A 72,089-nucleotide genomic window follows, 5' to 3' on the forward strand; every position below is an offset into this window, starting at 1 on the left:
ATTTGTGTGTTTAAATCATTTTATATTCAAAATTTGATCTATTTGTTGATAAAAAGGTAGACTTGACCCGCAAAATTTGATATAAATTGATTTATAGCATTAATGCGAAAAATTAATGCGATTTTCTCTTTAATATTTTAATGTGAAAAATATTTATGCTTTAGGTAAATTTAAACTTATTTTTGCAGGCCAAGTCCACTTCTTTATCAATAAATAAAAAAAACCCTAAATATGAAGTGACTCAAAGACACAAATAACATACTTGGACGCTCACAAGCGACAATTAATGTGAATCACATTAAAATTTTAATGTGCAAGTGTGATAACGCCGTAAGGGAAAGTACTCTCCCTTCGAACGTTCATGCCTTCGAATAATGCCAATTTTCATGTGGAAATCTCTTAGGAAAAGAGAAATTCACATTATTGAGAGGCATGAACGTTCGAAGGGAGAGTACTTTCCCCTAAGAATTTTTAGAATTTTCAGTCAAAGCTATTTCTGGAATAAAGCACTAATTATGCGGAATTCTGAGACAGGAAATTGATCGATAAATAAGCCCTGAATATTCAATGCAATTACTTTATTTTAAAACAATCATCAAAATCGGTTCCTAACGGTTAAAAATATTAATTAGTTTCGAATGTCAAAAATTTATCTATTTGTTAAAAAAAAAACACAAAATAAATCTGCAGTAAAAAACAGAAAAATTTTCAAAGAATAATAAGTGGAAGCCACATAATAAAAGCTCAAGGAGTTCAACGGTTCTTGTACGCCTCTGCTCTACGGACTCCGATAGAGTCAACTTAGACTCAAATTGACTCTGACAAGGGAGGTCATCGAGTCATCAAATTCAGATTGACTTCATATTGAGAACATAGACGCGGATAGGGATCATAAGGATCGTGTCATACTCAAAAAGTGCTAAATTTTTTTTCCTTTGCAAAAAAAGCAATCAAAGGATTCCACAAAATGTTAATGATAAAGAAAGTTCTAGAGAGCCAGCAGGAGCAGTCGTGGTGCAGCGGGCTAGCGGACGGTGTTTACAACGCAAAGGTCCCGAGTTCGATTCTTGCTTTGTGCCGCCTTATTGTTTTTTTTTCTTCTATTATTTTTTTATCTGTTTTTTTTGTCGGATTTTTTTTTCATTGACCGTAATTTTTCCTTAGTGTATCTATATTTGCTTTGCACTGTAATATACTCCTAATATGAATGTTTAACTAAAGTAAGTGTCTTAAAAGTTCTTCAACGCGTCTGCTTATTTTAATTTTTTTTAAGGAATAGAAATTAAGAATTCATCCATATACGGTCTTATTGGTCCTAGATATACATAGTGTTATTTTTATTTGCTTTTTTAAATCACTTGCCTAAGCAATGTGTCTTGCAAAATTCATCAATAAATCTATGTACAAAGCGATAGAGAATTATTATAATTAGCAATCTGCACAAAATCAAGATATGTTGAATTTTGTTATATTTGAAAATTCAATTCAATATTGTTTTGAAAAAGTTTATTGGGAGCTTTTGCCTAAATTGATTGTGAGTCATACTTTAATTCGGTGTGCTCATTGTGAACATTGTCCTCTGTTTTAATCATTTCTTTACAGAAATCCACATGCACTAATTAGTTATTAAACTAATTTGTGCATTGAGGACTTTTGTAAAGAAATGATTAAAACAGAGGACAATGTTCACAATGAGCACACCGAATTAAAGTATGACTCACAATCAATTTAGGCAAAAGCTCCCAATAAACTTTCTCAAAACAATATTGAATTGAATTTTCAAATATAACAAAATTCAACATACCTTGATTTTGTGCAGATTGCTAATTATTTCTCTATCGCTTTGTACTCTATCGTTTTGATTGATGTATTTTGCAAGACACATTGCTTAGGCAAGTGATTTAAAAAAGCAAATAAAAATAACGCTATGTATATCTAGGACCAATAAGACCGTATATGGATGAATTCTTAATTTCTATTCCTTAAAAAAAAATTAAAACAAGCAGACGCGTTGAAGAACTTTTAAGACACTTACTTTAGTTAAACATTCATATTAGGAGTATATTACAGTGCAAAGCAAATATAGATACACTAAGGAAAAATTACGGTCAATGAAAAAAAAATCCGACAAAAAAAACAGATAAAAAAAATAATAGAAGAAAAAAAAACAATAAGGCGGCACAAAGCAAGAATCGAACTCGGGACCTTTGCGTTGTAAACACCGTCCGCTAGCCCGCTGCACCACGACTGCTCCTGCTGGCTCTCTAGAACTTTCTTTATCATTAACATTTTGTGGAATCCTTTGATTGCTTTTTTTGCAAAGGAAAAAAAAATTTAGCACTTTTTGAGTATGACACGATCCTTATGATCCCTATCCGCGTCTATGTTCTCAATATGAAGCCAATCTGAATTTGATGACTCGATGACCTCCCTTGTGATAGTCAACTTTTTTAAAATTAAAATTAGTAGTCCATGTAATTTTTTAAAATTATCAACGATTTTTAGTATTGAAATTGCTCGACGGCTTCCACTTTCTTTGCGATTGTGGTACTTGTCCTTGCTCTCTTCATTGTGGATCACAATTATCACAACTACTTAATAAAGTTTGCCAAAAATATTAAAATAATTATGCATGTCGCATACTAAAAAACATAACCTAACTTAAAATCAGTGTTTTGAAATCAACGGTCGATAAATTGTGGACTATAGAGCGATGGCCTATAGCGAGACTCTACTGTACTGTATTTAGCAAGAAAAAATCCCTGTCCAACTTGTACCGGCGAATTGTCCAACTTGTAACACTATGTCCAACTAGTATCACTTTACCCTACACCTTTTAGCTCGGTATAATTTCATTAAATCAAAATTTGAGTCCTCCCTTTCCTACTCAAAAGATGTATAAGTCTATCCGACTCCTTCGGTTTCAAACTTAGATTGAACTAAATTGAATTTTTTATAACGTTCAAAAGAAGAAGAATCTGGAAGAGCAGGATAGTATTATGCAAAGCTTTTAAGAAAGAAAGGGATGTGAATTTCGATTACATGAAATTTTCTTATGAAATACATTTCTTATGGCTCCGGCACACCTTTTGGTTCAGAAAAATGTCATAAACTCTAAATTCAAGTCCCTTTCTTTCTTTAAAGTTTTGTATAAGTCTATCCTACTCTTTCGCACTCTTCTTCTTCTTTTGAAAATCACACCAAATTAAAATAACAGTAGACTCTCACTCAATCGGCTTTTTTTCAATCGGGCGACAAATTTTGTTGACAGTTTTCACGCTTAATTATGAAGCTAATTTGCTGAAATTCGCTGTAGTTCTTCCTATTTTATCGTAATTCTTTATAATTGAGCGCTTTTTGTGGAATTTACAAAGGCTTTGACGCTCAATTCTATCGCTAAACCGGATGACATTTTGCCCCGTATTCCCGATTGAGAGAGGGTCTACTGTAGTTCAGTCCAATTTTAAGTCCGAAAGAGTGGGATAAACTTCTGCAAATCTTATGGAAAAGAAAGGGACGCGAATTTTGATTTTATGAAATTTTACTGATCTAAGAGGTGTGCCGGAGATTATGGCCAGAGCCATAAGAAATGTATTTCAAATTTACCGCGTGAAAATTATTTGCTTACATTTAGTGTGCATTTCGAAAACTACTTTATAAATTAGCCCCTAATAGTAGGCAATTCATAGCAAATTCTTTCAATCTGTTTTCACTTAAGCCGGAATTCCCTGTTACCCCTTGATCAAAGGTAAAACTGGTAGCTTCGGTTATTTTTTTCGTTTTGAAAGATATCGAATTTTGAACTCGGGCTTGTTGCAGTTGCCCATTATTTCCCTAATTTCTAAAATTGTAAAGGAAAGCAAAGAACCGGATGGGCTTAGGGATAATGTCACTTTTTTAGGGCGATGTTCAAAATCTTGTATATTTTTTTAATACAATTTTGGAAGTTTTAATAAAGTGCACATCAATTGAAAACACCGATTAAAATAAAGAAAAATACAAATTAGCTTTTTGTAATCCAAACAGATAAGATATCGAAGTTACGATATTAGTTGATTGAAGCAACGGTTTATTAATAATCAGGAAGTTGGGAGAAACACTTTAGCAAAGTATGAGCTCATTCGCGGAGTATAAGAAATTTGTTAGAATCATGGTAGGTGCGATTAATAATAATTTCACCGAGTACACAACACAAGAGCAAAGTTACTCTGCTGGATACTAGTCCCTTGGGATGAACTCGCAGAAGAAAGGTTTCCAAACAAGTTTTATCCTTGAATTTGATAATCGAAATTAATCCTACACCCTTTATTAATATTGTCACATTTCTTTGGGATTGTTTTGCAGTTACAATTAATTTCAGAAAAGTCGCAGTTCACTGAGAAATTTCAATACTGAACACTATACAAAAGCAATAAAATTTAGAGCGCGATTAGCATGAACAATATTGCCATTTCTTTCTTTCCCACCCTAAATTCGCACTAGGGAAACTCTCTTCTTCTCGCTCTCACAGAGTATGCTTATGACGTTTCTTCTTGTTTGAAAAACGTTTTGCACTCGCGTACTCTGTCCAATGGGGGCCGATAGCAAGACGTCTCAGGAAGCGCACAACAGAAAAAAACTTTGCAAAATATCCTATGAGATTCACAATGATTGTACTGGCAACTGATACACCCTCACTACTGAAGCATAGGTAAAATGGGGAAAAGTGCGTTAAAAATTTCTGTTATCGTCGAGGGGGAGGTGTTATTTGGGAGAAAAAAATGTAAACACAGTTTGTGAGATCTTACCTCGTTGAAAGCTAGAGACAAACTGTCACAATTTTGGCTAGGGAGTGGGGTTAATATATTTTTGTTTAGGTCTACACACAGCAAACTTCCGACATTCCATATGTGACTAACTTCAAAGATCTATTTTAAAGTCCCAACTTTTTCTCAGGTTTTTGAATTAATTTTTTGAATTACAAATTAAATCTTCGGCTTCCTTCTTCATAATTCTTTTCTATATTGTGTATTTGTTGTCTTGTTTTATTATAGAAACTAAGAAGTACTGCTATTTATTTAAAACAAATAACATTTTCTTTATTCTTGTGCTTCAAAGTCGTTAAGAATTTGACTTTGCTGTCAGTCGACTTAGAAAAAAGTTAGGTTATTGTTTGTTCAAATATGGTAAGTGCCCTTTTTCCAAGAGAAATGCAGTATATACACTAAAAATATCCTCATTTTCTACTTCCTGGCAGTCTGTAACTCTCCACACGGATGTTGGCGATGTAAAAATCGAGCTTTTCGTCGAGGATTGCCCGAAAACATGCGAGAACTTCCTGGCTCTATGTGCCAGTGATTACTACAATAATTGTCTCTTTCACCGCAACATCAAGGGCTTTATAGTACAAACGGGGGATCCAACAGGTACTGGCAAGGGCGGGGAATCGATCTACGGTGGCAAATTTGAGGATGAATTGAAGGAGAGCCTAAAGCACAATGAAAGAGGAATGGTGTCAATGGCGAATTCTGGTCCGGGAACAAATGCAAGCCAATTCTTTTTCAGCTACGCTGCTCATCCACACCTGGATCTCAAGTACACCCTCTTTGGGAAGGTCATTGATGGCTTTGAGGTGCTGGATGAACTGGAAAAACTTCCGGTGAACCCTAAAACCTACCGTCCAATGATTGAGAAACGGATTAATAATGTCACTATTCACGCTAATCCCCTTGCTGGATGACCAAAAATACCAGGAAATCCTTCCTAAGAGCGACAGCAGTAATTCCCGGACAGATTCTAAATGAAATGCTCAAAAATTTTGAGAAGCTTACGGGGCTGAAAAAAACTTCTGGCTATTAGCTCTACAAGATGAATCAAGAAAGTTCAAGCAGACGTAGAGCTTAAACTACGTAACATATTTATTTAAGATTTCAATAAAAAATGCTATTTTTTACAAAATATTTTTTCTGTTTTTGAGGTTAGGAAAATCAATTGTCGATAAAAGGTAGCAATGCTGTCAGTAGTACTACACTCATCCCGCGTAAAATTTCAAATAGGAATTTTTTTTTACTTTTAAGTCCGGGATTTAATCTTTGATACGGGATTTTTACATTGCTTCCATCTACTCCGTGATCTATTAAGTTTAAGAAATAGAAAGATTAATCATAGAAACAGAGGAATATTAGAATAAGATAAGCATTTGTTTCTTCTTCTTCTTCTTAATCTTTATTTCAGGGCTTTCTTCTAAAAGAAGGTATCGCCCTCTATGGTTGATACATTTCATTACATTTCAGTTTGATTTTAAAATAAGTAATTAAAACTGTACATTATATACATTCTTAAAATTAAATTTCATTGCTTAAGTCTATCTTATCTAAAAAATTTAAAGTCTTTAATACTTCATTTTCATTATCACTAAGTAGTATTTCTATTTTTCTATCTATTTGTAGTTCCTCTCTTATATTTTTGTACTTAGCGCAGTCCACTAATATATGTTGTACATTGAGATCTACATTGCAATAGTCACATTTGGTTGGAAATTCTTTTTTAAAAATAGGATTATGCGTTATACCAGTATGCCCGATTCTTAATCTAGTTAATATTATTTCGTTTTTTCTACTATCTCTATCTACTGTGGTATATTTATCTACATTATTTTTGATTTTGTACATCTTATTATTTTCAAGAGTATTCCACATATCATTCCATTTTTCTTTAATTTTAAGGTTGACAAGGTTTTTAATATCTGAATAAGGCACTTTATATTCTGTATTAATTACACTAGCTTCTTTGGCAAATTTGTCTGCTAATTCATTTCCTTCAATGTCAAGGTGGCTTGGGATCCAACAAATTGTAATATTAGGATTATGCTCTTCCTTAATTTCATTTGCTTCCTGAATTATTTCTTTAATTGTTTTACTCTGTTTTATGTTAATATTGTTAATAGCTTGGATAGCACTTAAAGAATCTGAAAAAATAACAATATTTTTATTATTAGCGTTTTCAATCCGTAAATATTTTAGGCCCTCTAATATAGCAATTGTCTCTGCTGTAAATATTGAGCATTCGTCATATATTCGGAATGCTATTTCAACACTAGGTAGGATAACTGCAAGTCCTGTATGATTTAAAGATTTAGATCCATCGGTATAAACCTGCTCATAGTTTTTATATTGAGTTATTTTCTTATCAAGTTGAATTCTTGTCAGTTGAGCTTTTTTAAATTTAGTTAATTCTTGGTCTATCATAATTTCATTCTGAGTTTGAGGGCTCCAGTCATAACTAGTGTTTATTTCTAAAGGTGGGACTTGTATATTTAATTCAATTAAAATATTACGAAATACCTTCGCTAAAGGATCCAATGTATGAATGTTATCTATTTGTAAAGCAGTTTTAAATAGGTTGAAAAGAGGGTGGTCACTATAAGTTACTATTTTTAGACCATAATTTAAAGTATATTTCTTGCAAATCATGCTTAAAGGTAGTTGGCCTGCTTCTACTAGTAAATATTCAATGCGGCTTGTTCTATGTGCACCTGTAACTAGTCTGATACTGTTATGGTAAGCACTACTTAGTTTTTTAAGGCTTTTGCTATGGAAATTTCCATAAACTATTATACCATAGGTCAAAGTACTAACAATTAATGCATTGTGCATCATCATCAGTGTTTTCCTATGGATACCCCATTTCTTTCTTGCAACACATTTAATAATATCGAGCCTTTTTGAACATTTTGTTTTAATTAATCTAGTGTTATCTTCCCAGTTAAGTTTTCTATCAAAAATAACTCCCAAAAATTTATAGCTTTCAACACATTCTATGGTATTACCATAGAGTTTCAGTTCAATATTATCATGGGGTTTTCGGAGTTTACAAAAATGAACTATTTTAGTTTTGTCTGAATTGAAGTTAAGGCCATAGGTCCTATTCCATTGTTCTAAATTATTTATTGTAGCAGATAATTTATTTTGTATTATTTCCTCATTATGATCTGCATAATATACTACGAGGTCGTCAGCATACATTAGCGGTTGCACATCATGTGGAATATTTTCAAAAATTGAATTAATGTAGATTAAAAATAAAGTGACCGAAATTACGGAACCTTGTGGTATACCATTTTTAATTTCATAAGGATTTGATAAATTTTTTCCATTATATACTTGAATTTTACGATCAAAAAGAAAATTAGCTATGAAATTCAACATTTTACCTTTAATTCCAATCTTTTCTAATTCTTTTAATATTCCTACTTTCCAAACTTGATCATAAGCCTTACTGATATCAAAAAATATAGCGTAAAGATGTTGTTTGTTTTTAAAGGCAGAATGAATGTCATTAGTTAATTGAATTAAATTATCATTAGTAGTTCTGCCCCTTCTAAAACCTGCTTGAAATTGTGATAAAATTTTATTTTGTTCAAGAAAGTATACTAATCTTTTATTAAGAATGCGTTCTAATATTTTGGAAAGGCAAGATGTCCTTGAAATTGGACGATAGTTATTGGGATCGGAGTTATTTTTGCCAGGTTTACAAATAGGTTTAACCCAAGCTATTTTCCAGGTATCTGGGAAATAAATTCCATCATAAATTTCATTATATATTTTAAGCAGAATTTCTAAACCTTTTTCACTTAGATTTTTAATAAAATTGTAATGAATTTCATCTGGTCCTGGGGAAGACCCTGTCACTTCATTTATGACTCTTTTTAATTCATGCATTGTTATAGGTTGATTATATAAGATATCAGAAGTATTGTTATATTGTGGTAAAGAAAAACTTTGTTCTACTTCTGTTTTAAATTTCAAAAATTCAGCGTTATAATAGTTATCAGATGAGTTATTAGAAAAGGTTTGAGCAAATATATTAGCTATTTCTTTAGTATCATCAATCATATTACCATTTATTTTAAGAGTTTTGACTTCGTTATGGACTTCTTTTCTATTAAAAATATTAATTTTATTCCAAATTTCTTTCAGGCTAGTTTCACTGTTGATAGTTGATATGTATTTATCAAAACTATCTCTTCTTGCGTTTCTTAATAGTTTCTGAATTTCTGCTTTAATAAGTTTATACTCTGCTAAAATATTTGGGTTATCCGATTTCCTGGATAATTTATATAATTTTTTCCTAGTTTTGATTTTCATGCGAAGTTCTTTAGAGAACCATGGTAAAGGTTTTTTAATAGTTGGTTTTGATTTTGGACAGTTAATGTTGGCAATATTAATCAATTGAGAACAGAATTGTTGATAAGAATTATCATTGGAATTAGGATCAATGTTGATATCAGAAGTTTCTACGTGGAATTTATCCCAATTGCAATCCTTTAGTTTCCAATTGGGAAGTTTTGAGTCGGTACTTCTCATGAAATTAAAATTCAGTAAAATAGGTATATGGTCGCTACTTAGAGGTTCTTCATAAGTGTGAAAATTAAAAATATTTGCTAAGGAAGCTGAACAGAGAGCAATATCAATACAAGATGTTTTCCCATTATGCCAAATATGAGTAGGCTCACCATTGTTTAAAACTACCAAATCATAATCGTGAATTATTTTTTCTAACTTTTCGCCTCTACTATCGACATTTTTATCACCCCAAATTGGGTTTTTTGCATTAAAATCACCCACAATTAAAAAAGGTTGAGGTATTTTTAAGATTAGTTCTTGAAAATGCTTCATAATTTCTCTATCATATTGTGGTGGTAGGTAAATGGTGCAGATATAAAAAGTAATAGGATTATATGCTTTAATAATTATCGTTTGTAAAGGAGTGTTAATGTTAATAGTTTCATATTCATACTGTTGTTTAATTGCTATGAGGACACCGCCACTACTTATGTGGGCCTCATATTTATTTTTGTATTCAATATTATAATTATTGAGGATAGGGAGATTAAATTCATTTAGTCTTGTCTCTTGAATACATATAAAATTTGGTTTGTATTCTGATATAAGTATTTTCAAATCTTCATAGTGTTTGTAGAAACCGTTAATATTCCAATTAAGGAGGTTATACTGATTTAAATTATTTCCGAAATCTAACATTGTCCCTGTTTGGGTCAATGTTAGACAAATCGGAAAGGAATTCTTCTTCTGACATTTCTTCATCGTTATTATTAGGTGTATTATTATAAATATTTGTTACCTTAAAATCAAAGGTTTTTGTCTTTTTGTTACTTTGGTATGTTTGCTCATCTGACGATGATGTTGGGTACTGACGCTTTTCCTTCAAGGCAGTCAGGATTCGGGCTGCTTGTTCTTCTTGATTACTTGATTGGGCAACAGCCTGGTTTTGTTGGTTCGTTTCCAATTGGGAGGTCGATGGTACTGGTAATTTTTCAGTCTCAGTATTTGATGTCTCCTCGATGTCCGAGATTTCAAAGGCCTCTTCTGAAGATCCCTGATTGATTTCTTGTCCCATGTTTCTCTTAAAACCCTTTATTGTGAAACTCCTCCTTCTACCTCGTCTCCTTGGAGGTCTGTTTTTCTTCCTTTGGTTGAATGCGTTTAGTTCTGGATTTTCTTCCTCCAGATCAAGACCATCGAACATATTCTGTGCAACGATGTTTGCATAAGACCTTGCTTCACTTTTCTGGTGATTTTTCAGCCGGTATGCCTCCCCTCTGGACATGTTTTGTTCCACCATTATTTTATTAATTTCTTCAGCATTTATCCTTTCTGGGCAGTTTAGGTCGGTCGCAAAATGTGCATTATTTTCATTATTCCAACAATTAATGCATCTTTTATTGTTGCAGTTGTCGTCATGTCCTTTGATTTCTCCACATTGGTGACAGATACCGACTTCTTCCCTGCAGAATTTTTCGTGGTGATTGAATCTGAGGCATTTCATGCATTGTAGAGTCTTTCGGGTTTGGAAATCAACAAAGCGTCTTGCTGATTCACAGAAGATTTCCCGTGGAAGGATAGTTCCATGGAAAAGAACTTTGATTCTTTCTGTGGTATGAAGAATTTCGACACCCTTCTCAGTATCTTTGCGCTTTATTCTCATAACTCTTTTTACTTTGATTTCATTCCCATTTACTGTCCGAATTTTTTCTTGGAGTTCTTCCTCAGAGAGCTCAACAGACACTCCCTTGATGACTCCCATTGATGCTACATAATAGGTTGGGATGTAGCATTTATAGCCATAGGGTTTCACTTTCTCTTCACTGACACATGTGTTGGCACCATTTTTTGTTTTGAAGTATGCAACGACGTTTTTTCTGTTCACTTTTGCAACTTCAATAATCTCACCAGCTGGGTAAATTTTGTTGAGGCAAACCCCAACATCCATGTCGTTAATTTTTTTAGAGGGGTCCTCTCTGAAAATCACTACACGGTATGATGTCCCGTAGTGAAATCCTTCCATGTATAGATTGGGTTCTCTGGGAATTCGTTGAGTTCCACCAGGATCACCAGGGTCCTGAGGGCGGTTGCCCTCAGGCTCCTGGAGGCAATTGCCCCCAGGATCAACCATCACTACTTCTTAAAAGTTCAATAAATTATTGTCTTTTTGTTCAAAACTTTCACAATGTATCGTAAGCACTCTGTTTTGTTTTGTCTGAACTTGTCTTATCTTTGTCCGTTTTTGTTTCTCACTATATTTCCAGTCTATTTTTCACTACAATACTTAAAACTATTCACAGCAATCACTACGTATTATAAAAGAAAAGATTTGATGATAAAAACAACAATAATTGTGAAGAAATTTAATTTTCTCACAAAGGCACGTCTTTCTGCATCGGAAGTTCAAACCGAAGTGTAAGCATTTGTTTCAAAAATGTACTAAACTGACAGCATAGTATTGCGTTGCGTTGCCCTTGTCCATTTCTTAAGGTTTGTGTCTTTAATTGAAACTACCAGCGGGTATTCCTCTGCTTCTTTATCGACTTTTATTTAAATTTATAGGAAGTAACTGCTGTAGCCGCTGTTGCTGTTATCTCTGTTATCTCGAACTCGAGGAACGTTGATTAACTTTCTAACATATTATTTCGTTATTTGTTGGTTAAAATATTACATTTATGGATTAAAAAATATTATGAAAATTATGAACAGATAGTACAGGTTCGGGGCGATATTTTTCTCTCTGAAGATTTCAAAAATACAGATCAAAATATCAATTCAGGGTTTCCGTTTCGTCCTTTTCTCAGGCCTTTGATCCCTTTGATTCCCAATCAAGTTTTCCAAAATAATCCAATAATAACTATTGTCTTTTAACTGACGAAAAATCCTTCTGCATTAGACTTTATCCTTCTTTAATAGGTTTCCTTATATGAGACAAAAAATTATTTAAACTTAGATTTGAAGGATCTATTTCGCGAATTAATAGATCTCTAAGTTACAACCTTCTTTCGCATTTTAATCTAAATAATTTTGAACAGCGATTTTTTTTTAGATAATTGACCTAATAAAATTATTATTCGCAGTAACTTTTGAAGCTTTCAAAAAATAAATTAATAAAACTGCAGTAAGCGAGAAACAAATATGAACCATTGTTATAGTAAAATTTGATGAAGTTTATAGACTTGATGTGAATTGAGGGTGTTGGGTCCTGATCAATGAACTTATGGTAAGTGTATTGACTTTAACCTTTAAAATAACCAAAAATAAAAGAGGATAAATTAAGGCTTAAGTTTCGGGAAATAGAAAATAAGAGAATTCTATTTTCTTGTGCAATCATCTTAGATCGTAATTTCCGTAATTACACTGGGGCTCATTGACAAGATTTCTTATAGTTTTAGAAGGGATAATTAAGAACTATAGAGAGGCAGTGTGGAGGGATATATCCGGAATCCGGATATTATTAGAGGATTGGACATATTGTATTGGAAAACCTATTGGTATTAGAATCCTGTGAATCTTTCACTGGGATCTTTTCATTTTTTATAGTAAAAATTATGTGTATGAAGTTGCCAAATAATGCAGAAGCATTATTGATTAGCAAATTAAGAAGTGTGGTCAGTAAAAAAATTGAAATATTTAGTAAAATATTTCACTTCAGTAACCAGAAATCTGTAAAGATACTAAATGGATCATAACACTATGCAACAAATTCACAACTTTTTTTGTTAACGGAGATCTCACATGGTACGTTTGATAGAGTCAAGTCCCCTGATTAAGAATCTGATCTTGGTTTTGCTCCTATACGTAACAATTTTTTTTTATTAATACTTTTATATTTTTTCTGCTTTGCCTTACATTATCCGTTATATCTCAGGTTCTAGTGAACGGAACTTGTACAAAAAACCTTGTAAAACCACTCCTTCGGGGTGTAAAATTGAAGTTTCTCTAAAAATTACCAAAAAAATGGTCCTAAAGTGAGGTTTTAAAAATTTGTATAAAATAAACTAAACAAAATATTAAAAATCCAATGATACCAGGTGATAGGCCACACTTAGAACTACAATTTTGTTCATCTGAGACATCGCGCTCCGATCACTCTAAATGCCTCATTTGTTGGTTTTTGTCATTTTACAAAAATATGAAGTACCTATTTTAGAGCAAATTCCCTGAACATTTCTGAGAAAATATCTTTTAAAACTTATGTGAAACATACATAAATGTGGAGATTCTTCTTTGAATTGATCGGGGGACCATCAACATGATTTTCATTAATATCACTAATCAACATTCAACCGCGAGAAGAAACCCCTAAATTCATTTTAGAATGCTTTTTATGATAGATAGAAAACGCATCAGCGATCATTTCGCAAATATATTTCAATGACTTTAGATCGTACTTTCATTTAAAATTAGCCTCTACTAGAAATAGTATTAGATGGATGGATGGAAATAAATAGAAACAAAAATTGAATTACTTAAAGGAAAATTGGAAGCTTTTTAACGAGGGTTAATTGGGAATGTAAATGAAAATCATGTTGATGGTCCCCCGATCGATTCAAAGAAGAATCTCCACATTTATGTATGTTTCACATAAGTTTTAAAAGATATTTTCTCAGAAATGTTTAGGGAATTTGCTCTAAAATAGGTACTTCATATTTTTGGAAAATGACAAAAACCAACAAATGAGGCATTTAGAGTGATCGGAGCCCGATGTCTCAGATGAACAAAATTGTAGTTCTAAGTGTGGCGTATCACCTGGTATCATTGGATTTTTAATATTTTGTTTAGTTTATTTTATACAAATTTTTAAAACCTCACTTTAGGACCATTTTTTTGGTAATTTTTAGAGAAACTTCAATTTTACACCCCGAAGGAGTGGTTTTACAAGGTTTTTTGTAATAATCAAAATTGAAGCTTGACTAATGAGCTTTCCAACGCACCCACACTTTTCAAGTTCCGTTCACTAGAACCTGAGATATAACGGATAATGTAAGGCAAAGCAGAAAAAATATAAAAGTATTAATAAAAAAAAATTGTTACGTATAGGAGCAAAACCAAGACCAGATTCTTAATCAGGGGACTTGACTCTATCAAACGTACCATGTGAGATCTCCGTTAAAAAAACCGTGTTGCATAGTGTAATTTCTTAATTTTCTTTCTATCAAGAATATTTCATTAGGTATAAAGTTTTTTTTAAGGATTAAAAATGTAGGATTTTCCATTTAATTATATATAAGGGAAATTTATTAAAATGCCGAGTCTGAGAAGATGAAACGATGGAACATAGATTTGATAAAAATAGAAAAATTTGGGGAAAGTACTCTCGCTTCGAACGTTCATGCCTTCGAATAATGTGATATTTCTTTTATTTTTCCTAGAGACTTTATCACATAATTATCAATAATTTATGATAAGTTAATTAATATTTAATAAAAATGTGTAAATCTCTTACAGAAAATAAAAAAATACATTATTCAAAGGCATGAACCTTCGAAGGGAGAGTACGTATGTACTTTGCCCTAATGTTTCCGTTCTGAGAAAAAGCCTTACGTTTTGCTAGCTATCACTAGTACATTTTGTGTGATAAAATGGAAAAAATATTTACTTTTATCGGAACAGAGGATAGTGGTTTATTTCTAAAGTCTATCAAATTTTAACACAATACAGGGGATGGATAGGAGGCAAGTAATAATGGTAATTTTGAATTTTTAGATTTCCCTTTTTTAACATTTTTCGTTAAGAGAGAAAAATTATCTTCGACAAAGTTGTAGAGGAATAAATTTCCTATAAAAAATATGTTTATTTGATATTTTTAACGTTTGTTAGAGTAAAACGTCACAAATTATCCGAAGACTGACAAAATTTGCCTCAGCAATTTTGAGAATCTCCACAAAATCGACTTTTAGAAAATGACTCGAAAATCACATTTCTTTCGAGATAGAGGAAAATAGTTTTCTGCAATGTTGTAGAGCAGTAAATTTCCTATAAGAATATATTCGTTATAAAACGTTTAAGTTTTTTCAGAGCTCGTAAAAGAATTACATATGCGTTTTGACAAGTTTTGCCCCACACTCCCCTATCTAACACCAAACTATATTAAGTAGTTTTTAGTATGAAAATCAGAAGAGTCTTTTAAAGATTAATCCTTAAAATTTCTCTTATTATATTCTTTTTCTTATTCTCTTCTTCTTCCTTATCTTCAAACTCAAACTCAAACTTATTATTCAAGCTCTTTGGCATATAAAAGTATAACATTTAAATTATTATTTTCTAAAATTTTCATTTCAAAATTTTAAAAAATTCAGCCTGTGGGACTTGATTTTTGGAGACTTTTTTGATAAAAAAAACATACTTTTCGGTGGACAAGATTTCTCAGAATTGTCATTTCTCAGAATTCTCAGAATCTTAAATCCAAAAACTAAATATTTTCTTTTAGCTAAAGAGTTATGCCCAACGCACAATAACTTTTATATTGTAAACATGTTTTTGACATTTCAATGAGAGTGAATGAAACAGAGATCTAGTTTCCTCTTTTTCTCTCATAGGAAATTTTGAAAACATATTTACAAACAATTAAGTTATTGTGCGTTGGGCATTAAACTTTTAAACTTGTGCTTGAATGAAAGATTTTTGAAAAAAATAAATTTGAATTTTTAAGGCTCTGGCACACCTTTTAGATCAGGAAAATTTCATGAAGTAGAAATTCGAACCTTTTCTTTCTCACATGTTTTACATATGGCTATCTCATTCTTTCGCAGACCAAATTCGTTTGAGCTAAATTGAATTTGGAGTGATGTTTAATAGAAGAAGAAGAGTGCGAGAGAATGAGATAGACATATGCAAAACATGTAAAAAAGAAATGGATACGAAATTCGACTTCATGAAATTTTCTTGATCTAAAAGGTGTGCCCGAGCCATTAGGAGAATTTCATACAAAAAATTTTTGCCGCATTTTACACCATGTTTTGTCTTCTATAATAAGTTGTGGTCAAGTAAACGTAAAATCCTTCGTTCAAGGACTAGTTTAACTCATAAGTTAAAAGAAAATACTTAGTTTTTAGATTTCAGATAAACCAATTCCGAGAAATTTCGTACACCGAAGAGTATGTTTTCTTTTCAAAAAAAAAAAATCTCCAAAAATCAGGTCTCAGTGGCTGAATTTTTAAAATTTTTAAACGGAATTTTTTGAAAATATAGTTTAATGTTATACTTTTATTTGCCTAGGAGCTTGAATTACATATTTTTTTATTACGCTGAAAAAATTTAGAGAAAATATAATATAGGGGAAACTGGGGCACCACCAAACAGGGGTACCACCAAACACTGCGATTTTTTAATTAGGTATAAGTTTTCAGAGAATGAGACTTACATGAAATCATAGATACTATAGGGATGCTTGTCCAGAGAAAGAATGATCCACATAGTTCAAGTAGTTTAGAAATAAGAATCTTTTTTCGCAAAATTGTGAGATTTTAATAATTTTAGTCATTTATATATCTACCTGGAAAATAAAACTGAAATAAGTTACATCAAATTTCACTGCACCAGTACCTTCCTACATGTTTTGGGATAATATTTATGTATTTACTACAGAAATTAATGTTCACATTTTTTTAAAAGAATATAAAATTCATCACAAAACAGAGTTTGGGGCACCAAGAAACAGGCAAATTTCTCACAATTGCAGATGTCGCGAGCGTAGCTTGAATGGCAAAATTTTTCCTCTTATCTTTCTTACTCTTCATCTCCCTCTTTGTTCGATTTCTGAAATTTATATCCATTCATGGGATTTTCTTTCAAGACTTAGGAGAAATATAGTTTCAAGAACCCAATTTTGCATTAAATGATTCTTAATGATTCTTAAATGATTTTAATCAAGGATTGACGAATGATTTCTCGATTTTATTACAAGTAATCAGAAGAGCGCGTAAAATTTGAACTTTAGGTATAGTGTTTGCCGCGATTTTAATGGCGCTGCTTTCCATTCAGAAGTCGAATGTTGTCAAAATGATGAAAAATCCATTGAAAAATATGTTCGGTGTGCAGTGCTTTTGTTTTTTGCTATTTTGGTCACTCATTCTAAATTTTGCAGTGCTTTTTTGAGAATTATTTACATTTTAAATACCTTCTTTATAATTAAGAGTTGTGGTGAATGCCCAAAATACTTCAATGGGTGAGAAAAATAGGTGTTTTTTGGTGCCCCAGAAAGTGTTTATTGGTACCCCGGGTGGTTGGAAAAAAGCGAAAAATGCATGGTGATACAATTTTCCTTTTTACGGAAAATTGAAGTGCTTCACATCATCCTTGTATACATTAATATGCAGCCTATACCTAAGACTATAACATAGGGTAAGCAACATTTTTCTAAAATTCACAGTTTTCTTAGGAAATTCAGTCAAAATCGCATCTTTCAAAAGTGTTTGGTGGTACCCCAGTTTCCCCTATATTTTTTAGTCTTTTTGACTCACGTAACCCCTTAAGGCTTAAGACAAGGGAGAGTGTTTCGGGTTAATAGAGAAGAGAAGTAATAAAAAAATTTAAAAAGTGATATTTTTGTCTAAATTTTGACATTAAATTATTAAATTTGGAATATAAAAGACTTTTAATTTTATCTGCAAAATTTTTAGATGTTAATTATATAAATTACGGTGCTATCACACTAGGATTTTTCACGTTTTAATTTTAAATTCAATTGAGCCAATTGAGCACTAAGATTTCTAGAATTTACTTGAAAATTATCATAGCCAGAACACATTTTGCAAGAAATTTGCTCACTTTTAAATAATACCCCGAGATTTTTGATTGTGAATGACTCCGGAAAATGTGTGATAGTATTTAAAATGTCTTATAAGTCACTTATCTGTTATTCAGAAGGATCCCCAAAGCCAGAAAAAAGGATTTGTAGGCAAAGGGTTCATGTAGCGACTCTCGTACAGTCTTATTGAAAATCTGTATGAAGTCGTCCCAACTGAAATTTCTGAACATAACAAACAATTTCCTTCGAATGGCTTTTGAGGAACTTAATGAATTACTCCCGATACTTAAGCTTCACTTCATGCAAGTTTATCACTAAAACACTGTACTTATCTTACATTTTGGTCACAAATAATATTAATTACGAGTAAATAAAATTGATAAGAACAATTTTCTTCAAAAGACTATTTGTTCTATTGCAATAAAATTTAAATTAATAAGCAATTTTAACATTTTAATTTGCTAAATTAAAATTTATTTGAGCAACCACATTTAATGCTATTTTAACATATTTAAACAGGTTTTTCTGGGACAAGTATTAGTTTTTATTAATAAATAAGTGCAGATCTATCAATTCAATTGGTTTTTTGTGCAAAATAACACATAGGAACAATTCATATGAAAATTAAATTGAATTTACAAATTGAAAAATCCTAGTGTGATAGCACGGTTAGACCCATTTTTGTAAACTTACCAAAATTAGATATGTTACTGCTCATTTTTAATTTTTTTACTGATTATTTTGAATTTCCTACTGCTCGTTTGTTTTTTGACAATTTATGATTAACCAGGAAATTGGCAAACAAATAGAATAGAATAGAATAGCCTATAAACGAAACGATGAGAGATATCGACTTTAGAACATCATTGACACTCCATATTTCGCCATTATTTAAGCGTGTTTTTTAAACGCCTATCCCTCCCCTCACCTTTCAAAACCATTTTTACTTTTTTGTTTGTAAAACGACTCCATCGATTTCTTTATTTTCGGAGATGCTTTGGGGTTAATCAAGGTAGTTTATTTATATGATAATGGTCTTCGTTCGTTCCTTATAAAGATGTTTTAGTGTCAAGAGGTCAACGCATTCTAAAATATGTTTCTTCACTAATTTTAAATCCTAAGATAATTTCTTTTTATTTACAACATAATTTAAAACATTTGTTTTCAAGATACAAATGCTATACCATGTCTTTCTCAAGACTAATGTATTCTCATTAGAAATTGTTCGATGATCTTTTTCACTACCTCGAAGACAACATAAAGATAAGAAAAGCATCTTCAGTTCTGGTAAATGATTCATATTATGGATAATGTCTTAATTTGATTGGTTTTAGACAAGGAGGGTTGACTAGAAAATGTTGTATTTTGATTATACGTGTTACCATGTACCTTATCAATTAGGACACGTGTCGATGATCCCATTTGCAAGGGATAATCATCCACCACTCTGGCCACGTGACTTGTCTATGAAAATCACCAAATCCCTCATTATCCCTTACCTGCCTTACCTTTCATATGCCAAAAATTAAAACCTCCACCCTTCTTGGAAAGGTGAATTCTTGCTGGTTTCCATACCATATAACATTCAGATTAAACATAATACAATATTTTTGTGTGATTTGAACTAAATTTATTTAATTGTCTGTAATTTGACACTTTCTATTTTCTGCATATTTTTTTCATTTATTTATTTTAAATAATGATAGAATGTGTGATTTCTGTGCCTCTTAGAAATTTTGCCAAATCTCTCTCTTTTTTTTTTAAAATCATTTTAACCCCGCAAAAACACAATTCAGCATATTTTCCGATATATATTTTTTTAAATTGTTGAATGATTTTCCGGATAAAAGATGAAATTTAAAACTGAGAGACTTTAGCATTTGATGCTTCTATAATTAATTGCAATTGTGCTAATAGAATCGTTCCATTTCTCCTCCATCAAACTCCAAATGTTTCTATTCTAACTATTTACATGATTTTTACGCCTATTCACTCCATTTTATTTTTTTTACCATTGAAAAATGAGCTCTTTTTTGCCCTCACGAAAAAAACAAAGCCACAATTTATTAAGGTCAAAGTCAGGCCCCTACTTATTTTCCGCGAATTAATATATAAATTATTTGCTTTGAGAAGTATCCATCCTGCAGTACTCTGCGGCATTTCGTTGTATTTGTGACTATTTATTAAATATGAATTAGAAAAAAATGATAAACTTAACTAGAATAAATAATGGGTTTTGTTGCAATTTTCTTTTTTCGCGCTCAAAAGATATTTCTACAATTAATTTCTCTATGGAGTATTTTATTTCATGAAGAAGGAAATCCTTCTGATTTCTCCTTGTATAATTCTCGGATTTACATTATGTCCACTGTAGTTGGACCGAGATGATGTCAAGTTATCTGTTTTACAAAAAGTTCCAGAATAAATTTTTAATATAATTTACACTTTGCGAAATTTGTTAGGAATTCCTAGGGAATACTATAGTTTTAGGAAAAAGAAATTTTCTCATCACGAAATAATATCAAGCGACCAAAAGTGCATTAGAGAATATTAAAAATTATATTCTGGAACAGATTTTGGATTTTTTAAAAATATTCTTGTTGCTTTTTTCAAAGTTATTTACTGTTCGATATTTCTTGTGATCAGATCTTATGCTCTGTCCTCTCTTTTTAATTTTTTGGTAGCAATATTACATTCCTTGAATCCCAAGTGGCGGTAGTCCTATCTATATCATCCTAGGTTGGTAGTCACCCATGTCGTACATAGGCATGGAGCACATCACACTATGTAGAGGTGAAAAGGTTACTGGTGAGAGGGGTCCCATCTGTCCTGTGAGTTTCCCTCCACCAGCACCTGTAGCTACCGCATGAGGACCTCCTAGTGTACCCGAGGTTGTACTTTGGGTAGCTACAGCTTGGGGTATCGCCATGTGCGTCTGCGACATTGAAGGCTGCGTACTATTCCCCCCGGTACCAGATGCTCCACTACCACTCGTCATAGTTGAGGCTGTGGGCGTGTGCATGATAGTTGGAGTATCCATTTCGGACTCACTGGAGTCACAGTGCTGCTTGTCCGATCCGCCGTTACTACAATAGAAGAAAAATTTAAAAATAAATAAGTTTTTAATGCTCAGCGCACAATAAATTTTGTTAGTAAACATGTTTTCAAAATTTCCCATGAGAATGAGCGAGATAACTAGATCTAGATCTCACTCACTCTTATGCCCAACACACAATAACTTTTGTTTGTAAACATGTTTTCAAAATTTCCCCGTGAGAGAGAGCGAGATAACTAGATCTCGGTTTGATTCACTCTCATTGAAATATCAAAAACATATTTACAAAACAAAAGTTATTGTGCGTTGGGCATTATGCACAACGCACAATAGCTTTTGTTTAGTAAACATGTTTTTGACATTTCAATGAGAGTGAGTGAGATTCAGATCTAGTCATCTCGCTCATTCTCATGGGAAATTTTGAAAACATGTTTACAAACAAAAGTTATTGTGCGCTGGTCATTATTGAAATGTCAAAAACATGTTTACTAAACAAAGGATATTGTGAGTTGGGCATAACTCGAATTTTTTTAAAAAAACATTTTGACTTGGAATGAATTTATATTTCCCACCCCCCATGCGTCCACCGCCGTCTCAGTATTTATTGCAACCTCCGGGACCAAACGGTGGAAATGTCCCTTTTCGGGTTTTATGTTTGGGATTAACAATATGTTTTATTTTTCATTGGGGTTAGTCCTATCGAAAAAAAAAGCGAGATTGCCGAGCTAATCTATTCAGCTGTCCGGAAACTTTGTCCGGCACTCATTTTAGATCAGGAAAATTTCATAAAGTAAAAAATTACATCCCTTTCTTTCTTAAAAGCTTTGCATATGTCTATTCTATTCTTTCGCACTCTTCTTCTTCTTTTTAACATCACGTCAAATTAAATTGAGTTCAATCTAAAATGGGATAGACTTATGTAAATCTTTTGACAAAGAAGGATAGGTGAATTTTGATTTCATGAAATTATACTGTGCTAAAAGATGTACCGAAGGTATAAGCTACTTTTTTAACTTCTGATAAGCACTAATAACTGCGACTTGTCGAAATTGTTTTTTTTTTACGTTGGACTTTGGTTTGGTGTGAGAATCGAACCTAGTACCTGATGTTCCTCACAGAGATAATCCAAGAAACAAAATGAGCCTTGTCTTAAAAATTTAAAATCTGAAATCTAAAAACGTTTAGTTATATCGTTAGTTCTGAAAAATATGACCATTTTTGTGTATACATTTTTTCTGACTTCATACACATTTCATGAAGTGTAAAATGTGGAAAGACAGACATTGGACATTTAAAACAACTTAAATTTACATTGTGTAATATTTGTAGGGGATACCGCGCCACATTCGGATGACTGAAGCTTCGGACAACTCAGTTTTTTCTATGTTCCTAATGGGTTTGACCAATGGCTCTCTTTGGGAAATTTAAGGCACTGGACTACCTTTTAAAATATTATATTCTATAATAGGTCAAATTCATTAAAAACATAGGGGGAAATGGGGCACTTTTGAAATTCGGATTTTTCACCTATTTTTAAATAAAATTGAGCCTTACAAGCATGTGGCAAGTTAATTTTCTCATATGGAACTATTTGAAGCCAATTTCCTAAATTGATCTCGGACTCAGCTCACAGTGCTCCTAGGAAAAAATGTATTTAAACAAAAATTTAGTATATTTATCCCTCCATACGGTAAGATATCTTATAATATGGAAAAACTTCTCACTTTATAGATATTTAGCGTAACGGTCGCGAGTGCAAAAAAATCCCATATAAATTTAAATTGAAATATGAGAAAGTGGCTTCAAATTTCAGGCAACTTGCCAGGAGCGTGGAGCCTTATCGTGATATAATTTAGATGCACAAAAAGATTGAGAAGCTAAATTACATTATGATATGGTTAAGTTCCACTTAAACATAGGGGAGACTGGGGCACATGTAATCATTTTCGATACATGCGAATTTGAGGTGATTTTCCAAGGACACCGTGATTTTTTGGAAAATATTTCTTAGCTCATGTTTTACCCTTGGGTATAGGCAATTCGTCGAGGGTAATGCGGATGCTGGAAAACAATTGAGTTTTCCATAAAAATAAAATTTGTGTCCCTGTGCATTTTTCTCTTTTCACAAAATACCTGGGGTAGAAGTAACCACTTTCTGGGGAGGATGTAAACACATTTTTTCCCACCCTTGAAATTAACTTTGCACCACTCTCGATTATTTTAATTACTTAAGAGATATCTAAAGACTGTATATTTTTCAAAAAATCACGACACTTTTTACAAAGAATAATTAAAATAGCAAAAAAACTAAAAGCATGCATATCAAAGACATTTTTCAATGGATTTTCCCCATATTTTGACATCATGTGACTTTTTATTGAACACAGCGCCACCAATTTTTTTCGTAATCTATGAATTATAGATATTTCGCATGAAGGTCAATTTCCCGCTCTTTTACCTACTCATTTTGTGAAATTGAAATTGCCTGTTTACATCTACCCCAAATGCTGTTTTCTGACCAATTATTAATTCTTTTGAAATAATGAGAATCTCAATTTCTCTAGTAAATGCATTAATATAATCCTAAAAGATGTAGGAAAGAACTGGTATTGCTACATTTCGATTATTTTACACAATTTTTAATTTCCAGGTGGAAATCCAAATGATCAAAATAATCGAAATATTAACATTTTCAGGAAAATGATTTTTATTTTTAAAGTATATTAGGATTTTATTGACCAATTTATCTGTGGACATACATCCCCATGGTATCTATGAATGCTTATGGGTTTTATCCTCTGGAGTCTTAAAATTAATGAAAAAAATCACAGTGTTTACAACTACCCCAGATTACTACTGCCCCAGTTCCCCCTAGGAGGAAAATCCCAATTTCAAAGGTGCCCCACTTTCAAAGGTGCCTCACTTCCCCCTATTAAAAAAACGAATTGTTTCAAGCTTGATTCGTCCGAAGGTAGTGCGCTTTCCTCTATGTTAAAACCGCCTTTCATATTTCGGTGTGTCCGAATTTCAGCACTGTCCAAATTTTCGAAAAATTTCAAAATATGTCTAAAATACATTTTTATATAATTTAGAGGTTTGGTAAACTTCTTACTATTATTTTAACATTTTTATCTAATTTACGATATTTTTTTTTTGATAATTTACGATGAACTGGTGCGAAAATGTGCTTTAAGAGCGTTTAACTATTGAGGTCGAGAATGAATTTCTTTATCATTGCTATAAAAAAGCATTCCATGTTTTGCGAAATGCTCGAATTCGCTACTTCAATGCTACATATATCTTAAAATTACTTTCATATCATTTAGCGTTTCCGATTCACAACCGATTTAAACCGATTCATACGTAACTTAAAAGGTCTCCCAAAATATCAGGAGTAACACATTTGATTTTTAGATAAAAACTAATTATCAGTTCATAGCTGGCTCATTATTACCGATTCATAACCGATTGGTACCTGTTTAGACTTGTCAGAAATAACAGTACGTTAATGAGTCCAAACAAAGTCTTTAAGTTAAAAAAAAAACACTTTATAGATGCATTTTAACCTTTAACCCTTTAATGACGAGACACTTTTTACGGACCAAAAATCAACAATAAAAATTTAACCGATAAACAAAATCAATGAAACGTCTTATATATAACTTTGGAAAATCCATCTGATTCGGTGCATTTTTACCTCTACGAGCGATAGGGACAAAAATAGCTTAAAAATTTAAGTATTTTTCCGACAATACCATTGAATAATAATTTTCAGTCTAATGAACACGTAATATGTATGAGTATTGTAGTTTCTTTTTTCAAAACGGTTCTGCTTAAAAAAAATTGAAAGTATAAAAAATAATCAAAATATTTTTTCACTATGAGAATTTAAAAATTCGTAATTTTTGAGCTTAAATATTTACTATATAGCAAATAGCTGGAGACTTGCAAAAAATATCCTGATTCATTCAACCTTGTACTTTGCAATTACGTACAAACAAACATAAGAAAGAAATAACTTTAGGTAGTTAGGAAAAATTATTTTCTTTATGGGACACCGGTGTTCCAATCGTCCATAAAGGGTTAAACTTTAAAGACCGTTATAAGGACTGATTCAAGTTGTAATCCATTGATAACCAGTAGATCAGCCAGTGACTAACTATAGCTTTACATAGTCAAAAAAAAAATTAAGTATTAGAGGGAAGTGGGGCACCTTTGAAATTGATATTTTTTCAGCTATTTTTAAATAAAATTGAAACTAATCGGGATATATTTTATATTTGATCTTTTCTTTACGCTCAGTAGAATATTTGAATGAAATATACACGGATATGACCTGGTATTTTTTTCTCCTTTATTTTCTCCTACGACGTTTCGGAGGGGTTTTCCTCCTTCTTCAGGTATGGAAAATTTTGGGAAAAAAAATTAGGTCAACTATACCTCTTGACATTTTTTCCCAAAATTTTCCATACCTGAAGAAGGAGGAAAACCCCTCCGAAACGTCGTAGGAGAAAATAAAGGAGAAAAAAATACCAGGTCATATCCGTGTATATTTCATTCATATATTTTATATTCTTAATTTGTTTTTGCAGCTAAATTATATCACGATAAGGTTCATTTTAATTTCAAAATAGGTGAAAAATACCAATTTCAAAGGTGCCCCACTTCCCCTTACTGTGGGTCACTGGTGATCTACTTGTCACAAAGGGTTAAATCGGTTTTCTTTTTAAATTTTGCAATACAAAAGAATTGTGTAGAGTAGAAGCAAGCTAACGAGTTATATGTGGTGCTTATGTTATGCCCCAAAAGGATTGGGTAAAGGATCAAAATGAACGTCTTAGTTTTGCTAGTGATTTAGTCGAATTCTTTGTAAGGTTTTTTTTTTGATACTGAAGAAAAGAAGGAGGGATTAGCTTTATTAACTCTGGCAGACAATATTGGAGGTGTTTGTGCTCAATCAATCGACGAAGTATTTTATGTTATATTTTTGCAAATAAAATTTACATATTTAAATAAATTGTTAAATGGTGAGAATTCTTTGTTGGTTTCCCACTTTTATATGACTTTAAGGCAACAATTTTAGAAATTTGAGATTCTCAAAAACAAACTGTTTAAAATGAGAGTCGAAATGTGAATCATGTGTTTGCAATTTTCCCAAATGCAATTCTCAAATGACCCAAATTTTAAATAATGTGTTTTAATGGACAAATTGTTTTTTGATTCATAATATGACTAAAAGTGCAAAAATACAAAGAAATAAACGAGAAATAAATTAAATCAATGCATTTTAAGAAATCACAGAATTAGGAATAAGATGAATTAGGTATAGTAAACCTGTCAGTCAAAAGTGTGGAAGTGTGATAATATAATGGTAATAGGGTTTTAAGTAGATCCCGGTAGAAAAGAATGGGTATTTTTTTTGTATCCGGATATTGAGATGAATTGACTCTCTCTGAGGACTCTTCAGCGCCTCTTTTACCCTCGTTCTTGCACTTCTTTATGCCTTTTGTGGGCGAAGTGCTGAGAGCACATGAATGAGATTAACGCCCAGCGATTGTCGTTAACATGTCAAGTGATTAGGGAAATTCCTCGAGGTTCATTGTGGCAGGAGGAGAGATGTTCATATTCTGCCAATTGCACCCCATAAATTTCATGTGGAAGTCACACGAAAGAAACAACTGATGAAGTTAAATAAAACTGAGTAAGAAGGAAGCAAATCTTTCCAAAGCACAGATGGGAATGATTTTTTTTTGTAGACATTCTTTAGTAACTTTTTTTTGGTCGTTTTCTGAAGATGATTCCTGCGCGAGGAATCCCAGAAAATTCCTCCCTCTCCATTTTTGAATACGATGTGTGTCTATTAAATTTGTGTTATTTGCCCCTTCGTCGCTTAAGTCAATTTGTAATATGAATCGTGAAATATGCTCCCAATTCCCATTGCTTTTCCGCAAAGGAAAAACCAACTTTTTATCTGTCCCAGGAGGATTTTACTTTCATAGGGCGTCTAAATTCAAAGAAGGGTAACCGCCTAAACTGTAAATTGATTGTGAGAATTAAGTGATGACTTTATGTGATTATATTCAGGATAAGGGGATAGAAAAATGGGTTGGATTCTAGATTTTATACAAGTTTTTTAAATCTTAGTTTTGATGGTATGCTCGAATGGGGAGTAAGATAATTTTGTTTCGTTTTTAATACTTTGTTTTTCAAAAATTATTTGTTGCGATTTAAAGGAATTTACCAAATTATTGATAACTGTGCCGCGTTTAGACAAGTTATTTTCCCTTAAAATCTTGTCGATCTGTCGATAATTGGTAAAGATCGTTCCATTCCGCTAATTTTTGGAACCATACGAGCGTACATTTTTCTTTGATTATTAAACAATTTTCATACGTAATATGCTGGAAACACCTACGACTTAAGCTGAGAGACGGGCTAACGTAATTACAATCAGAATAATGATCTTGGCTTAAACCGTAAAGCGGTCTTCAGGCTAGAGGTTTAGCCCACTTCTCGAAGGTCTCATAATCCGAAATAGCGAGCAATTTTATTACTTTTTGAGAACCTAGTAAGTCATTTATCTGTAATAATCCAATTCTAAATTAAATTTGTCCAAAACATTAGAGCAGTTAAGTCATATGACTAAGCCTTAGATCTGAAGCCCGTATAAGTATGTCTAGTCTGGGGCATAAAGTTTAACCTTATGGACTAATTTCTCAAATTTCTTATAAAGTGAGACTCAAAAAACAATATTAATTTAGGATTGTATAATAAGGACAAATGAATATTAGATTTTGTAAAAATTATCAAAATATAGAATTTCGAGATCTTAGGGAACTGGCTTCAGCTTCCAGTATGATATTTGTGCAAAAATTTGATGGAAATTTGATTTGATTTGATAAAAATTTGAATTTTAATCCAAATCTCAAAGCTTTTAAAACCCTAAACCCAATTTTAGTGGTTTTTCAAAACATTCAATCACGGAAGTTGAATTTTTCTAAAAAAAAGTTGCCTGATAAGAAATGAGAGAAGTGAAGCAATATGGCTAATCCTTAGGTCCGAAGCCTGTATTATCTAATATAAAAGTAATTCCGAGAAAGGTATATCATTTACGGGTTACAGTAGACTCTCTCAAATTCGGGCATTTGGGACCGAAATATCACTCGAATTAGAGAGAAATTCGAGCATCAAACTGTTTGAAATTCAACGATTTTTTGTTTATCTGCACACTCACGTTAAGTTTACATACTCATATTTATTGTAAATTTCATGAAAATCCCTTAATAATGCAAAATAACATCATAACTAAAACAAACCATGGCAAATTTAAGGATAATTGCTTCATTCGATAATCATAACGAAACCTGAAAAATGTCAACAAACTTTTTTCGAATTTAACTGTCGCCCGCGTCGCCCGAATTAAAAAGTAGCCCGATCTTATAAGAGCCGAATTAGCGACAGTCTACCTCTACTGTATATTACCAATTCACTACCGGTTAAGTCCGATGCAGTCTGGTTGGAAATTTCAAGATATACCAAAAAATAAATATAATATATATTACTTGAAAAATAGGTCCCCCGTGGTTAAACTTTGACCTTCGAAAATTTGATATCGAAATGTTTTTCGAACATATGTCTAAGGACGGGTGGCAAAAAATTAATCTCACAATTGAGCAGATAACTTTATCAATAAGGAAGATAATTCTTGTGTCACAGAATCCATCGGATTGTTTGTAAAAATTCCTTTTTGGAATGTATTTCGAGTTTACTGCTTTGCACCAATTTTGCGGGGGTTTTCAATTTCATCGGCACGAGTCGCTGAGCAATTGGAGCCTCAAAGGGCGCGCCTCCAAGTCGCGTCGGTGAAAATCTCGCAGACCAAACACTGATTATTTTGTGCTGACTGCGCGGGAAATCTTTAGAATCACCAGGCATTGCAGAGGCGTGAAAACTGACCATGTCAACTTGGGTATTCCGGCAAAAATTCCAAAACGTTCAGCTTAAGCGATTGTGAGGCCAAATGATTTTGGTATAAAAGGAGGGAGTGAGAGATAAATGATAAAGAAATTGAAAAATGATGACAGTGGAATAAATTATCAAGTTAGAAGCGTTGGTTTTTGCTGTTCATCCAAATTGTGAGGCGTTTTTAATTTTTTTTTGAACTGACTCACAAACTCTTGAGTATTAGTCAGTTGAAATCAATTTTCATAACTTTTATTCAGGTTTTCGATTTTCGATAATTTGTGTGTAGCAATTGTTAGATAATCGAGAGATGAATTATAAAATTTTCTAAATTCTACCATTTTTGCTGTGAAAACAAAAGGATTTTCCATCAGCTCCCACCCTCGATTCCAAAAACTCAACCCATCGCATCTATTTATCTTGGATGGATGAAGAAAGACGATAAATTTTGTGCCTGCGCGTCTCGAACTTGGACGGATGTACCGAGTGATATTTGATATGCCATTAATGCCAAGAATTGGATGGCTGTACTTGGAACACAACAAAACGTCCCATCCAACTTGTTTCTCCCTCTTTCCATGTCACTGTTCTTGCTTCTTCTCTCAAACCTTCTTCGTTCAAATTGTCTCAGATCATGGGGAGTCCCTCTCGTATACTCCACAACATTCTAGCAATTTTGTCAATCACCAGAGAACCCACCAAAATGCATTTTTGCGAGCGAGAATTATCAAAAAACGCAAGATGCATCAATAAGTCATCAGGTTTCTGAAGACTTTTCTAAAACATTTTAAGCATAGGGGAGATGTAGGCTACGTTGGAGAGGGATAATTATTTCCGTTGGACCGTTCAAATAAAATACAAGGATGAGGACGATCCATATCGGAAAGCTCGGAAAGTATTCAGGGATAGACTATATTCTTTGAGATGATGGGTCCGACGGCATTAACCTTGTGTCTTGGTAGGACATGGATATATAGAATTGCATAACGGTGAGGCGTAACGTAACAGACTGATAGTCCAAGTCAAGACCTGCAGGATGTAACGCCGGACAAATAGAACAAAAGCGAGAGATTTGAGCCTACTACCAAAAACTTAGTGACTCTGAATAGTTAGCAATCAGGGGCATGACATTTCCTATGTTTCCCATATGTTTCTAGCGTGCCGAAAAAACTTTTGAGTTCATTAGCTATTTTCTGTCATTGTAAAATGAATTGGAAAATAATACAAATACAAAATAAAAGCCAATTTAATATAGAATAGGCAACCGAAAACCCCAAATTGGCAACCTACGTAGTTTTGGAGATATCTCGTGAAATGTGTATGAAAACAGAAAAAAAATTACACTAAAACTGGTCGAATTTTTCAGAGCTAATGTCACCCCCCTATTAGCAATGGATTGACAATGAAAATCAGTCCATCAGTTTTTGTCTGATATCGTAGTAAACGGAAATAATATTTATAGAGCTTTCGTGTATTAATCTATAAATGCTTCTGTTACACCTCGTATTTAGCAATGATTGCTGTCGTATCTATTTTTTCCAATTTTATGGTTTAATTTCTTATTGAATCCTCATCATTATTATAATCGCGAGCGATCTCAGGGCGCTCCATGGTAAGATCCTGAATTGATTCTAGGTCTGCTCCGAGCTCGGAATCTCCTCACAATGGCTTTCAGCTTTTATGAGAAGTCTTTCGTCTTACTGAATTTGTTTTAAAATTATTTAACCTGGTTTTCCAATATCTTTTAATTTATAATGAATAAAACTGAATAAAAACTAAGAACGGGATATTAAAAAAAAACAAATCAGATACGGCAATTAGAAACAGATAAACTTTATCCTTGTGACAGAAACTTCTTGGAAGAGCTTTTTTTTTACTGATTACGAAGAACCACAATAAGTAAGCGTATTTGATGGTGGTAGCACATCAAATATTCTTAATTTTGTGCTTTTTCGAAATCATTTTATGACAAAAATGAAGATTTCTGCGAGGAAATCATGAGTATGATCAAGCTATAAGGGTCACAAGTAATGCTACTACCCTATTTAATGTTACTGCGATCAACAGTAAAAAAATCAATATTTTTTTTACAAATTAATAAAAATTGGATAACGAAATTGACAGATGTCATTTCCACCCCAGCCACCCAGATATAGAAAAGTTCTGTGTAATTGCACAGGATCAACTGCCTGTTACTTTATTTCTGTGACAAAATATTTAGAACTTTGGCAACGGGAGAAGAAATTTTAAGAATAATTTAAACAAGGTTAATTTGATTTGAAATCTGTCTTCGAAAAAAATTCCTTAGCTTATTAGGGGAATTCTATAATTTTTGTCACATTGTCATATGTGCTATAGAATCAATTTTTCGAAATCATTCTTGCTAAATTTTCGAAGCTTAAATGACCTTTTAGATGTAATTTATTTGAAATGTTTTCGAGAATCCATAATTGGCTGAATCATCGATTTTGTTTTATAAAGCGTTCGTTGTTGAAATCTGAAAGCATTTTCAATAAAATAATTTAAATAATTGAAACAAATTATTTCTGTGGTGGTAAAATGCAACTGATACAAATGTGAACTGAAGCAGAAATAAAAAAAATCTAAAAAGTTTATTTTTGAAATTATAGATAACGTCAGCATGAAATCCCACGATAATATACGTTTTGTTCAAACACTGAGAAAAAAACGGGGGTGCGATTAACTTTTTTTCCTCATAAATTTAACACTTTTTAAATAACTTTTTATATAAATTTAACACTTTTACCTATTGTGCCACTGAGATCTCCCATTTTCGTCATAAATCGTGTAAATTTATGTTAATTCAACTCTTCTTCACACAATTACGTTGGACGTTTACACACTTATGGACAGCTTGTAAACATCTTAAGTTCTTACCTAAAACAGATTTCGAAAAATCACAATATTGTTAATCACATTATACTCTAATATTTTTATGATTTTTCGATATATGATTTAGATAAGAACTTAAGATTTTTGCACGCTATCCATAAGTATATAACCTCCATAAGTGATGACTCCACCCTATGAGATTTTCTATTTTAGCCGAGACACATGGGGAGATTATAATAGAGGAGAGAGTGTTTCTATCCCGGAAACGAACCACAAGTGAGATTTTCTAAGGCTTAAAGGCATATATATAGCCCAACGGGGTGTTTGTCGAAAAATTCTCGTTTACACATCGCTCTAAAAGGTGTGGCCCTGATCAGTCACGAGCTCAGAATAATTTTAAATAAAATAAATTCCCTATAATAACAATATTTCTGAAATTTTTATAACTAGAATTTTGAAAACATAAAATATGTTAACGATTTATACCTTGTCCATTATCAGAGTATTCAAAGTATTTTTTTTAGTATGTATATAGTTGGTTGCCTTAGACCAAAATCTTTTAGCTTTTCATTTCATGTTGGCCACAAGAAGACCAACAAGCGGGCGTCAAAACAGCCTTTGTCGTCCGACGGGGGGCTTTCTGCGGGACTCCGCGGACAAGAGGGTATCCACAGAACAGCAACTGACCAACAAGGTGGTCCACGTGTTTGTTCACATGGAAATATCGTGTGAGAGAGGCATATACACTACAAAAAAAAAAACGAGGTCGCACTTTGTGGGATTCACGCCTCGTCACACCGGATGCAAGTTGGAGGGAAATTTTCGCTCTTTGACCATTTAGCCATAGTTTTGTTCCTCGCTGGGTTTCATTGCGAGAACGTTCTGAGGTGAGGGTGGGATTTCCGGGTGGAGAAGGCGCCTCCCTGGGTGGTTGTTTCTTTGGGGAAGTTTTCTTCATCCGTGTGATTCTTTCGCGGTCATGAGGGCGCAAATAGGGCCGGGAGGGTGCGGAAAGTGACGGAAGGGAGATGAAGGGCTGCCTGAGCGATGGAAGCAGGCAAAAGGCGCAATACCCTGCACAGAGAAAATTTTTCAAGTATCCAGATTCAATACCCATGGTATTGATTTTAATCCCACCATTTCAATACCAAAATTATCCCAAATTTTCTTGAAAATAGGTGCATATTGGGATTGATTTTAGTTTCTGGAACAAAGTTAAGAAATATTGGGATTACTTTTAGGACATATTGGTATTAAATTTATGAAATTAATTTTTTGAGGAGGAAATGGTATTGTTTCTATCTCAATTTGAGATTGAATTTTAGAAATCGTGGGATTAATTTAATCCCATTGCAGCATTGATTTTTGAAAGTCATTATTTATTAGGAAACAGTATAAATTCTATCCCATTCTGGTATTGATTCTATCCTATTTTGGTATTGATTCTATCCCATTTTGGTATTGATTCTATCCCACTCTGGGATTGATTCTATCCCACTCTGGGATTGATTCTATCCCATTTTGGGATTGATTCTATCCCACTCTGGGATTGATTCTATCCCATTTTGGGATTAATTCTATCCCACTCTGGGATTGATTCTATCCTATTTTGGGATTGATTCTATCCCACTATGGGATTGATTCTATCCCATTTTGGGATTGATTCTATCCCATTTTGGGATTGATTCTATCCCATTCTGGGATTGATTCCATCCCACTCTGGGATTGATTCTATCCCACTCTGGGATTGTTTCTATCCCACTCTGGGATTGATTCTATCCCATTCTGGGATTGATTCTATCCCACTCTGGGATTAATTCTATCCCATTCTGGGATTGATTCTATCCCATTCTGGGATTGATACTATCCCACTCTGGGATTGATTCTATCCCATTTTGGGATTGATTCTATCCCACTCTGGGATTGATTCTATCCCATTTTGGGATTGATGCTATCCCACTGTGGGATTGATTCCATCCCACACTGGGATTGATTCTATCCCATTTTGGGATTGATTCTATCCCATTCTGGGATTGATTCTATTCCATTTTGAGATTGATTCTATCCCACTATGGGATTGATTCTATCCCATTTTGGGATTGATTCTATCCCATTTTGGGATTGATTCTATCCCACTCTGGGATTGATTCTATCCCATTTTGGGATTGATTCTATCCCACTCTAGGATTGATTCTATCCCATTCTGGTATTGATTCTATCCCATTTTGGTATTGATTCTATCCCATTTTGGGATTAATTCTATCCCACTGTGGGATTGATTCTATTATATTTTGGGATTGATTCTATCACACTATGGGATTGATTCTATCCCATTTTGGGATTGATTCTATCCCGTTTTGGGATTGATTCTATCCCACTCTGGGATTGATTCTATCCCATTTTGGGATTGATTCTATCCCATTCTGGGATTGATTCTATCCCAGTCTGGGATTGATTCTATCCCACTCTGGGATTGATTCTATCCCACTCTGGGATTGATTCTATCCCATTTTGGGATTGATTCTATCCCACTTTGGGATTGATTCTATCCCACTCTGGGATTGATTCTATCCCATTTTGGGATTGATTCTATCCCACTCTAGGATTGATTCTATCCCATTCTGGGATTGATTCTATCCCAGTCTGGGATTGATTCTATCCCACTCTGGGATTGATTCTATCCCACTCTGGGATTGATTCCATCCCACACTGGGATTGATTCTATCCCATTTTGGGATTGATTCTATCCCATTCTGGGATTGATTCTATCCCATTTTGAGATTGATTCTATCCCACTATGGGATTGATTCTGTCCCACTCTGGGATTGATTCTATCCCATTTTGGGATTGATTCTATCCCATTCTGGGATTGATTCTATACCACTCTGGGATTCATTCTATCCCATTTCGGTATTTAATTTAGCCTTCCTAAGTGTCCCACTGCCAAACCTCCCCTTCACCGCATGAAGTGTTCATGTCCATGCCTTCTTCAGAGCCCAGTGCTCGGCTTTCGACATGGGTCTTTGTTGTGTTATACAAGAAATACCGAGCTCAGAGGAAGAAAAAGAATGTCTTCCACTAATCCCCAAATAGCCAAGAATTAGGCAATCTAGTCACTTGCAGTGTCTTATTGTGAAAAGTCTCACAGATACTGGTACAGTCGAGTTCATCAAATTTGAACTACACAAATTTGAACGACGGTTGAGTTCAAACTGTAAAATTTGAGGTTATGTGAAGAAAGGTTTTTCACAATAAATTAAATTGATATATTCTCTAAAGTTTTTTATCTTAATTTAAGAAAAGTAAATTTCACATGAATTCCGTTATGTTTTTGGAAATATTGTTGAAATTTGAGGAGTGAGAAATGTCATCTTTACTCTCCAAATGTTAAAATTTTAGGAACTTTTTTATCACATTAATTGCCTTGACGGATTCGTAGAGATGCAGTGGACAAAATCCTCTTTTATGCTAAAAATTAGCATCCTCTTTGAGGTTACACAACACGTGTGTGTACACTGTATCCACTGCAGCCCTTTTGCACTAATAACCAGGCACAAGACAGCACACCTTCATATTTCGCTTTAAATTCAGAACACTCGTACAAGACACGTCATTACCATCCTTCTACCCAAACCGATTCCAAAATGACAATAGGTTATTGATTTTATCCCACTGAGGTATAGATTCTACGATTATGGTATCAGTTTTATATTATTAAGACATTCTTATTCCCGATGGGATAGAATCAATCCCAGTGTGGGATAGAATCAATCTCAGAGTGGGATAGAATCAATCCCAGAGTGGGATAGAATCAATCCCAAAATGGGATAGAATCAATCCCAGAGTGGGATAGAATCAATTCCAGAGTGGGATAGAATCAATCCCAGAGTGGGATAGAATCAATCCCAGTGTGGAATAGAATCAATCCCAAAATGGGATTGAATCAATCCCAAAATGGGATAGAATCAATCCCAAAATGGGATAGAATCAATCCCAGAGTGGGATAGAATCAATTCCAGAGTGGGATAGAATCAATCCCATAGTGAGATAGAATCAATCCCAAAATGGGATAGAATCAATCCCAGAGTGGGATAGAATCAATCCCAGTGTGGGATAGAATCAATCCCAGAATGGGATAGAATCAATCCCAAAGTGGGATAGAATCAATCCCAGAGTGGGATAGAATCAATCCTAGAGTGGGATAGAATCAATCCCAAAATGGGATAGAATCAATCCCAGAATGGGATAGAATCAATCCCAGAGTGGGATAGAATCAATCCCAAAATGGGATAGAATCAATCCCAAAATGGGATAGAATCAATCCCAGAATGGGATAGAATCAATCCCAAAGTGGGATAGAATCAATCCCAGAGTGGGATAGAATCAATCCTAGAGTGGGATAGAATCAATCCCAAAATGGGATAGAATCAATCCCAAAATGGGATAGAATCAATCCCAGAGTGGGATAGAATCAATCCCAAAATGGGATAGAATCAATCCCAAAATGGGATAGAATCAATCCCAGAATGGGATAGAATCAATCCCAGAGTGGGATAGAATCAATCCCAGAGTGGGATAGAATCAATCCCAAAATGGGATAGAATCAATCCCAAAATGGGATAGAATCAATCCCAGAGTGGGATAGAATCAATCCCAAAATGGGATAGAATCAATCCCAAAATGGGATAGAATCAATCCCAGAATGGGATAGAATCAATCCCAGAGTGGGATAGAATCAATCCCAAAATGGGATAGAATCAATCCCAAAATGGGATAGAATCAATCCCATAGTGGGATAGAATCAATTCCAGAGTGGGATAGAATCAATCCCAGAGTGGGATAGAATCAATCCCAAAATGGGATAGAATCAATCCCAAAATGGGATAGAATCAATCCCAGAGTGGGATAGAATCAATCCCAGTGTGGGATAGAATCAATCCCAGAATGGGATAGAATCAATCCCAAAGTGGGATAGAATCAATACTGGAGTACCCTAAACTCAATACTGAAATTGTATGAAATTAATCCCACAATGGGATGAAATTAGAAACTCATTGTGCTGTAATAAAGGAAATTCAAGGAGCCCCGTGGCGCAACTGGCTAAGGCGTCGACTCTCAAGTGAAGATTTGCTGCAAAGTTGTGAGATCGAATCTCGGCCGATGCAAAAAAATATGGATTCTTCAATGGACTTTGCGAAAATCAATACTACACTGGAATGGAATTAATACCAAAATGGGATAAAAAAATCAATACTGGAGTACTCTAAAATCAATACCAAAGGGGGATGAAAATCAATACGAAAAATAGGATGAAAATACCCTAAAATCAATACGAAAACTGGAATAAAAATATCCTGAAATCAATACGGGAAATGGGATAAAGACACCCTAAAATCAATACCAAGATGGGATAAAATTAATACCACAATACCCTAAAATCAATACTAACGAGGTATTGATTCCAAGGAATATTTTTTTAATCAATACGTGAATGGGATAAAATCAATACCTAAATACCCTAAAATCAATCCCAGAGTGGGATAGAATCAATCCCAAAATGGGATAGAATCAATCCCAGAATGGGATAGAATCAATCCCAAAATGGGATAGAATCAATCCCAGAATGGGATAGAATCAATCCCAAAATGGGATAGAATCAATCCCAGAGTGGGATAGAATCAATCCCAGAGTGGGATAGAATCAATCCCAAAATGGGATAGAATCAATCCCATAGTGGGATAAAAATCAATCCCAGAGTGGGATAGAATCAATACCAAAATGGGATAGAATCAATACCAGAATGGGATAGAATCAATACCAAAATAGGATAGAATCAATACTCATTGCGATTGAAAATTAATGAATTTATGGTATTAAATCAATGACAGAGATTTTCTTGAATTTAATCCCAAAATACCCTAGAATTTAATACCACGAGGTATTGGAGCCCTTTTAATACCAAAAGTATCCCAAAAAAGTATTGATTCTGGGGTATTTTTTTTCTCTGTGTGTATACGCCACGCAAATAAACAAGAGAAACGAAGCTACTCATACAAAGAGGCACCATATTGCGGCTGAAATTTGATACTTTTGTTTGGCATCTCACTCTCTGGGTTGTGTATTTTCTCATTTGGAAATATTCTCCCTCTGTGTGAGTGGAAACAGGGAGATCCACAGAGCCCTTCCTCATGTCAAGGAAAAACAGCCACATATTCAGCAATTATTTCAACTGAAAATCACGCAATTACTCGTCAAAATTCCAAAATCCCCTCAGGCTAAAATGGCGCCCAAAAGAGTCCTCCAGAACCAAGAGGAGACACATTAAATTGGATGTTCACGCATCATAGGTTTTTAAGGATTCGTCCGAAAAAAAATGGAGCAACTTCAATGGATTCCGAATGGAAAGTAGCATAACTGAAAGCCCATCGTATCTCATTGCTCAATCTAAAATCGCTCTTTTTCTTACTTATACTTCACTAGGGATTAGCTTTTTTTCCTCGTCTCTTGGTTTTTGGATTAATTTTTAAAGAACATCTTCTAATCTTTCGTTGTTTTTCATTTTTTCGGTTGTTTTGTCTTCACGCAGGGATTCTCTTCGACACCAACAAAAAAAGTCTCAAGGGACTCTAATCGTTTTATTATTGTACATTTTAAGTAGATTTTCTGATTTGTATTGCATTGATTATGAATTAAATCTCATTAAGATATCAAGATTTTTGCAAATAAATCTAAAAAACGTAACATAAAAAACTTATAAAATGATTGATAGATCAAATTAGGAGAATATAAATTCTTATAAAAATATAACTTGCTATTGGGTATAATTGAAATAGTATTAAAGGCAAAATCATATTGAACGTCAATTTTTTACCGTCACTGTCAGATGTCTTACTTTTTGTTTAAATTTATGCAGTTTTTTCTCAATTTTGAGAAGAATTTGCACTGCGTATCAAATATTCTTAGATATTCTTTTATATGAGTATAATAAAAAGAATTAAAGAAGAATTAAAAAACAAACGATAAACGGTGAGAGAATTAGTACGATTATTTCTTGTAAAATTATTATTAATAACAATTTTTTGAAGGGGAGACCAAGGCAGAATTAGCCACGGATAGAATTAGGCAGTGTTAGTGGGATGTTGCAGTTTACTTTATGGCCTCTACACATTGGGAGCAATTTTTGTCAAAAATTGCTTTTTTGAAGGAAATTCCCTGCAGTGTTGTAGGTGAAAATGTCAAATTCCTGTCAAACACAATTTTTGACGAAAATTTCTCCCAAGATGTAGAGTCTACACCTTGGGAGACTCTACACTTAGAGGGTCTACACATCTTGTAGACGTAAACGCCTTTATAAGGAAAATTGAGGAAATCACTAGGGGAAATCGCGCTACCTTCGGACGATTTATGCTTTGTACAAATATTTTTTTTCAATGTGTTATAAATGAATTTGGCCCTATAATATAATATTTTAATAGCTAATCCAATGCCTCAAATTTTCAGAAAAGAGCTGGGTGAAATCCATAAGGAACATAGAGAAAAAATTGAATTGTCCGAAGCTTAAGTCGTCCGAAGGTAGCGCGCTTTCCCCTACACATAAAAAAATATTTCGAAAGATTCTTCGTAAATGTTTGTGAATTCCTACTGGCGATTTACAAAATGCTCGTAAATCGTATAACCCACAAAAAATTTCGTAAAAGTGTACTTTTTCACATACTTTATTCGTAACTTGAGCACTAGACGAGCATTTTTGTTCCTTTCTAACATTTGTTTTGTCCCGGTCTGCAATTCTGCCCCGGTCTCCTCTACCGTTGCTTTAAAGCTATAAATCACTCTGCCTTTGCGTTAGATACCTGCCATGTAATTCACTTAAAACTTCAATTTTGTAAAATCAACAATTTTTGAAAGATTCCACAGTCTGTGAAGAAGTATTTCTGCTGTTTGGCTTTGGAGGCTAGTCGATAACGCTGAGACTGCGGTAGACGCTTGTTAACCCTTTAAGGATGATTGGAACACCGGTGTCCCATAGGGAAAATAATTTTTCCTGACTACCTAAAGTTATTTTTTTATTATGTTTGTACGTAATTGCAAAGTAGAAGGTTGAAGGAATTGAGGATATTTTTTGGATGTTTCCAGCTATTTGCTATATAGGAAATATTTAAGCTCTAAATTAGCGAATTTTTAAATTTTCAAACTCATAATTAATTTTATTTAATTTTTATACTTCCAATTTTTTTAAGCAAAACCCTTTTGGGGATAAAAACTACAATACTCATACGTAATATTTTTCATTAAAGAGAAAATTATTATTCATTGGTATTTCCAGAAAAATTACTTAAATTTTTGTCCTTATCGTTCATAGAGGCACAAAATACACCGAATCAGACTCTGTTGGACCTTTCAAGGTTATATGTAAGACTTATCATTGATTATGTTTCTGAGTTTAATTTTTATTGTTGATTTTCAGTCCGTAAAAAGCGTCTCGTCGTTAAAGGGTTAGGGGGAAGTGGGGCACCTTTGAAATTGAGATTTTTCACCTATTTTTAAATAAAATTGAGCCTTATCGTGATATAATTTAGCTGAGCAAACAGATTATGAAGCTAAATTATATCACGATAAGCCTCAATTTTATTTAAAAATAAGTGAAAAATCCCAATTCGAAAGGTACCCGAATTTCAAAGATGCCCCACTTCCCCCTAAGCGGGAGATGTAGGATTTGAATAAAATTATTATTATTTTTTTAAATTTTAATAAGGCTTGAAGTCACTGTGTTTTTTGACAAAATCGCGCATTTTTTTCAGGTAAATTTACAATTATATGAAACTTATCTATTTATATTTCTTTTAAATATATTGTAGTATTTAAAAATATTATTGAAAAAAACACAATTAGCGAATTTACTATGTTTAAGAAATTGAGAAACAAAATTATACGTAGTTAAAATTTATGAATTTTAACACAGACCCAAACTTTATTCTCCATTTATTATATTTTTAGAAGTATTTTTTCTATATTCTCTTTATAGCAATAATTTTAATTATCACAAATTTGTCTGGTAAATGCAATAAGGAATAGTGAATTTGTGCGATTTTTTTATGATGGCCATATATAAGTTTATTTATGATTTAAAATAATTCTTAATGTCACCGGAAATTCTTGTCTTGTTCCATAAGATGATTCAATCGAAGTGAATTTCAGTTTTTTCATTCCCTAATGTCACGGACGATTTTTGGCCCGAAAGGCTTGTTGTATGATCGCGCTATGATCTCAAAATAAAAAATGTAAGAGATTGTAAAAAAAATGTGATCTAGAAAATTGCAAAAAGCACACATGTGCATGTGCATATAGGTCAAATTTTTCCAATCCACTCGAAAGGGTCCGTTTGCTCAAAATGTGTTTGCCAGGAGTCCTTGAAAAGGGTTTATTTAACTCTTGAGAAGGTGGAAAGAAAAAGTGTCCTCCTCGACCAAGGTCTAAAACAAATAAATCCCCAACTGTGAGAAAATAAAGATGCTTGTTTTGTTAGATTCAAGATGGCAAAATTGCTAAATGCTCAGTTGGTAGAAAAGAGGGTAAAAAATTATTTACTGAACTATTCCAACTTCCAAATGATTCTAATATGTCATCTTTTTAGAAGTCAATTCATATTGAATGTTTTTTTTTTGGTTGCTCGTGGAGCAAAATCTGAAGATCTTAATGCTCGAACACGTAAAGCTAAAGAGCAATATGTTGCTTATTCAACTTACAATCTGAAAACTATAAAATTCTTATCGACTTTTATAAATATCTCTAGATTGTGAGAAATTTACGTTAAAATTTTGCATAATGTGCATCACTCTACCGTTAGAGTTAGAGCTAAAGAAATCAAAGTATTAAAAATTACAGTAGTCTCTCAAATCAGAATATCTCAAATTCGAACGACGCGACGTTTGGATTCAAAATGTCAATTGTGGGGTTATGTTAAAAAATTCGTAATCTGGATGAGTGGAAATCATACTTATGTGCTTCTTCCTGAATGTTTACATACATTATGATCGTATAAAATGAAAAGGAAGTATGTTACCACTAAGACTTGTGAGAAAGTACAATTTAATCTCACATAAATTTCGTTAGTTTTGAAAAAATCGTTCGAATTTGGGAGATGAAAAAATGTCAAAAATACCCCCCGAGCGTTCAAATTTAGGAGACTCTACTGTACATCATTTGAGGATAAATGCGAACACTGAGAAAAAAAGAGGATGCGGTTAACTTTTTTTCCTCAGAACTTTAACACTTTTTAGGTGTAAAAATATATCAACATTTTTTAATGTTAATTTTTGCACCTTTTTAAGGGTAAAATTAACATGAAAAAGGGTAACTATAACCCCTAATACACCTAAAAAGGGTAATATTTACACCGATTTTGGATCAATACTGCAGGGTAAAATTAACATTTCAGAAATGTTATTTTAACTTTTTCGGATTTCTCTCAGTGAAGGGACTAAGGTTGTATTTAATTACATGACATATACAGGAAATACCGTTTTGAAAGACATTTTGGGGGCCGAAAAAAACAGAGAATTTACACCTACATAACACAGAAAAATTGCATACCCACAGGAGATATCTTTGAAATAAGTTATCGAAACTCCGTGATGTAGGTATAACATTTTTTAGATCCAATTTTTCACTATATTTTCAGCGTAAACGATTCATAATAATTCCGGCACACCTCTTAGATCAGAAAAATTTCACAAAGTCGAAATTCGAATCTCTTTCTTTCTCATATGCTTTGCATGTCTATCTCATTCTCTCGTACTCTTCTTCTTCTTTTAAACATCACTCTAAATTTAATTTATCTCAATCGATTTTGATATGTGAAAGAATGAGATAGTCATACGCAAAACATGAGAGAAAGAAAGGGATTCGAATTTCGACTTGATGAAATATTTCCTGATCAAAAATGTGTGCCGGAGCCATAAGAAACGCGTTTCAAATTTACTGCATTAGGTTTAATAGCTTACATTTAGGGGCATTTCGAAAATAATTTTATTAAATAGCTCCCAATTGTAGATAATTCATATCAAATTCTTTCAGTCCATTGTCAGTAATAAAAAAAAATCTTTAAGTTGCAAATACGAGTACATTGACACAGAATTTATGTGAGCTGCGTTTGTGCCTGTGAGAAATTTCAAAAATTTTGTAATCTAACTGTGACATATGTCAAATTTAACCTATTTTAATGTGACACATCTTACATGCTGAGTTTGTCGAAGTTCACGTGATTGATATTTTCTCATATTCAATTCAAATTTTGATAACAAAATATTGTTAAATCGCCTTAGTTCCAACATTCAGAGGCAGCCAAAATCCCGAATGTTCAAATTCCTGAAAGGGATTTAAATTATATGGAGGATAGGGGATAGCGTGCTACCTTCGGACAATTTATGCTTCGCACAAATCAATTTTTTCAATGTGTTATAAATGAATTTGGCCCATTATAATATTATATTTTAATAGCTAGTTCAATGCCTCAAATGTTCAGAAAAGAGCTATGGATGAAATCCATAAGGAACATAGAGAAAAAATTGAATTGTGCGAAGTTTGAGTCGTCCAAAGGTAGCGCGCTTTCCCTAATATGTAGAATAATTTCCCAAGACACAGAAAATTTCCCTTTGCCTCCAGCAAGTGCGGCTACAATCGTGGGAGTAGCTATGACATTTTTAAGAATTCAGGATTTTGGCTTTCGGGATTTTGACCCATTCGGAATTTTGGGTTTCGGGATTTTGGCGATCGGGATTCTGACCGGTACCCCCAACATTATAGATATTTCTCGGAGTAAAACTATTCTGATTCGATTTAGAATAGTATGGAATTGGTCTATCGAGATATTTTGAATCTGTCATAACCTATCCGCATGTATCGTATGACACATAATTCTCAAACTAGACGACTTTTTGGATAATTTATTTTTGCGTGATTGATATCCAATTTATTGCCAAGAAAGGATTTTTGGCTACTTCAGTTCACCAATAACATGAGAAAAATAACCCAATAGATATAGAAATTCATTTTGTAGTTATTTTCTTGAAGCGGTGAAAGTGTTACGAAGTGTTTGGATAAAGTTACGTTCAGAAAGTTTGACATTGCGTCGATTTTAATAATATTTTCCTTCATTCTCTTTTCTGAAACGAGTTCTTAGCGACAAATTCTTTTCTTTGACGATTACACTATATAAGTAAATGGTTTTTGTAGCGATTTCATGTAAAAGAATATAAATGCAATGACTGTGCATTTTCGTAGCGTGTTTCGTAGCGGTTCCCCGAGTCCCCTTAATATGATAATATTTCTTGCATTCCTTTAATGATCCTCTTAATGTGTTAATGTGTCAATTTTTATTTTATATGATTACATGGAATAAATTCATCTGTCACCGTATTCCATGATTCCATGTCAATCGCTTCCAAGTCCCTAGATAATTTTACTTTCTCATAAATTATAAAGGGTATAAATATTTTTAAGACATTTAACTTTTTCTCAGGTAAGTGTGAATCGATTAAAAAAAGTTATGACTCGAAATTTATTTTGTTCAACATTAAAAAAATTCCTCAGCTTCACTGAAGAATCTCACGATGTTCGCGATATTTTATGCATCAGTTTAAATATATTATAAATTGAGAAGCATAAAGAAATGAAGCTAAAAATACTTTGTGGAATGCTCGAGGTCTCAAGTCTGATGTTGAAGAGAATTTGCAATTAAGTTTTTCGGCTTTCATGGCATATTAGTGAATTCACGAGTATGAGCATTCCACGAAGTCTCTTCCACTTCGTCAACTCTTTCAAATTGAAATGCTTCTTCAACATGTGGTCAAAATGTTTCACGAGCCTTATTCAGTGACACAAAAAGTTTCTATGAAAATACCCTAATTTTTTCACTTCTCTAACCAAAAATATAGTCATAAAATGTTTTTATAAAAAATTATTTTACTCATAGAATTATGATGTAGCATTATTCTTAACTCACTCTTTGTGTTCTGCTGCGCGATCTCGTTGTCGACGATTTTTAAACCAATTCGACACCTGAAAAGTAAACAATATAATTATTTCTGATTCACGAAATAAATATATTTCACATAAATTTTAATTTTAATTTTTTGTGATTTCTAATCTAATATAACTTTATTGGAAGCTACTGAAGCTACAATATTCTGAATGTTTGGCATTATTTATTTTTCAAAGCAATATTTATTGTAATTCGCTGGACTTCATGCTAGACCATTAAAGAACAGGCCAAGTAAAATTCTCAAACAACTCTGTACCACACCAATACACTGAGAGAAATCCGAAAACTTAAAATAACATTCCGGAAATGTTAATTTTACCCTGCTGTATTGATCTCAAATCGGTGTAAATATTACCCTTTTTAGGTGTATTGGGGGTTAAAATTACCCTTTTTCATGTTAATTTTACCTTTAAAAAGGTGTAATATTAATATTTAAAAATGTTAATATATTTTTACACCTAAAAAGTGTTAAAGTTATGAGGAAAAAAAAGTTAATCGCACCCTCTTTTTTTCTCAGTGTATCGACTTTTCCGATTCAAGAATTTTTAATTGAATTCTTTTATTTAGTTTGATTAAGATCCATGAAATTCATTTAATAATTTTAGGTGTGTTGAATTAGTTTTAATGTTAAAATTATATTGTTCCTTATTTTAAAATTGACAATTAAAAATATTGAAATTTTAGTGTGGTATCTGTACATTACAAATCCATTGAAATTTGTTGTGAACTATGAATTCAAAAAGTTATCATAATCCATAATTAATTTCTCTTCTCTCACACTTTATCATCTCAAATGATAAAGTGTTATAAGGCTTCGCAGAATGTTCATAGTTCATGCTCAATAGTTATAAAGTTTTACTCGTGAACTGTTTTTGGAAAATTAAACAATGTGATACTAATATGGATTGTAATGTACAAGTAATAACTTGATAGACAATATTAAATTCACGAGTTCAATTGTGGAGCTCAGAGGCAAAATGACACATATCCTATGCTTTAGCCATAGGATATGTGTCATTTTGCCTCTGAGCTCCACAATTATATTGTTCAAAGTTTTATTCGCTTGACCACTTTTTATTAAAAAAAATATCATTTTAATTTCTTAACTTCTATATAAAATAGAATGCAATAAATATTTTCTAAAACAAAAAAAATATCAAACTCACTTGTGTTGTTGTGAGTCCGGTAATTTCGCTCAAACTCCTTTTATCACGTGGTGAAGGATAAGCATTTTGTGCGTACCAATCCCTTAGAATAGACCTTGATTTCTCCTTTTAAAATATAAAGAATGTTGCAATTATGTTGCAGAAAAAACTTGAACAGGATGGCAAGAGGAATTTACCTTAAAACAGTAACTCGTCTCTTCTCCATCCCAAATTGTGCGCGGGAGCGGAAATTTTCTCCGGACGCGGTATTTTCCAACAGCACCTAGAGGTCTTCCGCGCAGTTTTTCGGCTTCCACATAATGTGCTACATTGGTATTTTTCCATAGGGGGATGGAAAAGGGGTGAAGTGAGTCTATGAGTGGGAAAATTTGGGTATCGTACTTACCTTTCATCCAAAGACTCTGCAATTTGGTGTGATTATGTGGTGAGAATTGATGGTGTTCGAGCAATCGATAGAGCTCCTTGAAGTGCCCTCGATGGAAGGCCACAACAGCCTTCGCCTTCAGGACAGACTCATTCAATTGCAGTTTATCACATTGAGGCAGCGACCAGAGGAATCGTCCTAATCGCTCTATTTGGCCAGATTGCTGGAGGACCTTTTGAAAAGAATTGAATTAATTTCATTTAATCCTTTAAGGACGATTGGAACACCGGTGTCCTATAAAGAAAATAATTTTTCCTGACTACCTGAAGTTATTTTTTTCTTATGTCTGTACATAATTGTAAAGTAGAAGGTTGAAGGAATCTAGAATATTTTTTGCAAGTCTCTAGCTATTTGCTATGTAGTAAATATTTAAGCTCAAAAATGGCGAATTTTTAAATTCTCAAATTCATAATTAATTTTATTTATTTTTTATACTTCCAATTTTTTTAAGTAAAGCCCTTTTGGTTATAAAAACTACAATACTCGTACGTGATATTTTTCATTCATGGGCATAAAGATTGCATAAGAAAGATTTATTACAAATTACAAACTGTTTTTGATTTTAATGTAATCGCTATTTAGTCCAAGATTGGAATAGCTTTGATATACTCACATGTTAGTAATATAATTTTAATGAAAATTGATAATAATTAAAAGTTAAGGGGGTTCCCCTAATTAAGAGACTAAAATCGAGCTTTTTTCGCGATTCTTTTTGGAAGACAAAGAACCGTGCAATCTTTTTAAAATTTTTCGTATATGTTTATACATATTTGAATTGTTTAGTTTTTTTCGAAAAACAAAATATTACAAAATTGCGGACTAATCAATAGTTTACTAGAAATTCTGCAACTCGTAATTCTTTTCTGATCAAAAGCAAATTAAACAAAAGACACAGTTCAAAGGGATTTCTGTTCAAATTTAAGTAATTTACTAAATTAAATATATTACTAATAGTTTTGATTTTTTAACTTATAAATATTTTAAATCGATTAGACAAACAGTCAAATTGACCGTGAACGATTTAAAATGGTCAGTAAAAATCAATTTTGGTCTAAAAAAAGCTATGATCATAAATCTCTTTTTAATGAAGCAGAAAACTCCAAGGTGGTCAAGGTGGTTACAATATCTTCATTTTTCCTTTTGCAAAGAATATTTCAAAATCTACACTTGTAGTTTTGCCAAAGTTGTGCACAATCTGCTGCAGTATTTTTTAATTAATCAATTTAAATAGTAATGGTATTTTGATTTCTTAATGATATTGCATTAAACTTATAATTCCAAATTTTGTTCTTAGGGAAAAAAATTATTTGTAAATATTGTCTAATGAAATTAGGAAAAGTCTTTCTTGTGTCTTCTATAATTTTACTTAATATTAGCACTTAATATAGCACGTTGTAGCCGACATTTCTTTATACTGGACTACTCCAATAGTGTCAACGCATAAAAATATTAATCTCCATTGAAAAAATGTGTAAAATTCAAGAATGAATGTTAAACTTGTAAACTACATTTTTACTAAGTAAGAACCTGCCGAAGACAACTTTTATTGAGTATATTAGTAACTAGAACTAGAATCACTAATCTAATAACTCAGAAAAGTGCAGCAACATGGGTATCAAACGCGTTGATACTAATTGGAGTCATATTGTATTATGTTAGAAATTGTCTTAGTAACAAAAATAAGAAAAACAATTTTTTAAACGTTTGAAGAGCTGTATTCAAGTTTTTTTTTTAAAATCTTTCAAGGAGTTAAACTTTGTCTTAATGCAAAAGAATTTATACTTTCAAGAGATAGGATTCGTCAACAAAAATGTTAATATTAAAATAAGGACTTGTTGGTGATGGTCTTTATAAATTATTTCAAGTTATCTTGTTAAAACGTTTTTAGAATCCCTATTTCTCTAACAATTTTGAAAAACCGGAATACATGGATTCATTTCGATTCATGAATTTTCAAAAAGTATAAATGAAGTGGGCAGTATTTTGTTAATTCATTATTCTAAAAATTAATTTTTATAAATAAAAATTAAGTAATAGTAAAATATAAATTTTTTGTTTGTGAAATCCCGAACGGCAATTTTCAAGAAGATTACTGTTGGATGTATGTATTCTGGATTTCAAAATGGGTCGTGAGTTTCAGATTGAAGGCGTATTTCATAGTTCATAAATTTCTTTAAATTTTAAATAACAAGTAACTTTATAGATTTTTAAAATTTTATGAATGAAATGGTTAAATTTTCCCATATTTGTCAAAATTTTTCAAAAAAATCTTGACTGATAATGGATTAGGGAAATTAAGCCATATGTCCATAGGACGCATAGGACTAAATCGTAAGTCTGAAGACTATATAAAATGTTTACAGGGATATCAGATTTATATAATTCCCATCTTAAATAGTTGTAGGGTGAATTGAATCTCTTTGCTAAAACTCGCATTATAATGCCATTCTTATAGCTTTACGGCCTTCAGTCTAGAAGTTAAGTCGTTCTATGTAGATCTGGTACTTTAAACAAGTAATTGCAGTGACTTTTAAAAAAGTCTGGGGTGAAATGATAAAATTTCGATACTATCGAATCGATAGTATCGATTAATCTGCATCTGTTAAATAAAGTGAATGATGACTTTTTATGCATTGTTAGGCCATTTATTGTGACATTATTAGTAAATAAAATGTGACTGTTGATAAATATTTGTATTAACTACAAAAAGTACAGCTATCGTTTAAATTTTTCAGGATCGACAGTCGATACTATCGATAAGAAGCTATCATATCACCAGTGATAGACTAAGTGTCCCAAATTACCTACAATACTAAGTAAAAAAATATCCTAAAATCGCATATTTTACACAGTTAGCCATAAGAATACATTTAAGGTCTTAAATCATTTATCTTTTCATTGAGCAAATTCAAATTTCCTTTTAAGATTTAATATGTATTAAAATTCATAAAATACTCACTACTTCGTAATAGTCGTTATTATATTCCGAAATGTTTCTAATCTGTTTTGTTTTAATTAGTTTCGAATCCATAATGACTATTATTATCAATACAAAATATCAGAATTAAAATAAGATGATTTAATTTAAGGGATTAAGTACTCTATCATATGTTCTTGATCATCTTACTTGTTAATCCATATCGCTTTTATATTAATTTACAGGATTAAACTGTAGGCCATCCCCAATTATTTCAATTAATTCAGTAACCCTAGGAAAAAATGACACGATAGAACGTAACTAATGAAAAAGAAATTTCGGAAGTTTGACGAAATATTTAGTGCTGTACGTACATAAGTCTGGAGTTTATTAATAGAGTTTTTTTTTATCAGGCAACATTTTTATTTGAAATTTGGATTAAAAATGATAAGAGGATAGACACACACTTTAGAATTTATAATAATCTGCATTTGTTTGATATTTAAGAATAAGGGATTTTTCTAAGCAAGATTAATATGGGTTTCAGACCTAAGAATAATCCGTATAGCTTGACTTCCCTAATTTTTAATCAAGCTTTTATTAAATGTTAAGAGTCAATTATTGTTTAGATTTTGAAAAAAAAAACCAAAATTGCCTCTAAAAGGGCTAAACCTTCAGTATATAAAATCTTTTTAAGGCTCTATTTTGAAATCCATATTTTAGGATATACAGTGCCGCTCAACAATTTAAAGACACCAATTTTTTTTCATGTTTTCTCACCAAATTTTAATTAATAACCTTCAAAACAAGTATAAATTACTACTAGCGCCATCTGACAACCCATATCTAATTTAGTTTTACCTTTTTTGACAGTTGGTAACACTGTAGCAAGTTTAGATACTCATATCTAAAATCATCAAAAACAGATACTAACATTCAATTGAGTATTTTGTTTATACCAATTATTAAGCAATCATCTTATCCTTGCGTGTCGTGTTCATTCGGGGCAGATCGGAGCGTTTTCGGTTGCTGAAACCATCAGTTTTCTTGAAAATCTAGATGGCACTCTCAACAGCGCCTTTGGAAACTTTTGATTTTTGTGCAATATTTCTGATGGATTCATTTTCTTTGTGCAAATAAACGATTATACTGCGTTTTGTAGGTGTTTTTTACCCATTTTGCATTAATATTCCATGGAACTTTAAACAAAGTGTTCAAGTTTCTTATTTAACTATTCTTTGCCCTATAATAACTGTTTTTATTATTATTTTATATAAAAATAAGCAAATGTATGTTGCTAAAACACGTTTTTGTTATTATTTTTTGGAATTGAACAATTTACGTAATTGATATAATACACAATTGAATGTTAGTATCTGTTTTTGATGATTTTAGATATGAGTATCTAAACTAGCTACAGTGCTACCAACTGTCAATAAAAGGTAAAACTAAATTAGATATGGGGTTGTCAGATGGCACTAGTTGTAATTTATACTTTTGTTTTAATTTAAATTAATTAAAATTTGTTGAAAAAACATGAAAAAATTGGTGTCTTTAAATTATTGAGCGGCACTGTATGCGCATTGTGAGAAATTGTCCTTAAAACGAAGTAAATCGCTTGCGTATATCCAATCAAACAAAAAATACCGAAATGCTCCAATTGGCCAAAACAAATTTACAACCGTAGAGGTCATTAACCACAATCTTAAAATTATAGAGATTATCCTATTCTTGGATCGTCTTTGGGATCTTTTGGTTTATGAATGCTCTAATTTTTAAATCAAAATTTCTCAACAGTAGATTGATATATAAACTAGAATCTTATAGGGAAAAAATTGAAGGAGTTGGGGCAGTTTGACACATTCAAATTGTAGGCATTCGCTAACTGAATGACTAAATAATAAATACGAAAAGTTAGGCTAGAGTAGCCAATATCCAAGTTATATAAACTAGCCATGTATAATTCGTATTTGTTTATTTGGCAAGCACTAAACTAAATGAAACTGCCCCACTATCCCCTCTGTTTTGTGATTCACACTATTCACACAATCGGAAGACTGAAAACGTCCGTTATAATGCAAGAGTAATATTCTGTGGCAGAGAGGGATTAATGATAAAGCATTCGCTGTATTTAGCAAGTTTCCCGGGTTCGAATTCGAAATTGTTTTGGCTCAGAAGAAATGTTAATTATGTAATTCTACTGAAGATTCGCTGAAAATCGATGGCTCAGGATATAAAACGAATAAGTCACTTATTGCCAACTTTACAGGACAGTGATTTTAGGCTGAGATTTTACATGCTAAGATTTGAAACCTCTATAACTTTTGGAATAATTAACCTTCCGGTATAGGGGGAACTGGGGCAGTAGTAAACTGGGGTAGTTGTAAACACTGTGATTTCTTTCATTAATTTTAAGACTCCAGAGGATAAAACCCATAAGCATTCATAGATACCATGGGGCTGTATGTCCACAGATGAATTGGTCAATAAAATCATAATACTTTAAAAATAAAAATAATTTTTCCTGAAAATTTTGATATTTCGATTATTTTGGTCATTTGGATTTCCACCTGGAAATTAAAAACTGTGTAAAATAATCGAAATGTAGCAATACCAGTTCTTTCCTACATCTTTTAGGATTATATTTATGCATTTACTATAGAAATTGAGATTCTCATTATTTCAAAAGAATTAATAATTGGTCAGAAAACAGCATTTGGGGTAGATGTAAACAGGCATTTTCAATTTCACAAAATGAGTAGGTAAAAGAGCGGAAAATTGACCTTAATGCGAAATATCTATAATTCATAGATTACGAAAAAAATTGGTGGCGCTGTGTTCAATAAAAAGTCACATGATGTCAAAATATGGGGAAAATCCATTAAAAAATGTCTTTGATATGCATGCTTTTAGTTTTTTTTGCTATTTTAATTATTCTTTGTGAAAAGTGTCTTGATTTTTTGAAAAATATACAGTGTTTATATATCTTTTAAGTAATTAAAATAATCGAAAGTGGTGCAAAGTTAATTTCAAGGGTAGAAAAAAGGGTGTTTACATTCTCCCCAGACAGTGTTTACTTCTACCCCAGGTATTTTGTGAAAAGAGAAAAATGCACGGTGACACAAATTTTATTTTTATGGAAAACTGAATTGTTTTCCAGCATCCGCATTACCTTCGATGTATTGCATATACCCAAGGGTAAAACATGAGCTAAGAAAGATTTTCCAAAAATCACGGTGTCCTTGGAAAATCACCTTAAATTCGCATCTATCGAAAATGTTTACATGTGCCCCAGTCTCCCCTAATATTCACAGGGAAGGTAAGGTGTCAAGAAGCACCCGAAAAGCGAAAAGAACGAATTTTGGAAAAAATCGACTTAATTCTGACAAGTTGAAATAAAAATTTATAATATCTAGCTTGTGTGAAATTGTAGCTCTACCATATAAGATATTGTGCTAACATTACTATCCCTCGTTTACGACTTATCCAATAAAAAAATTATATGTAAATGACTCAACTGAAATACTAACTTCACAAACACAAGCCACTTGTTCTTGTGTGAAACCAAAGCTAGGCAGGGATTCTCGTCCACCGCTCGTGGGTGATCCGTTCTGACCGCCAATTCTCTCCAGACCGGCGGCATTTCCATTGTTATGCCCAGGAGTTGAGTTGCCCACTGTATTAGATGGTGCTGTCGTTGGGCTATGATACGGAGGAGTCTGTCTACTGGAGATAACACTCGTGGCCGAGGAGAGATCATAGAAATCCGTTGCTGGATGCTGGAGCATTTTCCAGAGCCACTGTTTCACTTTTAAAACTTTCTCTAGAATCACTTTTTTTCGATCTCACTGGAATTTCACTTTTTGGTTTTCGTCACAGGTTTTTCTGAATTCCTTCATTTTCTTTTTGTAGATATTATTACACTGTCATCACTTTGTGTTTCATTTTTATGTTTTCTAATGTATAGAGCGAATAAACTTTGGTGATCGTGATCCTTAGAAATGCCGTTTAATCTTTAAAAGAGAAACGTAAGGAATTCCATCCTCTGGTGATATGTTCTTTCATGTGAAAGGAATACTGTGTGTATTTGAGAAATGATTACAAATATTCGCCTTGGTAATTGTGTGTATTTGTGAATGTTAAATGGGAAAAACACTGAAAATAGATTTTCACAATTGGATGTGAGCCAACGGCATCATCATTTTCAAGCTTTGAGGATTGCTCTCCGTGTCTGAAATAAAATCCCAATGCGTGTTTCGTAATTCTACACTCAAATTCTCATCTCATTTTGCCTTCATGTAAATTGAGAGATGAAGAAAAATGGTTTGAATTTTCACAGATCTCACTGAAATAAAAAAAAATATCTGGCGAAAATGAAATTCAGTGAAATTCTTTGAGTTTTTTTTTTGCAAAATTTCCAACAATAATATTTTCAATGGTATATTGAGAATTTCGAATGCAGCAAAATATTTACAAAAATAAATTCACAAATTTTGAATAATTAGATTCAAATAATTTTGGGAAATGTCACGTATGAATCGTGTTGAAAGATATTCAATGTTTATTAGTTTCATCGGTATATAAATTACTAATTTGCAGGCAGAAATTACACAACAAAAATAGACCAAAAATAATTTTCACCTTTGCACAAAATCTATTTTTTGACCTTTAACTCAATTTCAAGCTCCCATTTTCACACATAGTATTCCTTATGGGTTTGTGATTTTTTTTGGCATGGAATTTAAAGATTTTTACACTCCAACAAAAATGTCACAATATCCAGGTTTTTATGTATCCTTAGAGCTATATTTAATCCTTTGCACACTAGCGCCACTCTTCACTTTTGTTCAAAATGTAACGTGATTTTAACCATGATTGAAGTATTTAAATGAAAAATACGGAAAATTCTAATTATCTTTCACATGTTGTTTTTTTTGACATTAAAACTTCACATCTAAATCCACCGGACAGTTTCAGAAACTACGCGATCTTTCCGATCTTCCCTCTTACAATTCCTCCGACTGACTGAAAATTCCGTCTGTAAATTTAGTTTAGTATGCTTTTGCATCTGTCCCTCTTCCAATAGTCATCTTTATCTCTTTCTGCCCGTTGCCACAGTGACTGTTCATCTTTTCCCTCTCAAAATGTTTGTGTATCGACCAAAAAGAGACCAAACTATCCATACAACAGTCTTATTCATGATTCAGAGTCAAATTCGATTTATATTCTTTCATTTTTAATTCATATTAATTTCAAATTTTTCATAACCATTTACACATAAACATGTTAAATTGTCAATTATGCAGTTAATGTCAAAATTAATATATTTTCCGAAAACATTTCATCTCCCACTGCACATATTCTTGAAAAGTACAACCCTGGCGACCGAGAAAAATTCTCACCTCAATGATTTTCCATTCAAACCAAATAATTGTGCACCTTTCATTGTTCGCTTTTCATCCAATGAGACGAGTTGCCTTGTCATTTTCGGAGGCGGAGCCTAGACGAGGAGATATTTTCATGCAGTTGGCTGGATTGGTTGGCCAGAATCGCGATAATAATGCTGAACTCTTTTTCATGCTGAATTTCGCCGAGTGGATTTGATATTACCACATTGCTCTTCCAATTTGAATATTTAAATGTTTTTCTCAGTGTATTACCTGACGTTTTGATCCTGCTAAAACTCAACAAAATATCCCAATTATTCGAGATGATTTTCAAGTATTTTTTATCAGCATTTTTTCTCATAAAAACAAATTTTCACATGACACTAATCACAAAAAAAAATCAAACAAAGAAATATAATTGGCAATAAAGTACTCAAGACGAGAATGAATCTTACGGAGAAATTGTCTGCTCCGTAAGATTCAAATTGGTCTCATTGTATTCCGTGATCTTCACTGATCCCTTCAAATTCCTAACAAGCCTCAATTGTTGAAAAATAAGAGGAGTTGCAGTGACACAATTGGGGTGAAAGTGGGAAGGATATTGCAGTCAATAATAGCATTAATCAATTTTATTGCAAAATCACTTCCTCTGTGAAATGACCAGGGAAAATCATTTTTTATCGGTTTCTAATTAGGGGATTGTGGGGCAGATTTACTCATGTATTGTAATATTTGAAAACGGAAAAATATTTTTGGTCAGTAAATTAGAAAATTTAGTAAGGCAAAAATTTATATTTGTCGACAAATAATTCAAAATAGTTAGTAAGAAATTTTATTTAAAAAAATCATTTGGGTCAGTAAAATATTAAAATTGTTTGCTAAAAAAGTTAAGCTCTGCTAATCAATTTTGAATAACAAACTGATCTCGATCTGTTGGTATTAAAGGGGTACTTTTTTAACGTATTTCAATACACCAAACCGACTTGAAAATATGCCATCTTTAGATGCTAAACTTTACGACTTGCAGAGACTGTTAAAAAGAATAATTACAGGACATTGTTACGCAGGGTTTGTCTTATCAATAACATCTTATAAAATATTTCGAAATATGAGGAAAATGATGTGTTTTTTTAAGAAAAGTGCAGCAAGGATCGTTGCGTTATGGCCTCTACACATTAGGAGAAATTTTTGTCAAAAATAGCTTTTTTGAAGGAAATTCCCTGCAGCGTTGTAGGGGGAAACGTCAAATTTATGTCAAAAACGCAATTTTTGACGAAAATTGCTCCCAATGTGTAGACGCCTTTAGGAAAAATATTCCGGGTTTTGGTCAAAATCCTGGAAAGGCTAAAATTGTGAACGTCAAAATCTCGAAAGCCAAGATCCCAAATGGGCGAAATACCTAAAACCAGGGGGGTGACATTAGCTCTAAAAAATGCGACCAGTTTTAGTGTACAGTTTTTTCCTGTTTGAATACACATTTCACGGGATATCTCCAAATTGGGGTTTTCGGTTTGCTCATTCTATATTAAATTGATTTCTTTTTGCATTTGTATTATTTGCTAATTCATTCTACAATATGAGAAAATATCAAATAAACTCAAGAGTTTTTTCGGCACGCTGGAAACATTATGGGAAACATAGGAAACGTTATGCCCCTGCCTAAGACCCAAAATCCTAAATGGCCTAAAATCCCGATTGCCAAAATCACGAAAATCAAATTCTGAAAACCAAAATGCCTAAAACCAAAATCCAAAATTCTCAAAAAATATCATAGCTGCTCTCACGATTACACTCGCGCTTGTTGGAGGCAAATGTAGGAGAAAGTGCCCATGCTTTGCACGGCACCAAGCTTTATAATGATTAATTTTTTTTTATGTTTCTGAATAAATGTGACTCCGCAATATATTTTAAAAACAGGACACTTTCCCCTAGTTTTTAAAATATGGGTTCGATTAATCACATTTATTGAAAAAAATATAGGAAAAATTTAGTTATTATGAAGCTTGGAACCGTGCAAAGCATGGGCACTTTCCTCTACATTTTTTCTGTTTTGGGAAATTGTTCTACACATTATCCTCCGAATAATTTGGCCCTCTCAAGATTTGGCTCATTCGAGATTTTGGGTTTTCGGAATTTTGATCTATTCGGAATTTCGAACCATTCGAAATTCTGTTTCTTCGAGATTTTGGCCTGGATTTTAGACTCGACAGCTTGCACAAATTTTAATTTTTCTCATAAAAATTTTTCGAAATTTGGTTTAGGTAAAAATTGAAGATTATTGACAGCTGTCCATAATGTGCTGAACACACTTACGACTTAAGCCGCGAGACGGCTAATGTAATTATATTAATCAAAATAATGATTATATAATAAATTCCCATCAGTTTCCCACTAAGTAAACCGTTTCTCCAGTTTAGCCGAGATCAGCCGACGTTGAGCCGTCTCGCGGCTTAAGTTGTGAGTGTGTTCAGGACATATAGTAGGGTAAATTAAGCTAATTCAAAACCTGTTCCAAATGGAAACTTTTCGCTACTCCAAATGGAAACATAATTTTTTCCATTATAAATACAGTACTAAATTACTATATTTATATATTTTCTATACCTCAGTTTCATTATTTAGTTAATTTTGCTCTAAATAAAGCGGAAATCCATTCATATTCACAAATTTTAATTTGTTAATTTCTCAGAAAAATTAAAAGTGTAGCTTTTCACCATCGAATTTTTCATCGATCGACCATGTTTTCCAATGAAAAACACAATAAGGTGACTGTTGTATTTCCGTTTTGTTTAACATTTATGCCATATTTCTGGCTAATTTTGGTTAAATTAAGTGCTAATCTTTATTGTTAACAGTACGTGAAATTTTCAAATGAAATAATTACCTATTTCGTGAACAAAAAGGGTTTTTCTGAAGTGTCTGCAAATGCTTCAATAGGAAACCCAGGAAATATGATTTTTTGGAGAGATTCTCTTATTGTTTTAGATGGGAAAGGAGAAAAGACCAGGAATAAGAACAAATCCTGCACTCAAGAGCAACTCAACAAGGTTTCGGAAGCCTTTCGTCGCGGTTTTACTTACATTGTTTGTCTCCAATTAGAAACTTTCCCTTGTCTCCATTTGGATTAATTTGTATCCAATAGTAGTATTCTACGCTCGCGTATTTTTCTTGTATTTAAGAAGTTTTCAGATTTTATCCAAAGAATTTTCACTAAACAGTAACATTCTAGAAGAGTCAAGGAGCAAATTTATGTAATTCTCTTCAGAAAAAAATATGAACTTAATGTGTTGAATCTTCTGTCAAAGTTAAAGCGTCTGAAAATGGTTTTGAATTAAGACATTTAACCTATACCAAATTGGATCCACAGATAATGAGATGAGAAAACTTCTATTTTAGATAGGGAATCGATTTTATTCTTTCATTTATTATTTCCTGTTTACGAGAATTTTTCATGGATTTCTAATGGAAATAAATAACGAATTGGGTGATTAAAGGAAGTTATATCAACTTTTAGGACATTACATCAAACCAATTATTTTAAAATATATAAAATAAATAAGTCTGATTGAATGCAATAGCTGTAGTCAGCAGCTTTTATGTGCCTCTATGTGGTCGATGCATGGTGTAACTTCCCCCGGAAGGCGCGTGAAAGGCAAAAAGGAAAGGCGCTCAAATATGAAAATTTATTGCTTAAGAATATACCCACGTTGGAGATAATCGTAGCAATTATTATCAATTTTCAATTAGACGTTTCACACACCCAGTGTTATATGTGGTCAGGAAAGAGAAGGCGCATTATCCAATTGATGCCCAATTCACAAGTTTTGCCTCTCAATATTGAAAATAAATCATTCAATTTGCCTCTTCGTGTGTTCTTCTCACTTCTTAGTCCAACCTCACCCTCTCGAATGTAAAGTGTTAGAGAGCACACTTTTTGATTTACTAACGCATAATTGGCGGTTATCAAAAGTGGAGGAATTAAATTATGGCCACAAATATCCTTCTCTGACGACTGAATTGTGCAAAATTTATTCAAATTGACAGGAAGAATTTATTCCTTTAAATATTGTTAGGCTAGAGGTGAGGAAAATTGTCTGCAATCCAAAGAAAATTTACATTAAGTATAATTACAATGTATCAATTTTGTCCCTCTAGAAAGAAAGTTTCTGGTTGGTTCACAAGGTTTTACTTGAGACTTTTTGAAGAAAAACCCATGGGATTGTCCAATTATTGATGGTGTTTATTAGAACAAAAAAAATGTCTTATCAAACAGCAGCAGAGATGTGTACGAGCAATACGTCACTTTGAGGTGTACTTCAATAAAAAACGGTAAAAACGATAAAAACAATTGATTTCAATCTCGGCTTAAGCGATAGCGCCACGTTAAGTCGTTCACTGTTATAAATTATAGAAATTTTGTGTGGAAATTTTCCTTGACGTTATCTTCTTAAGATGAAGAGTGATGCCATCTGGGGTACTCAATTAAGATTTTTATGACCATATTTAAGAAATAGTCGTACGCTTTTTATTTTTTCTAAAAATAATGAAATGGTAGACGATTCGTTAATTTTAAGTTTTTTATACATTTTCATATTCAAAATCGATTTAAAACGAAACGTATAATTCGTTGCGTTTAAAAAAATTGTTATAAAAGAAATTGTTTGTTTTTTTTAATTATTGACGTACTTCAAACCATTTTCAAAATATAAAAATAAAAATTTCCCCGGAACTAAGAGCACAGGAAGCATTAAATTTTGACAAAGAGAGTTTTAGTCAAAAGAAAAGCATTAACACATATCTAAGAAACATGATTTTGAAGGGAAATAGGATGGAGTGAAAGAAAATAAAGCTTAGATTCTGGTAGGACCCCTCGAAAATTCCAAGTTGCTATCTCTAAAAATTTGACTTTTTTAGATCTTTTAACTTATTTAACTCTTTCCAGACTATAACATATGTATATAGCAAGTGGTTTTAACGATTTTTTGATCAGAAATATCTTAGTTCAAAAGGTAATCAAACTCTTGCAAAAAATATCCTAGATTTGGACATTCTTATAATTCGTAATCATTCACAAAAATAGAAATTTTATCGGTTTCAAATAATCCGATAAAAATGTTTTTCCCAGAATATTCACATTTTTTTTTGGATACCCAAAGTTCTAAAAGGATGCAAAAGAGGTAGGGCGGTGGCATTACTTGTGGCCTGTCGTTACTTATAGCCACGTCGCAATTTTAATCAGAAAATGATTCCGAAAATCAAAAAATATGTGATGGGCTATTAAAACACAAGAAATATTTTTAATTTTGAGGTTTTTCGAAATCATTTTGTGACAATATAAAGTGTTTTGCGAAGTGGCCATAAGTAAAGACAGAGGCCACAAGTAATGCCGCCACCCTATGCCGCCTTCAGACTGAAGGTTTAGTCCAGATCCGAAAGTCTCACAAATTATTAATAACAAATAATTTTATTGTTTTTTTTCCAAATCTAATGAATCATTTGCCCTTAATATTCAATCCTAAACAGCAATTTCCTAAAACATCGTGCCTGATAAGAAATTAGAGGAGTTAAGCCAGATGGCTAAGCCTTAGGTCTGAAGTCCGTATTAAGGAAGACTTGAATTCGAAAACTTCAACTGTTTATTAAGTGTCTAGTTTCGTAATGGATGGAACGAATAAAAATTGGATCATAATCAAACGACGATACATTTTCGTTTAAAAAAAATACTGATTTATAAGAAGATTAGAGCGATGTAGGGCAGACGGGGGTAGAATTAACAAGAAAATGAAATTTTTCAATGAGTTTAAGTTGCAAAAAAAATTCACATCAAGCTGATAAATATTTCAATGAATAGGAAGGGAAGTGTTTAGGGTAAAATGGGGTAATTTGGAAACATGTACAATTTGGGACATTTGAGATTTTCTCACCGTTTTAGGAATTCAAAAGGAAGAAAAGCTGTTTCTGTTCTTCTTAATCGCTTTTTTCTTCTATTTCGCGGTCTTTGTTTTTTCTTTGCTCATCTAAAACAATGAGAAAGTCTCAAATGTCCCAAATTATAAATGGTTCCAAATTACATAATTTTACCCTACTTCGAATAAAGAGTGTTTTCCTTAATATTTCTTATCAGGCAAACTCATCTCATTATATAATTCTATACGTGGCTAATTTAGCCCCGATCTCCCCTACTCCTTCTTCCGGATGAGTTAGGGGTGTTTATCCATTCAGGATGGGAAGCTCTGATTCAATGTGACTGTTTAATAATAAAAATCGTGAAATTTCCTATTTGATCGTTTTGCGAATACTTTTAATCAACTGTTAACGGCAAATGAAGTATTTTTATCGATTGAGTCATTATTTATTATAAAAAACAGTACACAAAAATAATTCCTACCCCCTATGAGAATATGATTGACCTCTTGGAAAATCCGTAGCAATAAAGGTTTGATAATCACGTATGATAAATTAAGTACAGAGAATCCCAAGTGTGCGATAACAATTGATTAGAACAGTCGAAATCAGTATAAAAGCGCGAAGGCGTTAGAACTGAAGCATTAGAAGTGCAGACTTTGTTGACAACATGTTCAAGCTTTTCGTTTTCTTGACTCTTGCCGCAGTGGCTCTCAGTGAGGGTGAGTAAGAGTGCTGGTGATTTTCAAAGTGTCTTTACCGGACAACAGATCTGAGTTTATTCACATTTGAAAATTTTTCTAATTTCCCATGAATGTGTTTTTTTTTTCAAGACATTAAAGGAAGTTTTGTATAATTATTTTAGTTTCCTTGAACAAAATGTCTTTAAAAATTAATTTTCAAAGGAAATTAGCGAAATTCTTAATCGTGATTTAACTCTTTGTCCGTTTGAACCGTTTGAACAATATTGATGGGATTTGAATTTTTTCTGTAGAACTTCCCAGTCCTCACGATTTCATTAACGGCATCAAGGATCTCGAGGAGGGCCGCTTCACCGAGTACGATGACAATAGCTTCGTTGTTGGTGGCAGCACTGCCTCTCCTGGCCAGTTCCCATACATGGCTTCCCTGAGGAGCTCCGGAAACGCTCACTTCTGCGGTGGTTTCATTGTCAATAATCGCTGGGTTGTATCTGCTGCTCACTGTACCGTTGGACGTTCCCTGGCCAACACCATTATGGTCTTGGGTGCTCACTCCAGAACTTCTGGTGGAACCCGCTTCAACTCAAACCGCATTGTGAACCATCCCAACTACAACTCCAACACCATTGCTAACGATGTCTCCGTTGTTATGACCACCGCTACCATTGGCCAGACTAACACCATCCGCCCAATCGGTATGGGATCAACTCATGTTGGTGGTGGAGTTACCGCTGTCCTCTCTGGATGGGGTCTCACTTCTAGCCCTGGAAGCTTGGCTGCCAATCTTCAGTTCCTGTCCAAACAAACCCTTACCAATGCTAACTGCCAGAACCGCGTAGGAGGTAATGGAAACCTTATCTTCGCCCACAAGATCTGCGCTGGTGGTCAGACTGGCCGTGGTGCTTGCAATGGTGACTCTGGTGGCCCACTTGCTGTTGGAAACACTGCCATCGGTATTGTATCCTGGGGTATTCCATGCGCTCGTGGCTTCGCTGATGTCTACGACCGTGTCTCCAGCCACAGGAACTGGATCTTGAACCAATTCTAAACATCTTGGACTGGCTTTTCTATGACAAGTAAACTGAAATGATAAATAAGCAAAATAGAAGCTCTTGAATTTATATAACTGTCTTTAAATTTTATTTTTGTGTTGAATTTGTGTCTTGTTCCTATTCTGGTGCAATTTCTGATGCATTTATTGTGGTTGATATGATTATACAAGTTCGTTATAGCATGTGAAAATTGAAAATATTGTGTTGGACGTTGGACACAAAATTATTGTTGATAAGATAGTGAGTTCACATCTTAACATTGCTTGAAAAGCTTATGTGCTGTATCAAAACAGACTAGATTCAGGCAATTAAAAAATGTTATCAAGAAATAGTTCCCATTCACGATATCATTTTTTATATCAAGATTTTTTTCTTTTATTTGCTTTGATCCAAGTACACTTTTTGAATGGAAAACCTTTAACTCTTTCGCGTCCATAGGGTCATATATGACCCGGGGAAAAAAGTTTCTTTTTGGCTATTTACATTAATTGAAATATAACTGGAGTCTTGAGAAAATGAGCCAAGAATCTTACATCCTTCTATTATGATGTCGTGCACGAACAGATAGATTTCAATTAATGTAAATACCCAAAAAAAACTTTTTTCCCCGAGTCATGACATTACCCTATGGACGCGAAAGAGTTAATTTTTTACGTTTATTTTGGAGAATATATGTAAAATTAGATATATTTCTTCTAACAAACACTAACCTTGATTTTGCTAATAAGATCTTATACAAATTAGATGTTTCTTCCTCAAAATGAAACTGTTCCAAGTGCATTTGCTTAGCATTAGCATTCGTTATACGTTCTTCAGACCTGAGACTTAGCCATATGGCTTAACTGTTCTAATTTTTTAACAGTCATGATTTTTAGGAAATATTTGACTTAGGATTAGAGTAATAATGACAAATGACCTATTAAATTCTGAAAAAGCAATAAAAAGGTTGCTATTTAGGATTTTGAGACTATCGGGAATTGGGATTAACCTCTAGTCTAGTCTGAAGATCGCTTTTCTAATGACGCAATATGACGTGTCGTTTGCTACGATTGCAGACACGAAGAAAATGTAGTTAAAACATTTTCTTTTTGAAGAGACGACATTTCGGATTTGCTATATAGTTTTGTGTTTGGTTTTACATTTGGTTCTTTATTTTCAGTTGTTATCTTAGATTAGAAACTGTTGAGGAAGCTGAGTATACGGAAATAGCGTTTTCATAGCGGTTCCGAAAGAGTATTGCATTTTGTGTATTGCAAACACAAAGGTTTTTATTCAATGTCTATCCAACAAACTTTACTTCAATTCATCTAAAAACCTCGTTTCATTACTGAATGTCTTGATCTTCCATTTTTTGATGTTCTTCAGTAAATATTTCTTCCCTTAAATCTTAAAACATATCTAACTTGAGAATTAAAAATAGGAGTAGGGTACAATGAGATAATTTGGAACCGTACCTAAATTTAAAATTTGAAATTTTCTCACTGTTTTACAAAAAAAAGAGAAAAAGAAAACCGCTAGGGTAAATTAAGCTAATTCAAAACCTGCTCCAAATGGAAATTTTTTGCTACTTTAAATGGAAACGTCATTATTTTCATGATAAATACAGTACTAAATTATTATATTTATATTTATATATTCCAAAGTTTCATTATTTAGTTAATTTTGCTCCAAATAAAGCGAAAATCCAGTCATATTCACAAATTTTAACTTGTTAATTTCTCAGAAAAATTAAAAGTGTACCTTTTCACCATAGGATTTTTCAGAGATTTGCCATGTTTTCCAATGAAAAACACAATGAGGTGACTGTTGTTTATTCGTTTTGTTTAACATTTAAGTCATATTTCTGGCTGATTTTAGTTTAATGATGTGCTAATCTTTATTGTTAACGGTACGTGAAGTTTTCAAATGAAGTAATTACCTATTTCGTGAACAAAAAGGGTTTTTCTGAAGTGTCTGCAAATGTTTCAATAGGAAACATCGAAAATATGATATTTTTGGAGAGATTTTCTTATTGTTTTAGATGGGAAAGGAGAAAAGACCAGGAATAAGAACAAATCCTGCACTCAAGAGCAACTCAACAAAGTTTTGGAAGCCTTTCGCCGTGGTTTCACTTACACACTGTTTGTCTCCAATTAGAAACTTTCCCTTGTCTCCATTTGGATTAATTTGTTTCCAATAGAAGCATTTTACACTCGCGTATTTTTCTTGCATTTAAGAAGTTTTCAAATTATATCTAAAGAATTTTCACTAAACAGTAACATTCTAGAAGAGTCAAGGAGCAAATTCATGTAATTCTAATATCATAACGAGTAACGCGCCATGCAAAGAAGATCTTATGCCCAGTGCACAATAACTTTTCTTTGTAAATATGTTTTCAAAATTTCCTATTGGAGTGAGCGAGATGACTAGGCTTACATTTCATTCACTCTTATTGAAATCTCTAAAACATGTTTACAAAACAAATGTTGTTGTGCGCTCGGTATTAATCTAAATAATAATAATAATAAATAATAATAATAATAATAAATTCTCTTCAGAAAAAATATGAACTTAATGTGTTGAATCTTCTGTCAAAGTTAAAGCGTCTGAAAATGGTTTTGAATTAGGACATTTACCCTACAGTACAAATCCTATACTAAAAAGTACTTCTTCGTGCTAATTTTACCCATATCTAAAATAATGAGGAAATCTCCAAATTTGAGTTTAGGCCTGATTTCAAATTACACCATTGATCCTATAGAAGCGTACAACTTTTTCTTAGCTGTGATACAACACCTACGACTTAAGTTAACGCTTCATCTATGAAGAATATTAAATAAGATTCTTAATAATTTCACTTACTATTTTTTATGGAGTAGAGCTACCATGTTTTTTCTTCAACTTCTTTATCAAATTTTCAGACGCAATGCTTTTGAAAGATACATCTACTCATTGGTACCAGAAAATCCCACTTTAGGAAGCTTGATACAGTATATACATAATTTTTATATACATCAATACATATTAGATTGAACCATTGATAGTACGCTTTGATAAGTTTACAATTTGGAACTCCCAGCTAAGACTTAAGAGGTTGATAAGAGTTGACTATTGATGCCGGTGTTGAGTATAAAAGACAGAGATTTTTGAGCATCTACATCACTCAAAGTGTAGACCCTATACCAAAATGCTGAAGTTCTTCGTTCTTTTGTCTGTGGCCGCTGTGGCATTCAGTGAGGGTAAGTATCATATTCTTGCTCTCTGACCTCCGACTTCTCTTAAAATTTGTGCTGATTTCAAACTTTTTTCTGTATAGTTCTTCCCGGACCTCATGATTTCATTAACGGCATCAAGGATCTCGAAGAGGGCCGCTTCACCGAATACGATGATAATAGCTTCGTTGTCGGTGGCAACACTGCCTCCCCTGGCCAGTTCCCATACCAGGCTTCACTGAGGAGCTCCGGAAATGCTCACTTCTGCGGTGGTTTCATTGCCAATAACCGCTGGATTGTATCTGCTGCTCACTGTACCGTTGGACGTTCCCTGGCCAACACCATTGTGGTCTTGGGTGCTCACTCCAGAACTACTGGTGGAACCCGCTTCAACTCAAACCGCATCGTGAACCACCCCAACTACAACTCCAACACCATTGCTAACGATGTTTCCGTTGTTATGACCACCGCTACCATTGGCCAGACTAACACCATCCGCCCAATTGCTTTGGGATCAACTCATGTTGGTGGTGGAGTTACCGCTGTCCTCTCTGGATGGGGTCTCACTTCTAGCCCTGGAAGTCTGGCTGCCAATCTTCAGTTCCTGTCCAAACAAACCCTTACCAATGCTAACTGCCAGAACCGCGTAGGAGGCAATGGAAACCTCATCTTCGCCCACAAGATCTGCGCTGGTGGTGTTACTGGACAGGGAGCTTGCAATGGTGACTCTGGTGGCCCACTTGCTGTTGGAAACACTGCCATCGGTATTGTGTCCTGGGGTATTCCATGCGCTCGTGGCTTCGCTGATGTCTACGATCGTGTCTCCAGCCACAGAACCTGGATCATGAACCAATTCTAAATCCTCTCGCCTCTCTATCTGACCGTCTAATATCCTCAAACAAATTATCTTAAATAGATGCTTTTGAATCGCTAATTATTGTTTTTTGTTTACTTGAATTTTTGGTTCCCTTGAAAGTTTTGAGTTTCGTCCGTTTGGAGAATTTTGTTGTAATCTTATAAAGAAAGCTATGATTCTTTCATTATTACAGCTCTTTATGTGAAGTAAAAGAATAAGCGATGCAACAATTTTTATGGCCTATATATTGACTGGCAAAGAAACCAAAAGCGTTTTATGCTTGTTACAAATCTATTTCAAAAATATAGTTTTTCGTTTAGAGATCCGATTTCTAAGTACCGTTCGTACCTATAAAACCTAGCAAGGAACCTACCTAAAGGCGTTTAGTAAAAATATTGAAATCTTCAACTTTTCATAATTGTAAGTATCGACTTTATGATGTGGTAGCCTAGGGTTCTATTCTCATACAAAAAACATCGTTTGGTTGGTCTAATGAAAAATATTAAATGATTGTAAGATGATATAAATTTGTGCTGAATACAAAGACATCGTATGGGTTTCCCAGGTCGTATATATTGGATAAAGGAGTGGCATGATATGTATAGATAGGGGATTTTCCGGTGATGGCCAGTGGGTTTGAATTCACCTCACATATCCAGGACCGAAAGCTCTGGGCAATATTGAAGAAATGTGTTTTTTTAGGTCACTTCAAACAAACTGGCCATCACCGGAGAGTCCCCTATCAATTATCAGGTCGCAATGTACGTAAGCCCTTATTACTAGCCAGGGAGCTATAATGAAAGGATCACAGTGAAGTCCATTATGATCGGTTTTAAAGTAATGCCTATAACTCGCTTTGAAGACAGAGCGCAACTAGTTTTCGAGATAAGGATATATCTCCGCAATATCGGTCCTTAAGAGATGCTGCAGGGGTAAATTTCTGATTTAGATGAAAGATGATCGGGGGGAGTAGCTTTACAGCGAATCCAACGGTATGTTTTATTTCTAGTCGAGAATGAGCTGCGATCTGTTTTGTGGACCGAATGTCCAACGAGAGAATGCACATGGAACCAAGCGAGAAAGTGAAAATGTTGAGATAAGACCTCGAAGCAGATGACTGCTATATGGATAACAATAAAAAGAACTGGTAAAGGTGCCTAATTGTAGAGCGTCAGATAAACAAATAAATAACAAGCAGATCGATAGGATTTGAAAGGATTAAGTTAGAATGTTGATTTGAAATCGTCAGCTACAGAGTGTGGAGTGGAGTAAATTCTTAGCCACGCTACAAATAATAGATAAGCTGTGCTGGACACACCTACGACTGAAGTCCAGAGATCGCTAAGCTCGTACATAGTCGAGTTAGTTCCTAGCACAATAAAAACACGACTTAGCGTTTATTGGCATTTACAAAACATAATTTTGTAGAAAATAATATCCCAATTAGAGAATTCTACAAGACTGTTTGGAGAAGAAAATTATGCTATTGACCTTTTTCTTCACGAACCTGTCAGCGAGAGTTGTTGATTAACGTTTTCAATTTCTACCACAATCTATCACTCATACTTTATATTGTACGAGAGTTATTCGAATAATATTCAGTAGCATGAAACTCATGGAATCAAAGATTCTACAGAAAAGCCATGGCATTGTGTCCACAATGGCTTTACATGCCCGAGGTGCCGCGCAGACCTAGAAGGGAACGGAGAGGCGAGGATTCGTAGCGTGAGCGAGTCAGTCTTGGTTGGAGCGAGGAAGAGGATGCATCGGACTCCGTGTCCCGGGTCTGATAAGGTGGCTAAATGGCATATCCCAAGGCCCAGGACAACAGAACAAAGTGGCTGAAACATATCCAGGATTTTTACTGAGATCGCTTTAGAATCGAACCCGAACATCCTCGTGAAGTGGCTAAGGATCGACAGACGTGGGCTTCTAACCTGGATGTCCTAAACCATTAGCAAACCTCCCAGTTTCATATCTTAATCGTCGTTGTTGGAGGATTTATTATTCTCACTTTAGGGTTGAATGTAAAATAAGAGTGATGATTCGGGGAAAGAAGGAAAGAATTTTGTATACCCAAAAGATGAATAACTCTAGTTTTATCTAGTCAAAATGATCACATTGTCCAGAACATTACTTAGCAAGGAGAGCGAGGAAGGAACATTACTAATTAAAAGGTGGCGCTTCTAGGCAATCTATTAGGAACTGGCTAATTTTGCAATACGAAAATAATTTTAAAAGAAATGAACGAACAAAACTTGACGCGAATTGGCCATATTTATAATTAAAACAAAAACATCATATTCCAGATTTAACTGTGTTGATTATTTAATATAAATTGCATCATAATTACTTCAATCATATCTCGAACTTAAGTACCGAATAATTGTCTGAGATACCGGCAAATCCTATGCCTAATCCCTTGGTACCCCTGAATTATGTGATTTACTTGGTCTTTCACTTTCGAATATAGTCTCACGTTTTGAAAATGATATCACTTGGAATTTGAATGGCGTCATGCCATTACCTGGAATTAACCTTGATTAATTACCCATATAACATAGTAAAAGTAGACATGCAATCATGTGAACTTACTTATCTACGTGGGGTTTTTTTATGGCCCTTCTTGATAACGACGTAGGAAGTCATTGTTTTGTGGATTTTCCAGACACTTGTTATGATCTGGAGTAGTACTATATCAAAGCTACTGAACTGTAAAATTTTGATAATCTGTATCACACAAGGTATCATATTTTGATAATTTCATATAAGTAAACATGACACAACAGTTCGAGGTTTGGTGTCCTACAAATCCTGTATTAATGGCGCTGGCACACCTTTTAGATCAGGAAAATTTCACAAAGTAAAAATTCACTTCACTTTCTTTCTAAAAAAAATTGCATAAGTCTATCCCACTCTTTCGGTCTCAAAATTGGACTGAACTAATTTTAATTTGGTGTGATGTTCAAAAGAAGAGAAGAAGAAGAGTACGCAAGAGTAGGATAGATATATGTAGAACTTTTGAGAACGAAGGGAATGTGAATATCGATCACATGAAATTTTACTGATCTAAAAGGTGTGTTGGAGCTATAAAATTTTTATTTTGAACTATACTTTGTTATTGCAAGTAGAAAAATTACTTATAATTGTCCACCATATCTGCCTGTAACGAAACCCAGAGCGATAAGAGTTATTAGATTCAGATTGTTGGAAAACACTTACCCTTGGTATGTTAATGACTGCTTCTCGGATTTAAAGAGAGGCTATCTTAAATTTTTCTATACCTTTTCATATTATAATATATTGCTCTTGGATACTGCTAAAAGTCGGGTATCTTGAAAATCCAATTGTGAACTATGTGTAGTTTAGCTGTTTAGGAGTGTCTGCCTTTTTAAATTTTAGCCAACCTCTTCTGATCTAATGAAATTCTAATGGGGTAGATCAGAATCAGGGTCATTTGGAATGTGACTCAATTTGGAATTTTCGTCAACTACGAACTGGGCAGACAATTTTATTCTTTGATAAGTACAGTACTAAAAGGTTTATACAGTAAATTTCGTCAAATATGAACATTTTAAGGGGTATAGTTAACATTTCTCATTTCTCAAATCTTAAATAATATTTTCGAAAACTTAATGGAATTCATCTGATACGCTTTTACTCTAATTGAAGAAAAATAACTTTAGAGAATTTATCATAATAATTTATTGTTAAATAATAGGAATTTGTCGAGGAATTAATTATAAGGATAATATTAGTGAAAGACCAGAGAAAAGACTTCACGCAAAACTTTGTTCACTTAACCTCAAATTTTTCATTTTGAATTCAATCGTCGGCGTCATGTCGTTCGTATTTGAGGAACTTTACTGTTATATGCTTTCTACAGAGTAAAAAACTTTAGGCTACTTAACCAGGATTTTCATTGTAAATTTTACATAAACACACAGTAAAAAATTTTTGGCTGCTTTACCATGATTTTCACTGTAAATTTTACATTAAACGTGTATAATTGTGTGTACTGGTACACATTCATGAAATTTCTACACAAAACTGTGTGAAAACTGTGTAATGTTTCACGAAATCTGTAACAAAATGTACATGTACAGTACACAGCTGTGTAATTATTCGCTAATTTCGCCGTACGGTGAAAAAAGACGTAATATAAAACAAGAAAGTGAAATTTGATGCCGTAAGACGTAAAAAACGACTTTCGTTACAGTATTCTTTCTATTTTCGTATTAGCAACAGAACATTACTTAAAAAGTACAATATTTCATAATTACAAAGTTTACGATTACATGGAATTTAAATTACACATTTTCAGATTACTCGTTTTGCTCAAATACATAATTTGAGTAACTTTACAAGAATAATCGTGGTAAAAAAGCAAATCAACGATTATCCTTGTAATTTTTTTACTGTGCATGTAATCGTATGTACTGATACACATTTATGTAATTTGTACACATTTTGTCTGAAAACTGTCTAATTTTACACAAAATATGTAAGAAAATGTACACAAGTGTGTAATTATTCGCAGTTGGTTACACAGTTTACCATTACATAAAATTTAAATTACACTTTTTCAGATTACGCGTTATGCTGAAATACATATTTGAGTACCTTTACAAGAGTAATCGTGATAAAAAAAGCAAATCAACGATTATCCTTTTAATCTTTTTTTGCTGTGTATCCTAAAATCTTATTATTTTTTTTTGTACTTATAAAGCGAAAATTCAATATGGTGCTATTCCAATGAAAAATGAAGGGCAAAGCGCACTACCTGCGGAAGCTTCAAGCTTCGAATAACTCATTTTTTCAATATTTTTTTAAAATTAAATTTGACCCATTATTAATATTATTATTTTAATAGCTAGTCCTATGTCTCAAATTTCCTTAAAATCCATTAATAACATAGAAAAAATGAATTGTCCAAAGTCAGCGCGCTTTTCTCAACATGTTTTATTAGCATCTTATTGTTCTGAAGTGATCCTGCATTATCGACGACTCTTTGTGTTGGTTTCTGTCTCGAGTGTTTTCCCCAGTTCTCGCCGTGTTCTAAAACCACCAGAACAGTCGTGACAGGAATCATCATAAAGAAAGTCTATTATCTAGAAGCATTTAAAAAAGGTAAAGTGCTAAAAAATATGTTCATTTCTCATTAGAATAGCACCATTACATATTCAATATATCTTGTATTGTAAGATACCTTGTTTGAATTTGCCCTAATTCGTTCCAAAAGGCAATGCTTTTACTTACTTATTTTTCTTGTATTTAAAAACTTTTCAGGTTACTTTTTAGAGAATTAATACACAAACACAATAGTAAAATTCTAGGAGAATCAAACAGTAAATTTGTGTAAATTTCGTAGTAAAAAATTATAATTAAAATTTAAGGCTTTGAAATCGATTCCAAATTACTGTAATCGACCCTTTTTTAGGAATATTACCTTCAATTTTTTGTGTTTCAATTTTTTTTGTTTCCAGTCTTGGGGCCAAACAGTAAGA

At 33.1% G+C, this 72,089-nt stretch overlaps 5 protein-coding genes across 14 annotated transcripts in view; 3 read left to right on the plus strand and 2 right to left on the minus strand.

Annotated features, from left to right (window-relative positions):
- The window catches only part of LOC129802904 (7SK snRNA methylphosphate capping enzyme bin3-like), a 12,267-nt gene extending 7,444 nt beyond the window's left edge, over positions 1–4,823 (minus strand). Inside the window, exon 1 of one of the 2 annotated variants that reach the window (XM_055849107.1) lies at positions 4,788–4,823. The gene's annotated coding sequence lies outside the window, so the exon portion shown is untranslated. Of the gene's footprint in view, positions 1–4,207; positions 4,396–4,787 lie in introns of those variants that run through there. The other variant, XM_055849106.1, reaches the window with a different exon arrangement.
- A 265-nt stretch (positions 4,824–5,088) lies between these two features.
- On the plus strand, positions 5,089–5,939 carry LOC129802907 (peptidyl-prolyl cis-trans isomerase-like 3). The gene is made up of 2 exons (XM_055849108.1): positions 5,089–5,165; positions 5,237–5,939. The coding sequence occupies exons 1-2, from the start codon at positions 5,163–5,165 to the stop codon at positions 5,717–5,719; spliced, it is 486 nt and encodes a 161-aa protein (XP_055705083.1). The 5' UTR covers positions 5,089–5,162; the 3' UTR covers positions 5,720–5,939.
- Positions 5,940–19,682: 13,743 nt separating this feature from the next.
- LOC129802908 (homeobox protein six1) lies at positions 19,683–54,518 on the minus strand. Of its 9 annotated transcripts, none has more exons than XM_055849115.1 (7): positions 54,247–54,518; positions 53,022–53,504; positions 46,536–46,746; positions 46,327–46,454; positions 46,151–46,255; positions 44,946–45,001; positions 19,683–21,161 (listed from the first exon to the last, which is right to left on the minus strand). In XM_055849115.1, the coding sequence occupies exons 2-7, from the start codon at positions 53,277–53,279 to the stop codon at positions 20,801–20,803; spliced, it is 1,119 nt and encodes a 372-aa protein (XP_055705090.1). In that variant the 5' UTR covers positions 53,280–53,504; positions 54,247–54,518; the 3' UTR covers positions 19,683–20,800. The 9 variants fall into 9 exon arrangements, with proteins under 9 accessions (XP_055705090.1, XP_055705087.1, XP_055705092.1 ...); XM_055849112.1 differs by having other exon boundaries at positions 53,010–53,504; XM_055849117.1 differs by having other exon boundaries at positions 54,158–54,518.
- A 6,900-nt stretch (positions 54,519–61,418) lies between these two features.
- LOC129802909 (trypsin alpha-3-like) lies at positions 61,419–62,604 on the plus strand. Its single transcript, XM_055849119.1, has 2 exons — positions 61,419–61,504; positions 61,777–62,604. Exons 1-2 carry the CDS (start codon positions 61,453–61,455, stop codon positions 62,529–62,531), a joined length of 807 nt encoding a protein of 268 aa, XP_055705094.1. The 5' UTR covers positions 61,419–61,452; the 3' UTR covers positions 62,532–62,604.
- Positions 62,605–65,658: 3,054 nt separating this feature from the next.
- Positions 65,659–66,660, plus strand: LOC129802910 (trypsin alpha-3-like). Its single transcript, XM_055849120.1, has 2 exons — positions 65,659–65,753; positions 65,831–66,660. The coding sequence occupies exons 1-2, from the start codon at positions 65,702–65,704 to the stop codon at positions 66,583–66,585; spliced, it is 807 nt and encodes a 268-aa protein (XP_055705095.1). The 5' UTR covers positions 65,659–65,701; the 3' UTR covers positions 66,586–66,660.
- The last annotated feature ends 5,429 nt before the right edge of the window (positions 66,661–72,089 follow it).

Source organism: Phlebotomus papatasi, chromosome 2 (assembly GCF_024763615.1).
Source record: "Phlebotomus papatasi isolate M1 chromosome 2, Ppap_2.1, whole genome shotgun sequence".
Lineage (NCBI taxonomy): Eukaryota > Metazoa > Arthropoda > Insecta > Diptera > Psychodidae > Phlebotomus > Phlebotomus papatasi.

Bases quoted from the DNA above. Each gene is read 5' to 3' on its own strand.
- LOC129802908 (XM_055849112.1), bottom strand. From the start codon at position 53,279: ATGCTCCAGCATCCAGCAACGGATTTCTATGATCTCTCCTCGGCCACG. The intron at 46,747-53,009 runs GTTGAGTCATTT...TCTTTTCAAAAG, and splicing joins TTTGTGAAGTTAGTATTTCA to GTCCTCCAGCAATCTGGCCA. The intron at 46,455-46,535 runs GTAAGTACGATA...ATACCAATGTAG, and splicing joins GCAGAGTCTTTGGATGAAAG to CACATTATGTGGAAGCCGAA.
- LOC129802910 (XM_055849120.1), top strand. From the start codon at position 65,702: ATGCTGAAGTTCTTCGTTCTTTTGTCTGTGGCCGCTGTGGCATTCAGT. The intron at 65,754-65,830 runs GTAAGTATCATA...TTTTCTGTATAG, and splicing joins CGCTGTGGCATTCAGTGAGG to TTCTTCCCGGACCTCATGAT.
- LOC129802909 (XM_055849119.1), top strand. From the start codon at position 61,453: ATGTTCAAGCTTTTCGTTTTCTTGACTCTTGCCGCAGTGGCTCTCAGT. The intron at 61,505-61,776 runs GTGAGTAAGAGT...TTTTTTCTGTAG, and splicing joins CGCAGTGGCTCTCAGTGAGG to AACTTCCCAGTCCTCACGAT.